General features: G+C 47.2%; 1 protein-coding gene across 2 annotated transcripts; it reads right to left on the bottom strand.

Moving 5' to 3' along the window:
• Window positions 1-40,516: 40,516 nt before the first annotated feature.
• LOC119178450 (defensin BmKDfsin6-like) lies at window positions 40,517-69,140 on the bottom strand. 2 transcript variants are annotated; one of them, XM_075870651.1, is made up of 4 exons: window positions 68,884-69,140; window positions 67,192-67,254; window positions 45,101-45,148; window positions 40,517-40,695 (listed from the first exon to the last, which is right to left on the bottom strand). In XM_075870651.1, exons 2-4 carry the CDS (start codon window positions 67,232-67,234, stop codon window positions 40,547-40,549), a joined length of 240 nt encoding a protein of 79 aa, XP_075726766.1. In that variant the 5' UTR covers window positions 67,235-67,254; window positions 68,884-69,140; the 3' UTR covers window positions 40,517-40,546. The 2 variants fall into 2 exon arrangements, with proteins under 2 accessions (XP_075726766.1, XP_075726767.1); XM_075870652.1 differs by having other exon boundaries at window positions 68,888-69,140.
• Window positions 69,141-72,089: the final 2,949 nt, after the last annotated feature.

Below are 72,089 nucleotides of genomic sequence, written 5' to 3'. Positions count from 1 at the left end.
TTATTGTGAGGCCGCATGAGAGTCTCTGGGTTAAAAACATATTGAGACTGGAACTTTCCAGGGCTGTGATAGATGCCTGCCAACGAAGTTTCAATGGCAATGACTTTCTGTTGCGGGTTCACCCAGGATCGAACATTGTAATCCTATCTACGCCAAGCATGGAGGTAGCGAGTAGGCTGCGAGGTATCAGTCAACTAAAGATCAGGGGACAAATCCACGCTTTCAATGCATACGTGGCCGACCCTGAAGGCGTCTTGCGGGGAATTGTACATGGAATACCGGCCGGGACTTCGCAAGATGAACTAATGGAGAACCTACGTGTTCGGACTCAAGGGGTGAATATTGAGAGAGCAAGAATGTTGGGCTCGTCTAAAACGGCAATTATCACATTCGCGGGCAATTTGCTACCGAGGAGCGTATACAAAATGGGTGCCGTGTTAATATACTACCCATACAAGCCAACAGTACAGGTGGGCAAGATATGCCTCCAAACCGGACACCGTACGGACGTCTGTCCAACGCCGAATGTCAATCTATGCCTCAAGTGCGGGGCAAGGGAACCAATGCAAGGACACGACTGCATCCCCAAGTGTGTCATCTGTGACGGTGAACACCCCACAGGAGATAGTCTGTGCAAGAAAAAACTTAAGAACGTCGCTCCTCCCGAGAAATTGAGGACAGATCAGCCAAAAGACTGGGTTAGCCAACCTGAATATACCGGCGATGACAAGTCATCAGAAGTATTCCCTCCAGTAAGGATGAGCATGCCTCGATGGTTCAGCTCGGACCGAATGGAACAGCGCCAGTCAAGGTCACGTTCACGATCCCGATCAAGATCCCAGTCAAGGTCGCGATCAAGATCTCGTTCAAGGAGGGACAGACATCACACTAACACGGCACCACCAGCCCCTGGGAAACCCAGCTTAAAGAACCAACGAAAGCATCGCGGACCTCCGGCCGAGATGGGTTCCTGAGAGGAATCACAAGACGCCCTAGCCGCCGGCCGGACAAACATGAATCAGGTGAGCTTTGCGGGGTCAGTGTCTTCCAATGCTCCTATAACAGAAAATCCACAATACAAGAAAATATTGCAATAAAATAAGAGATTGACCCAAGAGGCCAAACAGCTAAACAACAAATGGCCGAAGAGCGAAATAACTTACAGGCAGCAATATCTTCATTAGAGAGACGGCTAGAGGCTAAACTACGACCACAAAACCCGACAGGAATAGCTGGAGGATGTAGTCAGAGAACGACATATCAACAGTCAATAAAACCCACCCTTTCGGGGGGCAGCACGGCGTCGGCTGAAGTTGAGGAAGGGATGGTGTACGCAAGTACAACCACCCCTACCCCAAGCACGACAGTAAAAAACCACGACCTAATAACGCGGCAAATACAGGCACAGTTAGACAAAAACAGGGAAGGTATAGCTAACGTTAATAAACTGCTAGTCGATCATGAATGAGATAAAATTTTTTGTCTGCGAGGAATTAAAACTCAAAGGCAGTACGTGAATGACGCTGTTAGCAGTTTGCAAAGGGATAAACAAGCGCTCTCGCTCGACCTCCGCTAGAAATAGCAAACAATCTAAGGGGAATCGCGACGACGCGGTAGCACCCATGCATCATGGCCAAAAATAACCAGAGAAGTGTGGAACAATTAGAGATCTGGCAGTGGAATTGCCGCACTTTTCACAAACGCGCCGCAGCACTCCAGAGTTATATCAATGTAGCACCAATTAAACCCGACGTTACATGCTTGCAAGAAATTGGTGCCAGAATAGTGAAGCTTCAGGGCTATTATATTTTTCAGAACCCAAATTATCCCCGCGTAGCGACGCTGGTGAGCAAGATGATTGCGGCAACAGATGAGTACATAGGAACGCTACAGATCAATCACCAAATTATCAGTTTATTCCCCCAAAAGAGAGGCAAAGCGAAGACTATAATAGTGAACCTATACAGTCTTCCAAAAGACAAAGGCGAAGACTTCAATGAGCTCCTTGCTGAGACGGTTAAAATCGCAGGCAACAAGGATCGCCTATTGGTTTTGGGTGATTTTAACGCACCCAGCACCACATGGGGTTACCCAAAAGACTCGCCGAAGGGAACGCGTCTCGAACATGCTGCGTCTAGGCTGGGCCTGAGTTTAATAACTCTCCCAGTTGCGCCCACGAGAGTGGGCAACAGCGTATGCAGAGACACGTTCCTGGACCTCACTTTCACCTTCAACCTCAAAGACGCATCCTGGACAAACCTGGAGGAAAATCTAGGAAGCGACCATTACATTATAAGCGTCTCCATATTGACACCCAAAATGCGTAGATTGATAGGCGACGCGGCGATCACAGATTAGACTGAGTTTAGGAAACGAGATCCTCCACTCGACTCTGTACCGAACTCAATAGAGGCATGGTCGGAGTACATAAAGTCGGTACACGCCATCACTACGAAGAAAATAGCCAGAAACGTAGAGACGCCAGCAGTAGACAGCCGTCTGCTACACCTATGGGAGAGCAGGCGCAGCCTACTAAAGCGTTGGAAACGTCAACGCCTGAATAGGACACTACTGCGTAGGATCGCTGCTCTTGCAGAGGAAGCAAACGACTATGCCAGCAAATTGGCTACCGAGGGATGGGTCAAGTTCTCCAGTTCACTTCAGAACACACTGAGCACCGCGAAAACTTGGTCCATCCTAAGAAATATTCTTGATCCAGACAAGTCCAAATCCACGACAAGCAGAACACTGCAGAAAATCACAGAAACATTTCCGAGCACGGACGACGATCTCGTGAAAGCCTTCAAGGAGAGATATATTGGCGATAGTCCACCAAGTAACTCGGCTAATCACATGAGTGACAGTGGAGCTGGAAATGAGAAACTAGACGAGCCGATAACAAAAGAGGAGGTCTTTGCGGCAGCTCAGGCAGCCAAGAGGAACACAGCCCCCGGTGAAGACCAAATTACGAATGCTATGATAAGAAACCTTAGCGACAAAGCCATCGAAGGCATGACAAAACAATTCAATGAACACTATTGGCTCAAAGGAAAGGTCCCTGCAGAATGGAAAACCACCAAAATTATAACCATTCCGAAACCCAGAAAAAAGCCCTCCCTGCAGGCGCTCAGACCTATATCATTTACGTCATGTATGGGGAAGCTTTTCGGAAGGGTCGTTCAGACCAGACTTGAGAATTTCATAGAGGACAGGGTCTGTTTCCAGCCACCATGCTGGGCTTCCGCAGTGGTCTCTCAACACAGGACGCTTTCCTCCTGATACAAGAAGAGGTACTCAAGGGTGTTCCCAAAGGTGGAGATCATTTGCTGCTTGCTCTAGACTTAAAGAGAGCTTTTGACAATATCTCTCATGAAGCTGTACTCTCAGAGCTAAATATAATTGGTTGCGGGGAAAAGATATATAACTATATAAAAATTTTCTCACCGATCGGGAGGCGACAATTGGTATCTCAAGCGTTAGGTCTGAGCCTTTCCGAATGCCAAACAAGGGAACGCCACAAGGAGCCATAATATCTCCTCTGTTGTTTAATATCGCCATGCGTCGACTCGCTCGGGCCTTGGATTGTGTACCCCAGCTCGGTTATACCCTCTACGCCGACAACATTACTTTGTGGGCCACACGGGGGTCCCTGGCCAGCAAAGAGCAGACTCTGCAAGAGGCGGCACTGGCTGTCGAAAACTTTGCCAGAACCAGTGGTCTCAGCTGCACACCCAAAAAATCGGAGGTAATCAGAATACACAGCAAACGCTACAAAAGTAACGGAAGAATAGAAATTGAAATCGAAAAGCAGAAAATTAAAGAAGTCACCGTTGTCCGGATCCTGGGTTCCTGGGTACAAAGCAACGGTAGGGCAAATCACACTATCGGTATTCTTAAATCAGCAACTAAACAAGTGGCTAGGATGATTCAGAGGATCACCTTCCACAAAAAAGGCATGAAAGAAAGTGATACTGTCCGATTAGTGCAGGCGCTCGTAATGAGAAAATTGACATACAGCTTGCCTTTCCACACGCTGAACAAGAGCGAGGAAGAGCAAATAGATTCTATCATCAGAGGGGCTTACAAGGCAGCATTAGGCTTACCGATAAGCACTCCGACACAAAGGCTTCTCGAGATCGGCCTGCATAACACGTATGCTGAACTGAAAGCAGCAACATTGATCTCTGAGCGCAACCGCCTCAGCCAGACGAAGTCGGGAAGAGAGATACTGATGAGGGCGGGTATCACACCCCAACCCCAAAACTTGGACGAGGAGCTGGTGGACGTACCAGACCCAGTTCGACGACATATTTCGATCGCCCCTATCCCCAGGAACATGACCAAGGAGCGGCATCACGAAAGGCGAGAGGAGCGTGTAAAATGGATCAGAAAATTAGTTAGAAGCAATGAGAACGTGCTATACGTTGACGCTTCCAGGTATAACTGGAAGCGCTGCGTCGTCACAATGGTAAGCAGTGACACGAGAAGCATGGTGTCCAGCACATCACTGTACACTACATCGATCACCAAGGCCGAGTGTTTCGCCATCGCATTGGCGATTAAAAGTCGAGAGCACAGCGACGGCCAGACGTACATCAACATACTCTCAGATTCGCAAGAGGCGTGCCGGCTATTCACGAAAGGCCGCCTCCCATTAAACATTTGCAAATTTTTAGGCGGCGAATTCAGAAACACTTATAGGTTGGTCTGGTGCCCTGGACATGCAGGCCTAGAGGGTAACGAGAGGGCGGACGCTCTAGCTCGAGCACTCACGAACCGACCGGAGCAGCAGCCTTTCTCGCTGTTACCACCACCCAGCAACGACGGCTTTCGCGAGGAGGAGGAAAACGACCCGGCTCGGATGGCTCCGCGAGAGCTTCTTGCTCACCAGCGATACACGCGGCAGAAATATGGCGCCCCCCACAAATCTCTTAAAGGGGAAGACGCCATAGACCTCCGTAAAATTCAAACGGGAGTTTATCAAAATTTATTACGACTGCACAAAATTCATCCAACTTTGTATGGGCGCGATTGTCCGTGGTGTCGCGACTCGCCCCCGATCCTTTACCATATCTCGTGGAGTTGTGCTAAACGGCCAAATGAACTTGATCGCTTACAGCGTATGTATAGAATAGAAAACTCTTTGGAGCAATGTGAGGCACTCCTCGCTAGCTCGGACCCGGAGGTGCAACCAGCACTCCTGGACCACGTCCGGCAGGCGGCGCAATCCAGTGGAGCCTTGGACATGGGACCCCACCAGTCTAGCTCCAAAACCCCTTCTTTTTCAACCCAATAAAGTTATTTCTCTCTCTCTCTCTATCCGGTGAAACATGCACAACGTATATTTAAGAGAATCTGAATTTGTGCAAGTCTGTAGGCCCACGTATGAAAGAAGATGACAAGGTTGGGCATCTCCCCAAAGGGGTTGCTGAGGACGTCTACAATTTCCTCATCGGCAAGGATGCCTTGGCGTCTGTAGTGGACGTAATTTATCACTGCCGCACGTTTGAGACCCTGAAGGCTTGGCGCATCACTCACAAATTTGGTAGACTTGCCAACGTCACCACCGTTGCAAGTGTCGACGTCCCTCCAACACCATCCTGTGACCTTGCCTCGATGATCAGGCAAATCGTACGGGAGGAACTTGGACGACGTGATGTTGTCAACCCGCCGATGGCACATGCTAGCAACGCCTCCCCGCCATACGACGCAATGTGGGCTGCCGTTGATGCCACGCTATATGATGTGCCCCAATCAAGAGCACCAGAGCCTCAACCGACAACCTACATCATCGCCGTGGTTTCCAGAACGCCTTCCGCCAACCACCTACAATGGTGTCTTCGTCGGACGATCATGGGTACATGGCGTCTTGTGGAAGGTTCGGCGACGTGCGTGAGGCCCCTGTGTGCTATAACTGCGGTCTCCGTGGACATGTGGCTCGATTCTGTGGTTAGAGGCGTCGCCTTGAGCAGCGCTACTACGAGGGATCATCAGCTTCTGTACAATGGCACTGGCGCGGTGGTATGCGCTCGATGCGAGACGCGCACATTGGGGACGGCTTCCAGCAAACTACCCACAGTGATACACATGTGGGACGCAATTTCCACCGGAGTTTGCGCAATGACTCGCCTTCCTCCGAGCGAAGCTTGACACCCCTCGCAACACGCCGGTTCTGTTCCCCGTCTCCTGGTCGACGCGTCCCCTCCCCGCCACCGGAAACTAGGTGGTGCGGCCAATGGAGGTGAGGTTGCCGAAAATTTTTCACTACATCCACCTATGCCTCCACCCGTTTTTATGACGCAAAATAAGGTCCCCGTGATTTTCGATGGACTTCCTACGATGGCTTTGATAGATACTGGAGCAGCTGTTTCAGTGATGAGTCTTAACTTCAAATTGCAGCTAGGACATAAACTGATGTTTCGCTGGGACAGATTTGCATTATTTCGTGCAGCGAGCGGAGAGACGCTGTGCCCGATCGGTGTGTGTGTTGTTGTTGTCACTTTAGGCGACAACGTGTTCGAGGCTGAATTCGCTGTCCTGACCAGCTCCACTCATGACACCATCTTGGGGATTGATTTTCTACGCAAGTGTGGTGCTACTGTAGATTGCGGTGCTGGTGAGATTATGCTATAGGCATTTATGGACGATCCCAGGTGCTGTCAAGGATCTATCACCGTCATTGACGATGTTGTCTTGCCGCCCAACTCGATGAAAAACGTACGCGTGGACGCCTCTGCCTCGGACGCCGGTGCGTTTGATGTCTTGTGTAGCCCATTCCTCTAAATTGCGCCAAGAAAAATTTGCTCGTTCCACATTGTGTTCTGTCGATCAGTGATGGGCGATCAGCCTTATGGGTGTCGAACTATTCAAATGGACCTGTCATGCTACCCTGCGGATGGCGACTCGCCTCCTTCAAACACAATGCGAACAGTTTTATAGGATTTTTAAGTGACGAGAGTGTAGATCCTATACGTGCAACGCACTATGCAGAAGCCAGCTTTCTGAGTATGGTAAACAAGTCGCTATTATCAGAAAAACGTCAAACTTTGGTAGAAGTCCTTGCGAAATACGCTACTATATTTGACTTTGCGCAGAATGAAGAGCAAATAAGTGTACCCGAGTCGCGTACTCGCCACGGGATTGACACAGGATCCGCTCACCCTATCCGGCAGAAATCATACCGTGTCTTTTTGTGGAGCGCAAGGTCATTGCTCAACTGGTAGAAGAGATGTTAAAGAAAAGGGTCATACAAGAGTCGTGTAGCCCTTGGGCTGCCCCTGCGATTCTTGTCCGAAAGAAGGATGGTCCATGACGATTCTGCGTGGACTACAGATGGCCCAACTCTGTTATTAAAAAGGATGTCTACCCGCTTCCCAGGTTTGATGACGTCATCGATTGTTTACATTCGGCGTCGTACTTTTTCTCGGTAGATTTGAGATCTAGTTATTGGCAAATCCCCATGCACCCGAATGACAAAGAGAAAACGGCCTTCATTACTCCAGATGGTCTATTTGAATTCAATGTAATGCCTTTTGGCCTATGCAATGCTCCAGCCACGTTTGAGGACTTCATGGCTCTATATTGCGTGGACTAAAGTGGGAAGTTTGTCTTTGCTACCTCGATGACATTATAATTTTTGGCCGTACATTCGATGAGCACAACTATCGTCTAGACATTGTTCTCACCTGCATTGAGAAAGCTAAGCTCACCCTGAACTCTAAGAAGTGTCACTTTGGCAGCCGTGAGACTCTCGTTCTCGGTCACCTGGTGGACAAGCAGGGCGTTCGACCCAACCACCAGATAGTCGCTGCAGTCAGCAGCTTCAAAGAACCAGTCGGTACGAGAGTTGCGAAGCATTTTGGGCCTATGCTCGTACTTCCGTCGCTTCGTGCCAACGTTCGCCGATCTCGCTTACCCTTTGACGTCCCTACTCAACAAGAACGAACCTTTCCCGTGATCAGCGGAATGCGAGTCATCTTTTTCGCAACTCAAGTTTGTCCTTACGTCAGGGCCTGTACTTCGCCACTATGACCCATCTGCTGCCACAGAAGTTCATACCGACGCCAATAGTGTAGGTATCGGCGCCGTCTTTGTCCAACGCCATGGAGCTGATGAACACGCCGTTGCGTATGTCAGTCGCTGTTTAAGTAAACAGGAGTGAAACTATACTGTCACAGAGCAGGAATGTCTCACGGTCATATTCGCCGTGCACAAGTTTCGCCCTTATATCTATGGACGCCGATTCTCGATTATCACGGACCACCATTCTTTATGTTGGCTCACTGGGCTACGGGACCTATTTGGTCATCTTGCTCGTTGGGTGTTACGATTGCAAGAACATGACTTTGAAGTCTGTTACAAGAGCGGTCGTCATCATGCTGACGCCGATTGCCTTTCACGGCTTCCTTTTCCGACAACCGAGTGTGACGCTGACAACTTTGATGAATATTTGGCAGTAGTGGATACTCCGTTTCCTGACCTAACAACGTTTCGAGCAGGCAACGCAGTGACAACAGTCTCGCGTCTTTCTTTAATTTCCGGAACGAATGGTCAACGTGGTTTCATCGTGAAGGATGGCGTTCTTTACAAAAAGAATTATTCTGGTGTAGGCCCTCGCCTACTTCTAGTTGTGCCTACCAGTCTGTGACAACACATACTTCGAGCAATGCACGATGACCCAGCATCTGGCCATATGGGTTTTTAAAGGACATTTTATCGCACGCAAGAACGCTTCTTCTGGCCGAAGATGCGTAAAAGTGTGACTGCATATGTTGCGAGCTATGAGCAATGTCAACGCCACAAGCGTCCTACAACAACGCCAACCGGACTACTTCATCCCATAGCACCCGTGCGTTCACCATTTCACGTCGTTGGTGTTGACCTGCTCGGCCCTCTTCCGCGATCAACGAACGGCAACCGATGGATTATTGTGGGCGTTGACCACCTCACACGGTACGCCGAAACTGCGGCAATTCCTGCTGCTACGGCCACTCAAGTTTCACAGTTCATGCTGTCGCACGTTATATTACGCCATGGCTCCCCCCGTGTGATCATCAGTGATCGTGGGCAGCAATTTGTTGCCGATGTAGTTAAAGACCTCCTTCGTCTCGCTTCGTTCCATTTTCGTCCTACTACTCCGTATCAACCGCAGGCTAATGGTTTGACAGAATGAACTAATAGGACTCTCGTCAACATGATGTCCATGTATGTTGATTCCGGACACAAAACATTGGACGTGATCTTGCCATTTATAACTTCCTTTTCTGGAGACTGATCAACCTATTCTCGCTGAAGCCATTTGTCGCGCAGAAGAGGCCCGGCGCATCACCTGTCTTCGAACTTTCGTCTCCAGAAACGCTATAAGAACCGTTACGACAGAAGTCACCAGCAAGTATTGTTTGAGAAAGAGGATTTGGTGTGAATTTCGACACCGCTTCACAAGCGCGGCTTCTGCGAAAAGTTTCTGGCGAACTACACTGGTCCGTTTGTTGTCCTGGAACGTCTCAGCGATGTCACGTACGTGATGTCTCGGGTGTTGTCAACTGGCGGCCACTCAAGCAAAACCAACGTCGTTCATGTCACCCGTTAAAACGGTATTATCATCGTAACGAAGCCTAGCTCGCCCGGTGGACATCGTCTGCAAAGGGGAAATTGCTGCGATACAGAGGGGACGCGTGGAAGGAGAGGAGAACGAGTTTGGCACGAGCGGTGATCTACCAGATCCCTGGACTCTCGCATTCACCCTCTCTTGCAAATAAAGGCATCTCACCGTAACAATGTATATATATATATATATATATATATATATATATATTGTAACGGAGAGAAAAGAGACAACACCCGATCCTGGCCCAGCTGTTCTTATTCTGTACTTCGTCTTCCTCGCTTTCCAGCCCGTGGCCCACAGCTGCCGTGCCGCTCTTCGTTACATTCGGCCACACTGCGGACCTGACAACGAAAAAAAAGAAATTACAGTTCATTGCACCTGCAGCGATCCGACTGCTTTTTTTCAAGCACGACACATAAACGGCAAAGTTGTTTCTTTAACGTTTATCGAGAGTGAAGCTCGCATCTGAGGCATTCACACGCGAGGTATTTTCTCCTACACGCTGAGTAATTATGAATGGCTCGTTGAACTTAGGGAGCAGCTTCTTGCCAGGCCCGCTGCTGCCCCTTTGCACCCAGACCTCATCACCGATGTTGTAAGCAGGAATGGGTCTACGGCATCTGTCATAGTGGCGCTTTTGATTTTCTTGTGCGTGGGTGGCTTTCTTGATTGCCTCAGTTCGGATCTTCTGGCAGGCCACTTTACGATCGTTGGCACATGGAATTATAATGGGAGCATCCAGACTGAGGACCGCTTTCAGCTGTGGTAGTTTCCCATAAAAAATTTCGTAGGGCGTTTCCCCGGTAGACGTCTGCAGTGCCGTGTTAATCGCAAAAGTGGCTGACGGAAGGTGGACGTCCCAGGTGGCCTCTCCTCTTTTTCCTGCCTTCGTATGTGGAGCGAGTCGTGCCTCGATGCTCTGGTTGGTTCTCTCAGTAAGGCCGTTTGCTTGAGGATGAAACGCGGATGCGAAGTGGTGCAGCATGCCTGCCGTGCAAAGGTACTTTTTCAGTTCCCCGCTACGAAACGTTGTAGCCCGATCAGATATTAACTTTTTTGGTAAGCCATGTCTCCATTCAAATCGGTGCTTGAGGAAGTAGATTAGGTAAGTGGGTGCAAGAGATGGCACGGCCTCTACTTCCACGTATTTCGGCAGGTAGTCTACTGCTACATTGACGTAACGATTTCCCGCAGTGCTGGTGGGTAGAGGTCCTATGTAATCAATGCCAATCGTGTGAAAAATTGTTTCCGGTATCTGGATTGGTGTTAGTAATCCAGGTTGACACCCAGGCAGTCGCTTAAACTGCTGGCAAATTTTGCAATTGGCGACATAAGAATGGACGTTACTTTGCATCTTCGGCCACCAAAAACGTTCTTGTAATTTCCGGAGTGTGGCTCGTTGACCGGTATGTCCGCCTTCTGGGGAGTCGTGAATGGCTCGTAGTATTTCTGACTTGTGGTATTTCAGGATCACCAGGAGAAAACGATCTTCGGATCGGTCCGCTCGCCAGTGACGCCGGTACAATGCGGCATTGCGCATCACAAAAGTACTGTGATTCCCCTTGTCAGTGATGGATACAATGATGAATGACGAAGTTCTATGCTCCTGTTGGGCTCGGGATATATCCATCTGGGCGAAAAAAAATGGGGGTTTGCCTGGTTTGTTGCGCGCAGTCAAGGGGTTCCGTGAGAGTGCTTCGGTGACGTTGTTTAGCCCCCCGGCGCGGTGGCGCACGTCAAAATCGTATTCTTGCAGCGTGATTATCCACCGGGCAAACTTGTTCTTAAGTTGCTGCTTGGAGAACATCCATGCTATAGCAGCAGTATCAGTCACAACAGTGAATTTACGCCCGAAAAGATAAAGTTGAAGCTTATCGTCGACGCTCCATACCACTGCAAGACATTCAAGCTCATTGGAGTGATAGTGGCGCTCGGTGTCTGAAAGTTTTCGGCTGGCGTAAGAGACCACGTGTTCCAAGCCATCTGGATCACGCCGCACTAACAGAGCTCCTAGGTCGACTTGGCTGGCATCAGTGTGCACTTCAGTGGACCAGTCTTCATTGAAGTGACTTAGTGTGGGGCAACAAGTGAGCTTTTGTTTTGTAACTCGAAAAGCATTTTCTTGTGAGACGCCTCATTCAAACCGCGCGTCTTTTTTAGGAAGACCGCTGAAGGGAGCTGCGATTGAAGCGAAGTGGGGAATAAACCTTCGCTAATACGATGCCATACCCAGAAATGACTGAACCCGCTTCAATCAAAATGAAAGTTGAATCTTTAATCACGCGATACATTCCCACATACGTTATCAAGGGTCACCAACGCCCCCCTTGGTTCTCAACTGACTTAAAAAAATTGCGGAATAAAAAGAAACGGTTGTTCCGTCAGGCAAAGCAGACTAATTCGTTAGCCCGTTGGCACGTGTACAAATCTGTCCTTTCGGAATACAGAACAGCTATGAAGGAAGCCAAGCGCGTTTTTCTCAATAATACCCTTCCCTCAATTCTTGTAACCAACCCTTCTAAGTTTTGGAAAACTGTTAAACCTAGGGAAAAGAAAACATTTCGCTTACGAACTCAGACGGGCAGCCAGTTCGCTGTGAAGAGTGTTGCATTGCATTAAATGATTTTTTTGTTACTTCTTTTTCAAGTTGTTCTGCTTCTGCGTTGCCGCAAATGCCTAGTCGTGATTTTTTACCCATGTATCCTGTTACCGTTGATGCCGTTGGAGTGTAAAATTTAATTCACAAGCTTAAGTTATCCTCTTCTTGTGGCGTAGATGAAATCAACTCAAAGTTTCTAAAAAACACTGCATTGTATTCATCAATTTACTTGTCCTTAATCTTTTCGCAATCTATTCAGACCTCCACTTTGCCGCTTGACTGGAAAGTGGGGAAGGTGGTCCCTCTGCACAAATCTGGTAACACACAGTCTCCTCTCAATTACAGACCAATTTTCCTAACCAGTGTTCCTTGTAAAATGTTAGAACATATAATTTACTCCAACCTTGTCTCATTCCTAGAATCAAATTCTTTTTTTACTCCCTACCAGCACGGATTCCGAAAAAGTTACTCATGTGAAACCCAACTTCTTTATTTTACTAATGACATAGCATCGGCTTTAGATCGCGGCTCACTTGTGCATTGCATTTTTCTTGACTTTCAAAAAGCTTTCGATAAAGTACCTCACCAATTACTCCTCCTGAAAATTAGTGCCTTAAACATTGACCCGAACATTCTTAAATGGATTGAATGCTTTCTGACTAATCGCACTCAGTTTGTAACAACTAATGGCTATAACTCACCTCTTTCTAAAGTAACATCCGGCGTACCCCAAGGTTCCGTATTAGGCCCTTTACTTTTTCTTATATATAATAATGATCTCCCAGACAGCATTAACTCCGCTATAAGGTTATTTGCAGATGATTGTGTAATTTACCGCGAAATAAACAATGAATATGATAACCAATTTCTACAGTCAGACCTCGACACTGTCTCAACCTGGTGCAATAAATGGCTTATGACTCTCAACTCTAACAAATCTAAATGCATGTCAATAACCCGGCGATCTATTTCTCCCCCCTGTACCTACAGAATTAACGCCGTTCCCCTCCAGCATGTCTCTTCATATAAGTACCTGGGCGTTTACATTACCAACAATCTATATTGGCACACGCATGTTACCTACATCTGTAATAACGCTAACCGAACGCTAGGATACTTACGCCGCAACTTTTCTCGCGCTCCTCTGTCCCTCAAAATTCTATTATACCGATCACTAATTTGCCCAAAGCTTGAGTACGCGTCCGCTATATGGGATCCCGTGCAGCAAAATTTAATTAACGCGTTAGAATCTGTTCAGAACCGCTCAGTTCGGTTCATTTGTTCTAATTATTCCCGTACTGCTAGCATATCAGAAATGAAATCTAACCTTGACCTACCCAATTTAACTGTCCGGAGGAAACTGGCGCGACTGCATTTTTTTCATAAGATATTTTTTCACAATCCATCAATCAAGCGAGACCTCATTTCACAACCGTCATACCACTCATCGCGCATTGATCACCAGCATAAGGTTGCCATTCCGTTTTGCCGCACCAAATTCTTTTCAGCAGCCTTCTTACCGAAAACAGCCGCCGATTGGAACCACCTTCCCTCTTCCGTTGTAACAATAACAGACCCTTTGTTATTCAAGACTGCAATTTCTCAGCAATGCTTGTAACTATACGCAGTTTCCATTATCTATCTTTGTGTTGTATGTGCTTGAATTCTTATACATTTTTAGTTGACTTATGTTGCCTTCCTGATTTGCGCACCTGACACTTGTTTCTTTATTTTGTCTTTTTTTCTTGTGTGTTATAAATGTTGTACCCACCCCCTCTGTAAGGCCCTACGGGCCCTGAGGGTATTCTAATAAATAAATAAATAAAATCAGGTTGGTGTGGGATACTGCGACACGGCCGCTATTCGCTCCGGGAGCGGCTGAGTGCCGACAGGAGATATCTTATGTCCCAGGTACGAAATCTTGGACACCCCAAACTGGCATTTCTCTTTGTTCAAACTAAACCTTGCTGCATAGAGTCTGTGTAATACTTCGTCCAAATTGCGAAGGTGTTCATCCTCCGTCCTGCGAACGACCAGGATGTCGTCTTAGTACACCACACAGGCTTGATTTTCTAATGGTCCGAGCACTGAATTCATCGTACGCTACGCTGAAAAGTGCTAGGAGCCGTTCTTAGTTTAAACGGCATGCGGTTGAATTCATATAAACCGAAAGGTGTGCGAAAGGCCGTTTGACATCGATCTTCCTCCGCAACGTCAATCTCCCAGTACCCTGTGCGTAAATCAATCGATGAAAAGAACTTGCAGTGACGTACTGTATCAACAGCGTCATCAATGCGGGGTAAAGGATAGGAGTCAGGCATGGTACACTTAATGAGCTACCTGTAGTCCACGCAGAAGCGCAGTGATCCGTTTTTCTTGCGAACAAGGACGACTGGCGTTGCCAACGGACTCGATGACGGCCTAATAATGCCCGCAGCAAGCATTTCATCTACTTGTTCTGCGATCACTGCCCGTTCTCGTTCAGCGTATAGTCGCAGTGGTACGCACATTGGCAGATGATCTCCCGTTGGTATGCGATGGAGCAGCGAATTAGTGCCTGGCAGTTCTGCTGTATTGCTAGCGAATACTGGCTGATGGCGAGCCAATATAAAAGATAAGGTAGGCGGAGTGGACGGCTCACCTGTCGGTGAAGGCCGGATTGTGGTGGTAGTCCCAGCTGTCGAAGACTGGAGCTCGACGTGGCCGCGATGAATGGTGAGCTCAATGTCACCAGATAGCAAGAAGTCAGCATCAAGGATTATGTCAGCAGGAAGGTCTTCAAAGACGGGAATGGCTGGAAGAACTTTAGTGCGCACTGCCGTCCGGACTGAAATGTCGAGCATTCCGACTGGCATAGCCCTTCCTCCAAGTCCGCAGAGGGGAGGTTGCGTCCATGGTCGGATAGTGTCCGGAGCATGACGTCGGTCTAGCGCCGTTCGTTCCGCAATGGTATCCACCAGAGCAGATAGGTCACCTATTCCCTCAACATGAATGAACATCCGAGGAGTTTGACAAGCTTGGTAGTGGATTCGGGTCTGGAAAGGTTGACAACACTCCTTGGCGTTGTGGCCAATGCGACCGCACTTGAAGCATCCGTGTCTTGGGGAGGCGTAAGTCGAACGGGCAGTCGGTAATGTGTCCAAGCTAAGCCGACGACGAGAGTTTTGCTGAAGTTCGGCTGCCCTTTGAGCGAAAACCTGGAATGACGCTTCAGGTGACTGGCAAGATAAGATGACAGCATGGGTAGGGTCAGCCAAGCCATCAACGACATACTGGCGGGCAGCCGGAGAGATCCATGTAATGCCACATTTGTCGAGGAGCCCGAGCTTATCGTAGACGTATTTACGGGCGTCTTCCGATGGAGCCTGCCGACGCGATCGCATGCGCATGAAATGGTCGTCGTATGAGGATGGAAGTGGGGTGAAAGCCTTGACGAAGGCTGTAGTCCAGTCACTCCCGGATTTGTACTTGCAGCCATGGTATTGATGCCACGCTTTGGTGGACTCGCGCAGTCAGCTCACGGCTAGCGATAGCGTCACGTCGTCAGTCCATGCATGTCGACGGGCCAAGGAATAGATTTCATCCAGCTAGACGGTTGGGTCTTGGTCAACGCCAGTAAAGTCAGGAATTTCTGCCATAGATGGAGGAGGCAACGTGGTGCGTGCACAGGCTGCTGAGAAGGTGACGGTGGCGTTTGCAAGACTCTGGCTCGTAGTAGCGATGGCCTGCAGAACCGTGCAGAGTTCGCTGGCGGCTACAGGCGAGGAATTGCGCCTGTCTTCTCGCGACGGTACTGACGTTGCTTCAGGGATGGTACCTGAGGCGATGTCCAAGGGAGCGTGTACGGTATCCCTGAGCGAGGAGGTGGTTTGCGAAGCCAAGTCAGTGGAGTAACCTTGTGGTTTGGCAAGGACGCCTGCAGGCAGCGCGCTGGCTTCGGTACCCGCGGTGGCCAGGTCGGATGCCATGGCCACGGTAGCAGGAGCTGAGGGCTGCTGGAGAGTGCGTCCACTCCGTAGGAGGGTTTCTTCACGCAGATCGTCGCACACAGGTTCGTTGAACGGCTGCGCCATTGTAACGTAGAAAAAAGAGACAACACCCGATCCTGGGCGAGCTGTTCTTATTCTGTACTTCGTCTTCCTCGCTTTCCAGCCCATGGCCCACAGCTGCCGCGCCGCTCTTCGTTAATATATATATATACATATATATATATATATATATATATATTTATATATATATATATATATATAGATATATATATATATATATATATATATATATATATATATATATATATATATATATATATATATATCGATAAACAATCAGACGAAGCTTGGCGAAAGGTGCTTTATGAGGCAGGTGTGGCTACCGGCGAACGGCATGCGCGAGTCACTACTGCAGCCACCAATCATCGTCGCTTTTTCAGCAAAAGCAGAGCATCCGTCATCCAGATTCATTACAATCACTCCCCGCAAAACAAGGAGCCATCCTGGCGACTTATGAACAAGTAACCATAGGAGTGTCGTAGGAGTATTTAGGTATTGACACGTGCGCAATTTCCTGGCCACGACGACGTTGGTTAGAAGATGGTTTCAGTGGCTCGATGAGGTAATTCACCGGTGACGTTTTTCGTAGCATACAATATGGGCCATAATACTTAGGGACTAACTTGGTAGAAAGGCCAGGTGTAGCAGAAGGGTCATGCAGCCAGACGAGCAAACCTGAATTGTAGGAAGTAGTGTTTGTTGATGCGTCATGGTATTGTTTTTGGCGTCTTGGTCTTGTGTTGTGAATGATCTTGCCAGTTGGCGGCATTCTTCCGCATATGTAGCAGCTTGGGACAGAGTCGTGGACTCTGAGGAGTCAGGTCTGTAGGAAAGAATGGTGTCCATAGTGCAAGAAGATTTGCTTCCGTAAAGGAGGGAAAAAAGGGGCGAACCTAGTAGTGCTTTGAATGGCGGTATTATAGGCGAACGTGATAAACGGGAGCACTCGGTCCCAATTAGAGTGGCCTGTCGAGATGTACATAGACAGCATGTCACCAAGGGTGCAGTTGAAGCAGTCTGTCATTCCATTGGTCTGGGGATGATAGTCACTTGTAGTGCGGTGAACCACGTGGCACTCACGCAGCAATGCTGTGATGACGTCTGACAAGAATACGCGACCATGATCTCTAAGTAGTTCTCGAGGTGCTCCATGACGTATTGCGATGTTGTGAAGAACGGACGTCGCGACGTCTTTTGCTGTAGACGAAGGAAGGGATGAAATTTCGGCATGCCGCGTTAGGTGGTCGACGGCAACTATGATTAAGCGGTTACCGTTTGCAGTGTCGGGAAGGAGACCATAGATATCGATGCCGACACGGTCGAACGGTCGAGAAGGGCATGGTAGAGGTAATAAGGTACCGCTGGTGTGATGAGGGGGCGTCTTTCGTCTCTGGCACGTCGAGCAAGCCCGAACGTACTGTCGAATAAAACGGTACATGCCACGCCAGTAATATCAGAGCCGTATGCGAGAATGAGTCTTCGGGAAACCTGCGTGGCCACATTAGGGGTCGTCAAGAAACTTGGAACAAATTTCGGGTCACAGATGACGTGGAATCACGAGTAGCCACTGATGTCCACCGGGTGTGTAGTCGCGTCAGTACAGCACGTCGTCACGAGTGGTGAAGTGCTAGACTTGCCGACGCATCGTGTGAGTAGGGGGGAGAAGCCATCCGCCCAGCCACGATGTCTAGAATTGAAGCAACCCAAGGGTTCTTGCGTTGCTAAGATGGTATGACGGTGATGGTCAGTCACGACGTCAAACGCGCGCCCGTACACGTAAGGTTGAAATTTCTCTATTGAACAAATGATGGCGAAGCATTCTTTTTCAGTGACGCAATAATGGTTTCGGCTTTGCTAAGAGTTCGGCTTGCGTAGACAACCACATACTCTTGGAAGCCGTGTTTCTGCTGCGCAAGAGTAGCGCCTAACCCGACACCACCAGCGTCGGTGTGCATCTCTGTGGGTGCGGATGGGTCGTAGTGCCGCAGAATAGGCGGCGACGTGAAGAAGCGGCGCAGTTCATTGAAAGAATCGTCACAGGTGGCCGACCAGGCTGAAAGGTCCCTAAAGCCGTCGAGGAGTTTGGTCAAGAGAGTGATGATCGTCGCGAAATTGCGGGCTCAGTGCCGGAAGTAAGAGCAAACGCCTATGACGCTTCAGAGCTATTTCTTAGTGGTCGGTTTGGGAAACGCTGAAACGGCTGTAAGTTTGGCAGGGTCATGAAGAATGCCGTCCTTCGAAACTACATGGCCAAGGATCGTATGCTTTCGAGTGGCAAAATGTCACTTCTATAGATTCACTGCAGCCCCGCGGCGGTGAGACAAGCGATGACTTTTTTGAGGCGGGTTAAATGGGTCGTGAAATCAGTTGAAAAGACGACAATGTCATCTAAATAACAAAGGCAAATGTTCCATTTGAGGCCTCGAGGAATAGCGTCCATCATTCACTCGAAAGTAGCTGGCACGTTGCAGAGGCCGAAGGGCATGACTGAACTCGTACAGCCCGTCGGGCGTGATGAAAGCTGTTTTTTTCGCGATCGGCCTCTGCCATGGGTACCTGCCAGTATTCAGAGCACAGATATAAAGAAGAGAAAAATTGGGCTCCTTGTAGGCAGTCCACAGCATAGTAAATGCGTGGCAGTGGATAGACATCCTTGCGCGTGATTAGGTTGACACGTCGGTAGTCCACGTAGAACCTGATAAATCCATCCTTCTTCTTCACCAGCACAACTGGAGAGATCCAGGGACTGCTTGACGGTTCGATTGTGCCACGTTTCAGCATGTTGTCGACCTGTTCATTGATAGCACAGCGTTCGGCAGTTGACACACGATATGGACGCTGTCGTAATGGTGTCTTTTGACCGGTAGCTATACGGTGAACAACAGATGACGCTCGACTTAAGTAAGGCTGACTGCGATCAAAGGAGGCTCGAAAATGCTGGAGCAGGTTCATGAGCTGTTACTGCCGCCGAGGCGTGAGATGGCAATCAATGGACTTGCAGAATACATCCATAGGTTCATTAGCGTCAGTTGCGGGTGTAATGGCACAAGTCGGTAAAAATGGCTTGTCTGGATAGATCGGGCCTTCGAAAATACAATTTAAGGTCTCGAGGCTTCCCAGACACTCGCCGCGTAGCAGGATGTACGGACAAGCAGAAACGTTGCACGCATAAAGTACCGCCGAACCATTGGAAAAGTTGATGACGGCAAACGGGAGGACGATGGTTCGGTTTTGCACACTAGCTATAGTTGGTTGGAACAGGAGCGTCGAGTTTGTGGCAGCAGGGGAAAACACAGGCACTAGGATGGCGGACAAAGGTGCGATGTGACGTCAGCTGCGGCAAACACTCTCGAGAGACTGTGGTGGTCGATATCAAGGCACGGGTTCGTCAATGTGAGTTCAGCATAAGCTCAGCCGACGATGGCCTGATGGGTAGAAAGAAAATAGTATCCTAGTACGACGTCCTAAGATGAATGGGGAAGAACAACTAGCTTGATGGCGTACCAAACATCTTGAATAAGAACACGTGCTGTGCACTGAGCCGTCGACGCGTTCAAATGGCTGTGGTCTGTACGCAGGGCAAGATTCGTAAGCGGCGTTGTAACTTTTCTCAAATCGCGACACAGTTTTTCACTAATTACAGAAATGACGGCGACTGTGTCGACAAGTACGCGTAAAGCGACACCTTCTACTAGCCCATCAATTTAATTGGCCCGACAAAGAGGAGGTCCTTGGAGAGTTCGACGACGACGCAGTTCTTGCCTCCGGAACTGCGGCTGTCAGTTTTCCTCTCGAGAGGGGCTCGTGCGCCGAAGCATCGGGGAGACAGATCGGCGACGGGGTGGTGATGACCGGCGAGAATCGACAGGGCGTCGTGGGGACAATGAGTCGGTGATAGGAGAAGATGGTCGCTGGGGATTCTGGGCAGCCTGGTAATTTGCAGAATTCCCATGGTTTGGAGGCTGGAAGTTGCGATGGCGACAGTAGCGTGCTATATGTCCCACGAAACCGCATGCGAAACAGATGGGTCGATTATCCAAGGTGCGCCATGGCTTAACGAGAGAAGGTGCTGGGGGCAAAAAGGGATGGGGTGCCGTGTATGCAGGCAGCCCCTTAGGGTAGGAGGACCCGGTGCCCCGGTATGCGCCAGAGACAGGTGGGGCTGGTGGTCCAGCAACGACGGCAGCGTAGGTTAACAGCGTAGGGACAGATGGCGATGAAGGCAGTTCCTGCGTGTGTCTCAATGACGTGGCGTAGACGTGAGTCTAACGAGGTCACTAGCTCGGATGCTTCGGTCACAAGGGAAAGTTGACGCGCAACTTCTTCATGGAAAAATTGTTCGATGTAGGACAGTAAGACATAGTGATCAGCAGCGACGTCGTGCACGAGGGCGGAAACTTCAGCTGTATCTTCAGCAGCACTGTGCGTCGAGACACACTACTTACGCAACTCGTCGTACTCCTGACAGAGCAGGACAACGTCGGTGACAGCCTGTGGGTTCCTAACAACGAGCATCTGGAAGGTGGCGTCGTCAGCTCCTTTGATGATGTGCTTGATTCTGGCGTGTTCAGTTAGAGAAGCATTGACGCACTTGCAAAAACAAAAGACCTCTTCGATGTAACTTGAAAAGTCTCGTCCCTGCGCTGGACTCTACTACGCAGACGCTGTTCCGCGCGAAGCCGGCGCACGGCAGGAAGACCTAAGACCGTTGCAATGATGGTCTTGAAGGCCGACGAGTTGGTGATATTGGCTTCATGGTTCCTGAACTAGAGGCTGGCCACATCAGCGAGGTAAAAGCGCACGTTCGTCAGCTAATCGCAGGCGTTCCATTTGTTGGAAGAGCTTACGATTTGGCACTCGATGAGGCAGTCTTCGAAGGCATGTTCGTCGTTCCACGAAAAATTGGTGGGTCGCGTTGCCGAGGCACGCCAGACAGAAGACAGTCATTGGTGGGGCTGCTTCAGAAGCGCCAGGAGCTATCAAGGTGAACGGTGTGAGCAGCGTGTGATTTCGAATTTCCAGGTTGATAGGAATCCCGGCTCCTCCACCACCTAAAATAGAGGTATTGTTCGTCGAGAAACGTTCAGACGCAGTTTGGCGAAAGGTCCTTTATGGGGCAGGTCGGGCTACCGGTGAGGGGCGTGCGCGAGCTACTTTGCTTGTTTGTTTGTTCCTTTTTGTTCTGGTGCAACCCACCATAGGAGATCGGCCATGAAGCGAATGGTCTCTTGCTATTTAAAAGGAAATGTTCATAATTTTGAACTGTTAAGTTTTTATTGAATATGCTTACGTTGATAATTTTTTATCGATGCACTTAGCATTCATTTCTGCTCGTCTCCTGAAGGAAATCGCAAACGGCTTCGCAAACGCTCTTGTGGCTAAAACCCAGCAAGATAGCCCCAAAGGAAAAAAGAACCGGAAGGGATAAACTTAATCTCAACCTTCGAAGCGGTTCGTCCAGAAGTCTTTTCCTCTGATTGGTGAATAATCTGCGCGTTAGAAAGAAATGGTCAAAAGATTCACACTCATTGCAATGAAGGCATAGAGGGGACGGTACCAGACCAAACCTGTGCAGGTGAAAATTGAGCGCAAAGACAAGAACTGACTGCAGCTCTGGATAGACTGGATGACCGGCCTTTGTCGGAACATAGGATACCGGGTCATTGGCCGAGGCCATCCTCAGCCCAGAAGGCTTTGAAAGCTTTGCTGCGCTTTGTGCGGACAACTGGCCTCAGATACAGACTATAGTGTCTTATAATCTTTGATGTTGCCTTTCCTCTGCCACAATTTTTCGTAATTCCTCTCTCTTTCTCTCTTCGCAACATTTCCTTTTGATATCTTTTATTCCCCTCACCCCTTTCCCCAGCCAAGGGTAGCCAGTCAGTCTAAGAACTGGCTAACCTCCCTGTCTTTCTGCTCAAACTTTCTTCCTCCTTCCTCCTCCTCAGTGGGGGGGGGGGGGGGACTCAACATCGTTTTTGGTAACTGCGATCTCAGTCCTTCTGGAGGAACACCAGGGATTCTTTCAACGATAGTGGAGGGGAGGGGGGAACTCAGAAACTGACCATGAAGACTTTGTGAAAATGTCTGATGCGGCGAATTTTTCAAAACGCGCCGCAGTGACAAACACGAACGTCGGCAAAATAGACATTATCGAACCATTACATGACAAAAGTGCGAGTGCATCCGCTTGTTCATTTAGAGATATACCTTTGTGCTCAGGTACCCATACCAAGCGAATATTACGTATAAGTTTTGGAATGAGGGAATGAAATATTCCTAAAGAAATTGAAAAACATTTGATGCAGTTGAAGAGGAACAGAGGGATAGGCTGTCTGTCAGAATGACGGCTTCTGATAATGATAGGCGTAATTTCCGTAGAGCTAATATAATGGCAAATAATTCCTCATGATAAATAGGAGTAAAGTAAAGCAATTGAATTGAAAAAGACCAATCTAAATGTAATGATGCAATTCCAACCCCTGCCTTTTATGACAAGCTGAAACGTCAACTGCTATCACTACAGCCGTTTCTAATTTAGATAAATGGTCCTCCAAGATGCAATTTAAGTATCTACTGGGTAAATGTTTGCAATGCTTTGGAAATATGTCATCGAATTCTACTTGACTTGTTTGTACACATCTGCTTATGATTAGTATCTCACTTGTAATGTTTCCAATTGTGTCTGTGCGAAAATGACTTGGGGACACCTTAATCTTGTCCACTGATGGTCGAAAAATTCCGGAGGTTCAAGAAAAATATATTGCAAGCTCCTCAATGGTGATGCACAGATCTTTAGAAATGTACGCACGGTTAGGATGCAAAGCCTAGTACGAAAAGAAGGCAGGCGTGCTTCTTTGTATAAAATAGTATTTGATACAAATTTTTTAGGTCCAAGAAATAATAGTGATCATTCGCGTCCTAAAAGAACCAGTGGTCGTAGTTTGTATGCAGGTGCACCAGAAAACAAGCCGCAGCCGAACTTTAATATCGGGTGAATATACATGCAGTAAATCATGATGAGATCATCACGGCGTAAAGCTGAACGTTCGTTGCTGAGTCTATGAAGCATCCCCAGCGCACGTGTTCCTTTGGCAGCCATGTTTTTAATATGTGGACTCCAATTAGGTTTTTCAGTATAAGTGATCCCTAAGTACTTAACAGATTCTACCTGCGGGATAACGTCTTGTTGGTAATGCAAATAGATATGAACTGGAACACTCAGAGAAAAAACTACTATCGCACTTTTTTTTGACATTCAGTGATGCATTTATTTTTTCTAACCACGTTTCTAGAGCGTTCATATACGGCTGTAGACTTCGATAAAGTGAATTTATATCTGCAGCTATAGCAAAAACGCGATATCGTCAGCATTTACATACACTCGCGCGTCCATCTGTGCAGGAATGGTGCATAGTAAAATATTAACAGTGGCGATGACACAGATCCTACCGATCCTTGCGGGAGACCTCTGCTTTGTTTGTGCCTTACAGACGACAAACCAGACTGAGAACAGTAAAATTCCCTGACGTTAAGGAAGAAATCTATACCACGCTACTAAGTATTGTGGTGGACCTCCGTTTTTAAGTGAAGTTATTAGTTTTGAATGTTTCACGCTATCATAAGCTTTTGTGATGTCTAGGGTTACTAAGGTGGCATATTGTTTCCTATAACGGGCAAGCCGTGTTCTACTTTTTGAATCGACATGGGCACACCAGACTGAGCAACCACGCCTGAAGCCAATTTGGCATGGGCTCAAGACTATGTTTTCATTCAACCAATTATGTATCCTAGTGCGTAAGATCCTTTCAATTCGTTTTACCAGATTAGATGTAACAGCTAAAGGCCTGATGTTTTCTATCGGAAACCGAGCGCCTTGTTTTATAATACAGCAATTATCTTAGCAATGCTCCAATCAGGTGGAATCTATGAGTTTCTGATAGTGTGGTTAATGAATTTTAGGAGTTTCTGTGTTAGAACCTTACGGATGATTTTTATTGTCGAACTAGTTATGCCATCAGTACGCGGCGCAGTGTTGGGCAAGTTTCTTGCTACTTGTTCTAACTCCGAAGCAGTGGTCTCCTCAAAGCAGTCACTTTTCTCGGGAGGTTGGAAGTGGTTTGATAAGACAGACGTAAAGCAAATTTCAAGTGTTTTGAAATACCTTCAACAAAACTAGACAGTTCATTTGGAGTAGGAACCACTGTTTCAATGTTGTTGGACGAAGGTATAAGCTTTTTGGTTCTGAAGAAACTACAGAGGAATTTCCTGTTGCTAGATATTGAAAGAAACTCAGAACGCTGGCTATCATTGCTGTTTTTTGCAGCGGCAACTGTTCTTTTAAAAATGGCAGCCACATATTTGTAATCACTCCGATTTCTAGGGCATTCGTTGTAAAGTAGTTTACGCCACGCAGCTCTTCTTAGCCTGTAATCGCGTGCACAGGCTGAATTCCACCAAGAATTAGAAGGGCCTTTGTTAGATACCTGTACGTTTACGTTGAATTTCGATTTATTTAACAATTCGTTTATCAAGTTACTTAAATTCATGGCAGTTTGCTTTTCACTTTCAACTATTCGGTTTGACCAGGCCGCCCGTAGTGATTTTTCAAATGTACTAAAATTTACGTGAGCTATTGAGTGGCTGGATACAGAAGTCACCGGACATAGAATCTGAAAATATACATGGCAAGTGGTCACTACTTGTACGCAAGTTCAGGGTAGACTATGTAGTGATAGTGAGGTTAGGACTGTAGAAAGTAAGTTCAATCGTTGAACGAGGCCGACTACTAGCAAAAGTGGGTGTTCGTGTGTTAATGCATGTTAGGTTATACTGTGAAACCAGATCCCACAAACGCTTCCCACTCATACCAGTTCTGAAACCCCGCAATATATGGTGAGAATTGAAGTCACCCGCCAATACTATTTGTTTCCTACACGACGAAATTACAGAATGAAGCACAGAAGTATCTTGAACACCCGCTGGAAAATAAGCTTCACTAACGAACAAAAGGGGCATCCCGGAAGAGAGATATCTAACACTAAAACTTCATTGTCTCAATTCATTACTTGACCTGTAACTTTTTTTGATGAGCAATATTTGAAGTAATAAATACGGCTAAGCCGCCACCCCTAGAGGACCGGTCTAACCTAAACATGTGGTATTTTTTAATATAAAAACTATTTTCTTGTTAAAGCCAAGTTTTTGCAAAAGAATTACATCAGGCACATATTGATTACAAAGGTAGTATAAATCAGTTGTTGCAGAAAAAAATGACCGACAGTTCAACTGTGATATTTTTAATCAACCTATTTTGACAAAATACCAGCAATATGCACTGCCTTCTCCAAGATAATATCTTTCAAAAAGTCCTCTTTTGAAGCGCTTTCCTTCTGATATTTTTTACTCTTGACCTTGTGATTCACTAGAGAACCCTGAGTTACAGGCGATGAACGCCGTAACATGCTTCTAGATTCCGAGTCCATTTGCTCGCCTGGAATTATTAGCTTATGGTTCATGTTACCTGGTTTTGGGGAACACACCTCGTCATCGACAGGTATTATTCCTTTCCGGGTGGTTACTGTTGAAGCTGATTCTATTGACCGCGCAATAAGCTCCTTAGAAGGTCATCATCATCACCGATCATCATCGTCTTAAGCAACAGCAGAGCGTCCGTCATTCAAAATTTTTAATATATATATATATATATATATATATATATATATATATATATATATATTGAAACGCGCTCGCGAAGATTCGACGAAGAGGAGGAAGAGACTCGACTGGCTCGCGAGCGACGCTGTGGATCCTTCGCTGAGCTACACCTCTGCATTACCCATCTTGAAAATAAACGCGTTCCATTGCCACAATTGTGGTGGAAGGTGCTCGGTAAGCTAGCTACTACCAAGTGATACCGGAGAGGCACCGTTCCCTAACGACGGAACCGCTACACGAGCTTCGCCGCAGCCGTCGACTAACGGGCTTGGCACCATTACCTCAAGAAATGAGCTCGGACGGAGACAACCTGCAACCAGCCGCAAGGACGTCGCCCTACCACTACAGGGAGCCGCGGTCCTTCACAGGGAAACCCGGCGATGACGTGGACGAATGGCTAAGCCACTATCAGCGGGTGAGCCGTTCGAACGGTTGGAATGCGGCTAGCCAGCTGTCTCACGTGGGGCTCTTCCTCGATTTCACGGCGCTGGTATGGTTTGAGAACCATGATGACACATTGACAACCTGGGACCAGTTTGTGGAGGAAATTAAGAAATGCTTTGGAGACCCAGCAACGAAGAAGAAACGTGCCGAGCAGACGTTGTCGCAGAGGGCTCAAGTCACCGGTGAGACATGCCGAACCTACATTGAAGAGATTCTGAAGTTGTGCAAGTCGGTGGATGCCCACATGACGGAAGAAGACAAAGTGGGCCATATACTCAAGGGCATCGCCGATGATGTCTACCACTTCCTCATTGGCAAGGAGAGCCTGGAATGCGTGGCCGACGTGATTAACCACTGCCGAACCTTCGAGGCTCTTAAAACTCGTCGCATCACATCGAGGTTTGGACGTCTGGCCAACGTCACGACTGTTGCCACCGTCGATGTCTGCCAAAATTCTCTACCTGCCGACCTTTCCTCCACCATTCGTCAGATTGTACGGGAGGAACTGCGTCGCCATTTCTCTGTTCCCATGCAAACTGGAGACCCGCAGTGTGATACACTATCCCCAAGCATCAATGCTGCGAGTTTCGACGAGCGCAGTTACTCCACCCGCAGTCCACGGCTGAGGGCTCCACCACCACAGGCTACTTCGAGTCGTCTTATGCGCGCCGCAGCAGTTATAGCTACGACAGCCAACCGCCTCCGTTTGTGTCCGAGTGGCAACAGTTTTCTGAGCATCCTCTCCACACCGCAGCATTCAAAGTGCCTCGGGAACGCCCCGTGTGCTATCAGTGCGGTGTTCGCGGACATATCGCCCGGTTTTGCCCATCGCGACGTCGCCCACGCACGACGTTTTCTGACCGACCAGCGATGCTTGCACGGCGAAGCCAACAGCCCAATTACGCCTACTGGCCTTCGGATTCAACTGCCCAGAAGCACGGGCACCGGCCGAACATCCGCAGTGACTCGCCTGCCTCTGTGAGGAGCTTGACGCCACCTACTACGCGCCAGCGACGGTCCCCATCTCCCCGTTCCCGGCCGCGGCTTTCCTCTCCACCACCGGGAAACTAGCCGGCGCGGCCGATGGAGGCGAGGTCGCTGGACGTACCGCTTTGCACGCAAGTATGCCTCCATTAGTTCACTTGCTTCACAACAAGGTTTATGTAGTCATTGACGATGTTCCCACGATGGCTCTGGTAGACACTGGTGCAACAGTTTCTGTGATGAATTTAGTTTTCAAGGAGAGACTCGGCTGCAAGGTTATGTTTTATTGGGATAAATCTTCTACTTTTCGAGCAGTCAGCGGCACGGCTTTGTGTCCAGTAGGGGTGTGCACTGTGTCTGTTCGTGTTGCTGGTGAAGCGTTCAAGGCAGAATTCGCAGTTCTCGCTCATTCCACGCATGGCGTTATCCTTGGAATTGACTTTTTGCAAGAGTGCCGTGCGACTGTCGACTGCGGGGCAGGCGTGGTTCTGTTGTCTGCCCTCGCCCAGCAGCCTCAGCGTAGCGGAGACGACAACCTCGTTGTAGTTAAAGACACTATTCTACCGGCATGGCCTACTGCCAGCGTGCCCGTTGCTGCTTCGAATGCCGGCTCGAGTTTCAGTTCTCCTGATATTGTGATTGAGCCGTTGCCTTTGCCTTGCATGAAGAAAAACATCTTTCTGCCGTGCTGCGTTGTCTCTGTCACCGAGGGAAAAACTAAATTATGGGTAGTTAACTGCTCATCCGAGTCTGTTGTACTACCAGAGGGAATGCGCCTTGCCATGTTTGAAGGGCAGTGCAGTATCTGCATAGGAGCTCTGAGCAATGTGGCAAATTTGGACTATGCTGATGTATCCGGCACGGAATACGAATTTTATAAGATGGTTAGCAAGTCTATTCTCTCGCATAAGCGCAAAGTGTTGGTTAAACTGCTGGCCAGGCACGCTAAAGTATTTGATTTTGCACGGAAGTCGCATAGACCTCAGATGCCCAGCACATGCACTTGTCACAAGATTGACACCGAATCTGCGCACCCCCTCAGACAGAAACCTTATCGAGTTTCCGCGTCAGAGCGCAAGGTAATTTCAGAGCAAGTCAGCGAGATGCTAACCTCTGGCGTAATTCAAGAATCGTCAAGTCCCTGGGCGGTGCCTGTTATCTTGGTCAAGAAAAAAAATGGGTCCTGGAGATTCTGCGTTGACTACCGACGTCCCAACTCTATAACTAAGAAGGACGTGTACCCGCTTCCTCGCATCGATGATGTCATTGACTGCCTGCATTCAGCGTCCTATTTTTCATCGGTGGACTTGCGATCCGGGTATTGGCAGATCTCCATGGATCCGGCTGACAAAGAAAAGACGGCCTTTGTTACTCCCGACGGTCTGTTTGAGTTTAATGTTATGCCATTCGGCTTGTGTAATGCCCCCGCCACATTTGAATGATATATGGACACCGTTTTACGGGGACTCAAATGGGAAAGTTGCCTGTGTTACCTGGACGATGTGGTGATTTTCGGCCGAACATTTGAAGAACATAATCATCGCCTTGACCTCGTTCTAACCTGTCTCGAGGAAGCTGTGCTTACACTGAACTAAAAAAATGTCGCTTTGGAGAACGTGAAACCTTGGTTCTGGGACACCTGGTGGATAAAAATGGCGTGAGACCGGACCCGCAGAAAGTCGCCGCTGTCAGCAACTTCAAGCAGCCGCAGTCCCCCAGGGAGTTGCGTAGCTTCCTGGGCCTGTGTTCTTACTTTCGTCGATTTGTTCCGAATTTCGCTGATAAAGCACAACCACTGACTGACTTGCTGCAAAAGGATGTTCCTTTCCACTGGACACCGGAAAGCAGCTTCGGTTCATAGTGACTCCAGAACCGGTACTACGCCATTTCGATCCTTCTGCTAAAACGAAAATTCACACAGATGCCAGTGGAATCGGCCTCGGTGCAGTGCTCTTTCAGTGCCATGACAATGCTGAACACGTGGTCGCTTACGCGAGTCGTTCGTTGAGCAAGGCAGAACGAAATTACACAGTCACAGAACAGGAGTGCCTCGCAGTCGTTTTCGCCATGCACAAGTTTCACCCATACATCTACGGCCGTCGCTTCCCGGTAATCTCCGACCATCATTCTCTATGCTGGTTGGTAGGCCTCCGAGACCCATCTGGACGACTGGCACGATGGGCTTTGCGCTTACAGGAGTTCGTCTTCACAGTACGCTACAAGAGCGGTAACCGGCACGCAGACGCCGACTGCCTATCGCGCCTTCCTCTACCAACGACTGAGTGCAACGCTGCCAACTTCGACCAGTATATCGGTGCTATTGCTACTGAGTTCCCTGATCTCGCGACTTTCCGGACAGCCCAACAAGAGGACCACTCCTTAGATTTTCTGTTCGCCTCCGCAAATGAACACGCAAACCCAAGCTCTTTTGTGGTTCATGACGGCGTCCTTTACAAGAAGAATTATTACGGACAAGGCGCCCGTCTGCTTCTAGTTATTCCACGCACTTTACGGGCTCACGTCTTTCGGTCCTTACACGAAGACACAACCTGCGGCCACATGGGTTTCGCCAGAACGCTTCAACGAATCCAGCAAAGGTTCTATTGGCCCAAGATGCGACACGACACGGAAAAATACGTTGCTGGATGCGAACAATGCCAACGACACAAACGCCCCACGGCTACGCCGCCAGGACTTCTTCAACCTGTTCCACCTCCTAACTCTCCCTTCGAGACTGTTGGTGTCGATCTGCTCAGTCCATTTCCACGATCGAGTAGTCACAATTGATGGGTCGTCGTCTGTGTTGACCACCTAACGCGCTACGCAGAAACTGCTGCAATAACTGCTGCAACGGCCATGCACGTGTGGCAGTTTATGCTTCGCTGTATAATTCTCCGCCATGGTCCTCCACGCGTTGTCATTAGCGACCACGGACGTCAGTTCGTTGCCGACGTCGTTGAAGAAATCCTGCATTTGTCTGCCTGCCAATTCCGCCATGCCACACCATATCACCCGCAGACCAATGGTCTCGTAGAACGCACTAACCGGACTCTCACGAACATGCTGTCTATTTATGTCGATTCAAAGCACAAAAACTGGGACGAAGTGCTACCTTACATCACGTACGCGTACAAAACCGCGAAGCATGAGACTACAGGTTACTCTCCATTTTACCTGCTGTACGCTCGCTCCCCACGATTTTGTCTCGACACTATACTACCTTTCACACTAGACGTGGAAACCTCAATAGCCGAGACGCTCTGCCGCGCAGAAGAAGCCCGTCGCATCGCACGCTTCCAAACCTTGGCTTCCCAGCAGCGTTCTAAGAAACGTTACGATGCCTGCCATCGCTCCATATTTTTATAGTAAGGGCAATCTTGTGTGGCTATGGACACCAGTCCGCAAACGTGGTTTGTGCCAGAAGTTCTTGGCTCACTATTCCGGTCCATTCGTCATTCTTGACCGCCTCAGCGACGTCACGTACGTAATCTCGAGCATCACAAGCAATGGTCGCCGCTCTAGCAAAACTGAACTGACACAAGTTGCGCGCCTTACACCGTGCCACCATCAACCATCTGAGTGACTCGCCCAAAGGGCATCGTCTGCAAACCGGGAAGTGAAACGCGCTAGCGAAAATTCGACGAAGAGGAGGAAGAGACTCGACTGGCTCGCGAGCGACGCTGTGGATCCTTCGCTGAGCTACACCTCTGCATTACCCATCTTGTAAATAAACGCGTTCCATCGTCACAATATATATATATATATATATATATATATATATATATATATATATATATATATATATATATATTGCAACCGGTAAGTTCACGTGTAAACACTTGTTGTTATTGAAGAAGCGTTAGCTGCAACAAGCTGGTTCAGGCAGAAACCTGGCAAGCATGAGCCACATGGACGTCAACGTCTTCTTTCACGCTGGCACAGAGCTGGCGCCACTACGCTCCAGTGCTCCGGTACAATTACTCCCCGCGCAGAAAAGAGCCAACCTGGCGACCTAAGGAAATGACACGACAGGGGGGTCATAACATGGTTTTAGGCGTTATACGTGAATTGTTTCACAACCACGGAAGTGATGGTCCGAAAGTGGATGAATGGGCTCAACTTGATAGTTGGCGGGAAATGTTTGTCGCACCACACGGAAGGGGCCATGATATTTCGACGAAACATTTGGTGAAAGACCGGCAGGGGTAGACGGGACCCAGAGCCAAACCAACATTCCAGGGTTATAGTGGGCACCAGACGCAGAGGCATCGTGGTCAGTTTGCTGGCGCCATTGGTCTCGCGCGGTAAACGAGCGTGTGAGTTGATGAAACTCTTCGCCATAAGCAGCTGCTTCGGAAACAGCCGTCGCTTCGGAAACATCAGGTCTGTAAGGGAGAATGGTGTCCATGGATCGTGATGGTTCAAGGCCGCACAAAAGGAAGAAATGAGTGAATCCGGTGGTTGTTTGCGGCGCAGAGTTGTACGCGTGCGTGACAAAAGGGAGCACTTGGTCACAATTATTGTGATCGTCAGACGCGTGCATTGCACGCATATCTCCAAGGGTACGATTAAAGCGTTCTGTCATGCCATTGGTTTGGAAATGGTATGCCGACGTTCTTGGATGAACTATGCGACATTCCTTGAGTAACTCGTCGGCGGCGTTTGAGAGAAACATGCGTCTGTGATCGCTCAGTAATTCACGAGGTGCATCGTGTCGCAAAATGAGATGGTGAAGAAGAAAGGAAGCAACGTCTTCGGCAGTGGTAGCATGCAGCGCAGGTGTTTCAGCATAGCGTGTCAAATGATCAATTGCTACAATAATCCATCGGTTGCCTAGAAGAGTGTTGGATAGAGGACCATAATTATCAATTCTGACGGGGTTGAATGGTCTATTTGGGTCGGTTAAGTGTGCTGTAAGATGCGTCTTGCAGCGTTGACACGTGGCACATGACCGAACGTACTGGCGAACGTGACATGCCGCGCCAGTAGTAACTTAGAGGAAGGCGAGAGTAGGTCTTGAATACTCCGGCGTAACCATAATAGGGGTAATTGTGAAAGGCAGCGCAGATGTCCAAGCGCACATGACAGGGGATAACAAGGAGCCGCCTACGGCCATCCGTCAGGTGATCGCGGCGATACAACAAGCACTCACGGACAACAAAGTGTCTTGCTTGACGAGAGAGAGAGAGCGTGAGTCGATTGTGACTAACTGTGAGAGAGGACACCGAGAAGAGAATTGGTCCAGGTATCCTTACGCTGCTCGGCTAGCATGTCGGTGTTGCTCAATGATGACGAGTCACAGATGGCAGTTGGTAAGCAGGCAAAGTCAGGAGGCAGTGGAGAACGGGATAGGGCATCGGCGTCTGAATGTCTGCGTTCTGAGCGATAAACAACACGGATCTCGTATTCATGAAGGCGGAAAGCCCAACGAGCAAGGCGGCCACTGGGGTCTTTCATGGACACTAGCCAGCATAAGGCATGGTGATCTGTGACGACAGCGAACTGGTGTTCGTAAATGTAAGTGCGAAATTTTCCTATAGCCCAAACGATAGCCAAGCACTCCTTTTTCGTGACGGAATAGTTCGACTCTGTCTTCGTTAGGGTATGGCTGGCCTAGGCGACAACGTATTCGTCGCAGCCATCCTTGCGTTAAGCGAGAATGGCACCCAGGCTGACAACGCTAGCATACATGTGAATTTCAGTAGGTGCATTGGGATCGAAATGGTGGAGAACTGGCAGAGCCGTGAGTAGCCGACGCAGCGTCATGAATGCGTCATCGCAATGGGAATTCCAGCCAAAGAGGTCCGCGCTTCTGGAAAGAAGCTGAGTCAGGGGGGGGGGGGCGATTAAACAGGCAAAATTGCGGATGAAACGCCAAAAATGCGAGCACAAGCCTACGAAGCTACGGAGCTCCTTCATGGTAGTAGGCTTGTAGTACTCGGCAGCGGCGCGCAGTTTGGCAGGGCACGGCGATATTCCTTGTTTTGAGACATTGGGGCCGAAAATTGCGAGTTTGCAGGTGCCGAAATGACATTTCTTGAAGTTCAGTTCAAACCTGGCTGCCATAAGGCACCGAAGAACTTGTTCAAGACGGGAAAGATGAGTTTGCAGATGAAATGTGCAGAGAATACAATTGTCATCCAAATAGCTAAGGCAGATGTGCCATTCAAACCCCTCGAGGACACTCTCCATCATCCTTTCAAAAGTCACCGGCACATTGCAAAGACCGAAGGGCATTACATTAAATTCATATAAGCCGTCAGGGGTCACAAACGCCGTTTTTGGACGGTCTGGTCCGGCCATTGGCACTTGGCAATATCCAGAGCACTGATCCAGTGAAGAGAAAAACTCCGCACCTTGAAGGCAATCCAAGGCCTCATCAATGCGTGGCAGGGGATAAACATTCTTTCGTGTGATCTTGTTCAGTGGACGATAATCCAAGCAAAACCTAATGGAGCCATCCTTGTTTTGCACGAAGACCACTGGCGAAGCCCAACGACTGTGTGAGTGTTGAATGACACCACGTTGCAGCATCTGATCAATGTGTTGAGTGATGACGTCACGCTCAGCCTGTAAGTAGCGGTAGTGGCGCTGACGAAGCGGATTGTGATGACCAGTGTCGATATGATGAGAAACAACTTACGTGCGTCCCAAGGGAAGTTGTCGGTGGTCGAAGGATGCGCGGAATTGGATCAAATAGTTGAACGAGCTGATTGCACTGGTCTTGCGTAAATCCGGCGTCCACGCTGCGCAACAGAACGTCTTCGTCAGGTAGTGAGGGTGCGGTGGCAACCGTGACAGCATCCATGGACATCGGCGTCATATCAGAAGTGGAATCGAAAGGAAAGATGGCATCATACGCGTGGACGCTCAATACATTCGCCATGCAATAAGGTAGCGGAAAAAGGGAACGGATTACACACGTACACGACACTGGAACCATTGGCAATCGTTATGACAGCAAACGGGATGACAAACAATATAATTAGGAATAAAAGCACACTTACGAAAATTTGATAATTGTTTACTCTACGTTTCGGCCGTGGCACGGTCTTAATCCTGACGAAGAGTAAACAATTATCAAATTTTCGTAAGTGTGCTCCTTTTCTCCTAATCATATATATATATATATATATATATATATATATATATATATATATATATATATATATATATATATATATATATATATATATATATATATATATCTTGTTGCTGCCCATGACAAGTTATCTTTTCACCCACTTTTCTTCTTCACATTTACCCACATTTACCTTACGATTTGGTCTAATAACTTGCCATATACTTTTCTTGGCATTATTGTCTGTTAGAGTTCATTAAATTGTGTCAAAAGATGGAAAAACGAGCCCTAAGTATACACTTCTTTCATATTGCCACCAGTGATAAACGAGCCACTGTGGCTCATACGCGTTTTTGGGCGCGAAGAAGAAGAGAACATCTTCGTTGCTCTGGTTCAAGTGAACTCCTGGCTGCGGGTCTTGTTTTGTTCGTGACATTACTGGTGGAGGTGCTGGGTACGTGTACTTCGGCTGTGTCGGCCATCGTGGAGTCAGCTACATCTCCCAGAGCAAGAATCAGCCGACGCCTGCGTGGGTTACCCCCTGAATTTGGTCCCTTGGCATCGACACCCAGAAAGATGGCAACTGCGATGACAAGCCAGGTGGTCCAAACCAGCGATGCCCATGGTTCTCTTCTCGTCCATGTTTTCACGTGCCACAGACACCAAAGCCGTTCCATGGAGACATCTTCGAGGATGTTGATGACTGGCTAGACCACTTTGAACGGGTTGCCAGTATCAACGAATGGGACGATGTTCGCAAGCTGCGCCGAGTTTATTTCTACTTGGAGGATTCTGCGAAGACGTGGTACGAGAACCACGAGGGCTCCTTTGCAACATGGCAAGAGTTCAGCCGACAGCTCCGTGACGCCTATCGCAACACCGAAAGGAAGGAGAGGGCCGAACAAGCCATATCCAGCAGAAACCAACGGCCGAACGAACGTGTATCCATGTTTGTCGAGGACATGCTTCGACTCTTCAAGCGCGCGGACCCTGCCATGCCTGAGGAAAAGAAGGTGCGCCATTTGATGCGCGGAGTAAAAGAACAGCTTTTCGCTGGGCTCGTGCGCAATCCACCGACGACAGTCGCCCAGTTCAACAGTGAAGCAGCTACGATGGAACGTACGCTGCAGCAGCGGTCGTCACAATACGAACGCCAGATCCCGGCCACCACATGCTCTATCGGCTCTGACAGCGAGAGACAGACCCTCGCAGACTTCATTCGAAGTATCGTTCGGAACGAATTGCGAGAGCTGCAGGCATTGGGATCCCATCCACCCGTGTCAGCCCTCGCGGATGTAATCAGACAAGAAGTCCGGCAGGCCGTCACACCCCTAGCCCCAATCGCACCGCCGATTCCCGAGGCCCCAGTCCTGACGTACGCAGCGGCATTGCGATCCCCTGCGCCACCGGCTACAGATACTGCTATGCGGCCAAGGTACCAGGCTATGCAGCCATTTCACGACACTGCTTCAAGCCCACCTCTCGGCTCAAGGTTTTCGAGCCCACCCACCTATCCGCCGTCCATCTCAAGACAAAGTGGTAGCAAGGCAAGCACGTGGCGCACCTTGGATAACCGTCCGCTCTGCTATCACTGTGGCGAAGCGGGTCACGTATACCGGAACTGTCAATACCGGCAACTAGGTCTCCGCGGCTTGCACCCTGATGCTCGATGCCCGCGCTACGGTGAGCGCCCCCGCGAAATTGAAGCCTATCTCACGGGCCAACGTACTCCTTCGACTATTCGGCACCACCAGTCAAGATCACCATCGCCTCGCCGGTCTACGTCACCCAGTTTGCCCTCATCGTCTTCCGCTCCTTTCAGGAGCCGGTCACCAAGTCCCCGCAGGGGAAACTAGGAACGGCGACTTCTGGGGGTTAAGTCGCGGCCCGGCGAACTGTAAAAGACCCTCCTTCGACGCAACGACCAGACGAGGGCGATTCCGGTTTTGCAGTGTTCTCCGACAGCAAAAAGATTATTTCTGCCGAAATTGCCGTCTTCGTCGACAATCATGCTGTTAACGCCCTCGTCGATACCGGTGCCGACTATTCCGTAATGAGCGCAACACTGGCATCTGAACTGAGGAAGGTTATGACGCCTTGGCAAGGACCTCAGTTGCGCACGGCAGGTGGCCATCTGGTGACGCCTATTGGTATGTGCACGGCACGCATTCGAATACGTACGTCAACATTTGCGGGCTCTTTCCTCGTAATGCGCGTGTGCTCTCGGCCAGTCATTCTAGGAATGGACTTCCTTCGTGAATACGGCGCCGTCATCGACCTCCGTGAATTACTTGTGTCGTTCGAGGATCCTTTTTGCGCTGCAACTGACAGTATGCCATTCCGGAAAAGAGCGCTCCGTGTTACCGACGATTCTCTGACTCTCCCACCTCGAAGCAGCCTCTTTATCAAAGTAGAATTGAGACAGGACTTGTCTGACGCGGCAATTGCAGAGGCTAATTTGTCTCTCCTTATTTCACAACAAATCTGTGTTGCCCGAGGAATCATTCAGCCTAGCAATAGGCATGCTCACCTGCTGGTCACGAACTTCAGCGACGAATATCGCCACCTAACGAGACACACTGCCATTGCAAATTGTGAAGAACTTGCCGATGCCGATAGTTCATCCACGTTAGCTTCATTTTCATCGAATGGCCACCCTGACTAGGCCTTCGTGAGCACTCTCGACGTAAACGAGAGACTACCTTCGGCTCAACGAGAAAGCCTTTTGCGTATACTCGGCTCATTTCAAGACTGCTTTGCCACTACGTCAAGGGTTAAACAGACACCACTTGCTCAACATCGTATCATCACGGAACCTACTGAGAGACCCATCCGACAACATGCCTATAGGGTGTCGCAAAAAGAGCAAGATGCTATACGTGACCAAGTCCAGCAGATGCTTCAGGACGACGTCATTCAGCCATCGACCAGTCCCTGGGCTTCGCCAGTTGTGCTAGTAAAGAAGAAGGATGGTACGTTGCGTTTTTGCGTTGATTACCGTAAACTGAACAAGGTCACCAAAAAGGACGTTTATCCTCTACCCCGGATAGATGACTCGTTAGACCGCATATGCAACGCTAAATATTTTTCCTCCATGGATTTGCGTAGCGGCTACTGGCAAATCGCAGTGGACAAGCGCGACCGCGAAAAGACGGCGTTTATTACTCCCGACGGTCTGTACGAGTTTAAAGTGTTGCCTTTCGGTCTATGCTCAGCGCCAGCTACTTTTCAAAGAATGATGGATACGGTTCTCACGGGGCTCAAATGGCAATCATGCCTTGTTTACCTTGATGACGTCGTGGTCTTTGCAGACACGTTTGAACAACACGTCCAACGCCTTTATTCAGTTCTTCAGGCAATTAGAACAGCGGGGTTGTCTCTCAAACCCGAAAAATGTCATTTTGGATATGAAGAACTGAAGTTCCTTGGTCACGTTGTGAGCCATGCTGGCATCCGCCCAGATCCCGAGAAAACCCGCGCCGTTGCCACCTTTCCCGCGCCCACAAATAAGCGCGACCTACGCCGATTTCTGGGGCTCTGTGCGTATTACAGGCGCTTTGTCAAAAACTTCTCGAAGATTGCTGAACCCCTCAACAAGCTTACAAAAGACGGTGTCTCGTTTGTTTGGGGTCCCGATCAGTGCCATGCCTTCGACACCCTCCAAAACCTCCTCCAGGCTCCGCCTGTACTAGGTCATTTTGACGAAAGCGCTGACACGGAATTACACACTGACGCTAGCAACGTTGGACTAGGAGCGGTATTAGTTCAGTGGCAAAATGGCGTAGAGCGCGTGATCGCTTATGCGAGCAAAACGTTATCCCCAGCGGAGAAAAACTATTCTGCAACCGAGAAGGAATGCCTCGCTGTTGTCTGGGCCATAACAAAGTTCCGCCCGTACTTGTATGGCCGCCCATTCAGGGTAGTTAGCGACCACCATTCCCTTTGTTGGCTCGCGAATCTCAAAGATCCCTCAGGTCGTCTAGCACGATGGAGCCTTCGGCTACAAGATTTCGATGTCACCATCGTCCACAAATCTGGGCGGAAACACACCGACGCCGACTGTCTCTCACGTGCACCGGTCGAAAATGCCAACACTGACCTTGAAGACGACGACACTTTTCTTTCTGCTGTATCAGCGACCAGCTTAGCGCAGCAACAGCGTCATGACTCGGAGCTCATCCCGCTCATTGACTACCTGAAAGGACGCAATTCCCACCTTCCCCGAAGCTTTGCGCGCTCACTATCTTCCTTTTGTTTCCGTGATAGAGTGCTTTATAAAAAGAACTTTCATCCTACACAAGCTATGTATCTGCTTGTTGTGCCAACTACGCTTCGTGGTGACATTTTACGTGCGTGTCACGATGAGCCATCATCCGGACACCTCGGCTATACGCGCACGCTGCAACGGATTCAACGCTCCTAATACTGGCCACGTCTCGCGAAGACTGTGAAGCACTACGTTCGCACATGTCGCGACTGTCAGCGACGTAAGATTCCACCTTTACGACCAGCGGGACTACTGCACCCAATTGGCCCACCAAAGGCGCCCTTTCATCAGATTGGCATGGACTTGCTGGGGTCATTCCCCACGTCTTCGTCTGGAAACCGGTGGATTGTCGTCGCTACAGACTACTTAACACGCTACTGTGAAACCAAGGCACTTCCAAAAGCCACCGCAGCAGATGTCGCTCAATTTTTTCGTTAACAGCATTGTGTTACGTCACGGTGCTCCAGCTGTCGTCATAACTGATCGTGGGACAGCTTTCACCGCAGAGATGCTGCAGGAAGTCTTGCGATTAAGTGGCAGGGAACATAGTAAAACAACGGCTTACCACCCGCAAACAAATGGGCTGACTGAACGACTCAATAAGACAATTGCAGACATGCTGTCAATGTATGTGGACATCGATCACAAGAACTGGGACACCATACTTCCCTACGTAACTTTTGCGTATAACACTGCTGTTCAAGAAAGTACCGGTTTCACGCCTTTTCGCTTAGTCCACGGTCGTGACGTCACGACGATGCTCGACGCCATGCTCCTGCCCGACAACTTAAGAATATACCACACGGATGCCGCCAAATTCGCGCAGTGCGCAGAAGAGGCCCGTCAACTTGCTCGTCACCGCATTCAACGTCACCAAACCGCAGACGCGCGCCGCTACAATCTTCGCCGCCGTGAAGTCATTTTTAAGCCAGGTGATGAAGTCTGGGTGTGGACCCCTATCCGACAGCATGGACGTTCGGAAAAGCTTCTTCGCCGCTACTTCGGCCCTTACAAGGTTGTGCGACGTCTCAGTGACGTCACTTACGAGGTTCCCCACAAGGCAATTCGAGACGTTCCCGTTTCACCCCGCAAACTGAAGTCATTCACGTTTCACGTCTCAAACGATACTTTTCGCGCTGTGAATCGCCAGAGAGTGACTGACTTTATTAGTAACTTCACGTCTTTCTTTTTGTTTCGTTTTTTTCTTACATTTTTCCTATTTTTCTCATTTCTCTAACTTTTGTCCCCACAACCAACTACGTTATTCCGCCTTACACCATTCATTTTGCTCGCATGCTAATTTTCATCTAATTTTCTTTTCTTTTTTTTGCCTTCATGTACAGCATCGAGACGATGCTTCTTGGGAGAGGGGGTAATGCCACCATTGATAAACGAGCCACTGTGGCTCATACGCGTTTTTGGGCGCGAAGAAGAAGAGAACATCTTCGTTGCTCTGGTTCAAGTGAACTCCTGGCTGCGGGTCTTGTTTTGTTCGTGACAATATATATATATATATATATATATATATATATATATATATATCTTATAAAAGAACTCTTTCATGTTGTTTTTGCAGATGCCCAACATGCCAGGTGCGTGTAAGTCTGCTTTCGCTAGAAGTACACGTTAATTGCTTCCTGCCATCATTGACAAAAAATAAAACATTTTTTTTACAGACCACAGTGTGAAAAAGCTGCCGTGTGCCCTGAGTAAGCCTACACTTGTGTCAATAGCGGCAATCGTAATGAAGGCATTTCAATAGATCAAGTAAGGTAGTAAAAGATTCTCCTCATAACATTTATTTGCAGCCTTTCTTGCTTGGCAGTTTACACCCAGAACAAAGGCAAGCACCATTACCGCTTCCGCCACAGTATCCCTCGCTAAAATGTTTGTGCTTGCAGTGACTGCTGCAAGCCATCCCAAAAAGTGGACAGCCGTGGCCACTCCCTGTAAAAGTAATTTTAAATTCAAAAGTTACACATTCATACAAACTGTTTTGTTGTTGTCCACAGAAACAGAAATTACATGTGAGTAAGCGGAAGACGAAGGAACAGCTAAAAATTTGTGCTTTGTCTGTGCTTTATCTGTCCTTTTTCTCTACTCCATGTTTTTGTCCGTTTTTTGCGTTGTACACTTATGTTTCAATACCAACTTGCTCAACTAGCCGTTCTTATGAAGAGAAATTAACATATTTTCTAGAATCCCTAGGTTAACGCCAATAATTGACTGGTTGACAGGATCATTCGCCCTGTTCAATATTCTTCTACCGTAGGTCATTAAAGCTTTCAGAGTTTTGAAAAATGAAAAGGTGCAAAGTGTCATCCACGCAAATGTGCAAATAAGGAACATTAAAGTAAAAAGCAGGAAAATACAGTGAACAAATTACATTTTCATCACAAGGGCGACACAATCATTGGCGTGAATGGGGTGACGGTGAAATCTCACCGAAAGTGTCAATATAATAGTTGTCGCAACTAAGCTGGAACACTGGTGATACCTTTTCTAAAGGGCCGTAAGTAATTATTATTATTTATTATTATTTTATTTTGACAATACTGCGAACCTTGAAAGGTCCAAGCAGGAGAGGGATGTACATATCCAGCAGACATGCGTATGGATGCAAGATCGACACATGAATGTGAGGGTACATAATCAACAGGTAAGTATACAATCATTATACATTGGATGACAGCAAGGGTGAACACTCTGGCAAAACATTCCAATCGGAAACAGTTCTGGGAAAAAATGAATATTTGTATTGGTCTGTACGGGCAAAGAACGGTGTAATACTTCGGCTATGTTTGTGACGAGACGCTCGACTAGGGTTATTAGCTATGTAATCTTGCGACTGGATTCCCAATTTATTAAAATATAGCTGGTGTAGAAAGTTTAGGCGGGCACTTTTACGTCGGTTGGCCAATGGCTCTAGGTGTGCGAGCTCCAACATAGCTGAACGGGAGTCGCGACGTCTAAAACGTTTATAAATAAAGCGAGCTGCCAATCTCTGAATTTTTTCAAGCTTTTCTTTATTAGTGATAGTATGGGGATCCCATACAATGCTTCCGTATTCTAGGGTGGGTCTTACAATGGATTTGTATGCAATGAGTCTAAGCGATGAGGGGGCATCACCTAATTTATGCTTCAGAAATCCTAACTTTTTTCTCGCGGAGGAACATATGTTATTTATATGTGTTGACCAGTTAAGTCTGGACGTCAAGGTTAACCCCAGGTACTTATGTTCCTCCACTTGTTTAATCTGATAATTGCCAAGACTATACATGAAGTGAGATTTATTCTTATTGGAGATGCACATGTAAACTGTCTTGTCGAGATTTATAATCATATCCCATTTATTGCACCATTCCGTTATTGCATGCAAAGCACGGTTAAGAACGTGCTAGTCAGTGACAGACACTATGTGGCTAAAGATGATGCAATCGTCTGCAAACAGCTTAAGGCGTAGAGGGGGCTTCACAATTTGGCCAAGATCTATAATATAAATGTTAAATAGAACCGGTGCCAAGACCGAACCCTGTGGGACGCCAGAAAAAACATCAAGAAAACGAGAACAGGCACCGTCAATTTCAACATACTGTTTGCGGCCAGTTAGGTATGAAATGACCCAATTGACGACTTGTGATGGAATGCCTAAGTTTTTCATTTTTGTTATTAGTTTCGAGTGTGGAACTCTATCGAACGCTTTCGAGAAGTCTATTAGAACTGCGTCAATCTGTCCGCCCTCGTCAAGTACCTGTGCCATCTCATGAACGGTAACTACTAATTGAGTTGCAGTTGAAAAACCTCTTCGAAAACCGTGCTGTACGTTAGTAAGAAGATTATTGTTGTCAAGAAAATCATTTAGGTGTTTAGCAATTACGTGTTCGAGAACTTTACAAACTGTGCAAGTGAGAGAAATGGGTCGGTAATTACGATAATCGGTGACAGAGCCTTTTTTAAAAATTGGTTTCACTCGGGCAACCAACCATTCAAGTGGGAGGCAAGAAGTTTCAAGAGACTTAGAATACAACTGTACCAAGAATCTAGCTAGGAGCTCTGCATATCTTCTGAGAAATGCGGTGGGAATGTTATCAGGTCCTGCGGATTTTTTAGGATCTAATCGTAAGAGCAGCTCAGTAACACCTTCGACAGTAATATGGATATATTGGTTGCTATCGTTGACGTAAGGCGTATTACCCAGCGTGGCTGGCCTTGAGAATACGCTCTGGAAATAGGAATTGAACGTATCAACAAGTAATAAGCGTAAAAGCCGGGAGAAGCAAGAGCCGAAAATCAGGAAAAAGAGAGAGAAAAAGAAAGGTTACTGGTGCCCTGTGAATCAATGCAAATTATGCCGCGGGAAGGTGACTGTGAAACAAAATCCAAACGCTCCGTTTCAAGGCTGTCTTCCATCGGAAGATTCCGAGCCCTTCCCGCAGCACTTTTTCTGCCACATGCGGAGAAAGTATGTGCTATTATCAAAATCAGAGTGCTTCCTGTATGTTCCAGGGGCAGATTCGGAGCAGCTACATCACGAGATACTCCCCATGGAGTGACTTTTAAATGTGAAGCGTTTCTTAGCGATCTTCGGCGAGTTTGACCGTATCTATCTATCTATCTATCTATCTATCTATCTATCTATCTATCTATCTATCTATCTATCTATCTATCTATCTATCTATCTATCTATCTATCTATCTATCTATCTATCTATCTATCTATCTATCTATCTATCTAACTATCTATCTATGTCTTATCTATCTTTCTGTCTATCTATCTATCTTTTTATCTATCTATCTATCTATCTATCTATCTATCTATCTATAATCTAACTATCTAGCTGCCCACGACTTTTAGATCTCCAGGACGTTTGGATAATGGGATCCATACCAAGTTTGGTATGACATACCATGACTGTATTACGACCATAACTAGCTAGTCATAACATAGAAATCATGACATGTATGTTCTAAATGTCATGATTTACATGTTATGGTCTTGCTGCTCCAGCGGTGGTTTCTTTCAAAGGAGCTATCGCAAAACTGGTATAGTATCACATGACGGCATGGCGAACCTAAGTGACTGGCCCTCGCGTAGAAATCATGACATGCGCGTCCTATAACAACATGACTACATGCCACGCTCATGATGTGCTCGCGGTCGTTTCGCTACCTTCACATACATCAAATTGGGTATTACGTGACGTGCTAGGATGATAAAGGTATATGACTGGTGCCAACATAAGTATCACGACATGCGTGTCATGTAAGAACATGACTATATGCCATGCTCATGATGCACTCGCGGTCGTATTGCTGGCCACATACGCCAATTTTGGTATAACGTGACGTGAATGGTGTATGACTGATGCAAACCCAATATTCATGACAAGCGTGTCATGCAAGAACATGACTACATGCCACGCTTTTATGTGCTCTTGGTCATTTCGCTGGCTTCACATACACTAATTTTTGGAATAACGTGACCTGAATGGGTGACAAAGGTATATTACTTCTGCAAACATAATAATCATGGCAGGCGTGTCATGTAAGAACATGACACATCTATGCTCATTATGTGCTAGCAGCCGTTTTGCTAGCTTCACATATATACCAAATTTGGTGTTATATGACGAGAGTGGATGACGAAGGTATTTGATTGGTGCAAACATCCTAACCATGACAAGCGTGTGAGGTGCGAACATGACTACATACCACGCTTATGATGTGCTCGCGGCAATTCAGCTAGCTTCACATATAGCAAATTTGGTATTAAGTGACATGAATAGACGATGAAGGTAAATGGCATGTCCAAAATGATAATCATGACACTCGTGTCATGTAAAACAAGACTTCATGCTACAGTCATAGTGCGCTTACGGCCGTTTCGCTAGCTTCGCTAATACGAAATTTACTATTACGTGACGTGAATGGACGGCGAACAACAATACCAGGCACAAACATCATAATCAAGACATGAGAGTCATTTGGGGCATAATTTACGTCCACCTGCAAACTTTGGGCTGATTTTAAAGTGACTTATCAACCTGTTTCATTCATGCTTCGCATATGATCAGTTCTCTCTGTACGCGAAAACTATCAATTTTTTCTGCTCCGCGAAAAGCAGTGGATTCACCGGAAGTCGCAAGCGCCCTGTGCCCGGGAATGGTGTCAACTGTGGGTGCGCCAAGAGACCGCGGTTGCATCGGTAGCGCTATAAGAATATACAGCGCTCGCGCTTTGCTAGAGTAACAACTCTAAGAAGACATGGCTTCCGAACACGAACAAAAATTGAAGTCAGCACGCTACAAACACGTACTAACAAGTGAAGGTGCTCACAATGACGTTGTACTTACTTTGTACATACACCAGTTTGGCGTCCACAGAAGTCCTGTCCAGGAACGCTGCAGAGACACCATATGTAGTGATTCAGCATCCCATGCCCTTTTGTACTCGATCTTAACTTAAATAACGTTGCCCTACGTCTAGCTGGAATAAAATTGGCTCGTTCATACAGTTTAAATACATTTATAACTGACATATTCACTGGAACAAAACACAAAAGGATATTATTCGAGAGCCTTCGAATAACTTTGTTCAGTTTTGTACAATTGGCAATGATTCTATTTCCCGGCTATCAATTTGTGGAGGAACATAAGTAGGATTGCATTGAATTTTTTTTATTTGCTAGCATAGTCAGTGCATTCGACTCGAAGTATGAGTTTTGTCAGCACGTGTGATTCTCTTGAAGGCTTCTAACTGGCTGAGCGTAAGCAATCGTATAGCCAAAGACCATGCTCATTTTAGCCACGCAGCGGCACGCTGACGTTCATGTCTGCTGGACCCTGAATGTAAGCTCAGAACATGTCAAATCAAAATTATGTTCCATCACTCCGTTACTGTATTGAAGAGGTGAGCATACTGCGCATTTGTGTCCCTGCAGATGCTGGTGCCAAGATTGACTGATATGCGAAATCACGCAAGTCGACGCACATTTATTGGTGAACGTGGGCTGCACAGGTGCATTAACTGTTCTGCCGCTTGCGACTGCTGAGTTGTTGCTCTATTTGCACTGGTTTTAGCTGATGCAGGCAGAAGGCTTGTATTCATCATTATATTTTATACTGCAAACGCGAAAAGGTACACCTGCCAAAAAAAATCACAGCGTATCCGCGGAGTAAATGATGACGAGTAGGGCGAAGCATACATCCGTCCGTCTGTGTGTCCGTTCATGCTTTCGTCCGTCCGTGCGTCCATTCAAGTTTCCGTCTGTTCGTGCTTCTGTCCATCTGTCTGTCTCTCTGTCTGTCTTTCTGTCTGTCTGTCTGTCTGTCTGTCTGTCTGTCTGTCTGTCTGTCTGTCTGTCCTTCCGTCTTTCTACATGCTCATCTGTATGTATGTCTGTCCCTCAGTTCATACGTCCCTCCCTTTGTCCGTTCATCCATCTAGTGAACACTCCAAGTACCGCCATCTTGAATCTTTTTATCATATATTCATCATATACAAGTACCGCCATCCAGCGGACATATCAAGGACTAAAACTAGAGGTGACTACTACATAAAAATATTTTAGCAGCTTCACCTCTAAAAGAATTATCTCCAGACGACGGAGCCTTGCTTACAATAAAACCCGTCAGAGTTGCACAGCGTGTTTATGCACGCCGTAGTACGTGAATGAAGCATGGATAGTATAATTGAAATATTCGTCGACGTCACTGGCGAAAGTCGGCATTGTAGTTGCGTCGGTGGTGTACGTCATTTGAAACGGCAAAATGATGGGCTTGACGACGCAGCTCACGAGTGATTTGTGTTGCCGCGAATGGCTGAGCAAGTTTGTCTGCAAAGTGACCGAATCATACTTGCGCTTCCGGTAGTGATATTGTCAACTTCGGTACAAGAACCGACAATGTGGCATATGGAGCAGTGGACATTGTTGTCAAGCAAGGGGGAACAAGAAAGTGCGTTGGCGTCAACATGCTGGTGTCCGTCGCACTACAGCATGCAGGTGTTGTATTCTTGTAGGCGAAGCGCCCACCGGGCTTGACGGCCTCAAGGATCCTTCAGTGATGACAACCAGCATGGTACATGATGGTCGAGGACGACATCAAAAGGGCGACCACACAAATCATGCTGACACTCCGTGAGGGCCCTAATAATCTCCTGGCATTTTTTCTAACGGTGTAGTTGGTTTCGGCACTGCAAAGCGTACAACTTGCATATTGCCGCCTGTCATCCTCATCGTCAGCATAACTGCACCCACTGCAAAGAAAAGGCGTCTCCCATGTTCAACCAATTAACCCAATCCAGTGCTTTTTCTGCCGGGTCCTACCTGCAGACTTCTTAATCGCATCTGTCCACTTAACTTTCTGTGCACCTCCTACGCGTTTAGTTTATCTTGTCTTGGAATCCAGCCAAGCGGTACGTGCCCAGCCCATGTACATTTCTCCTTCTTGATTGAAACTATAAGAAACCCTTAATCCCCATTCATTCGCTCACCCCCTTTGCTCTACGAGTTTATCTTAAAGGGATATTGAACAAAGTTTTTAGATTGGGTCCCTAAATCTATAGAGACAATCTTCATTCTTGGCAGAAACTACCGAAAAGTAACAAACTCAACGCGTTTTTTTTGGAACTGCCACGTCTAGCGGCAGTTTGGGAAAGCAGGTACAAGCAGTACCAGCGGAGAGCAATGCTACCAGCTGGTGCAAAGCAACAACGTTTTGCTGAAAGGGGGATAGTAGGTTGAAAGGAGACGCGGAGAAAAGGAAGAGGTATGAGAGGAACACGTGAATGCTGAATGTGCCTCGGCATTTGTGACGTCACGGCTCACGCTAGCATACAGTGACTGCGTGTTCACATGCAAACAAAACTGCATCCAACTCATCGAAAATACAAGAAATGAACTCTGTTTAACAGAACAGTTGTGCCTTCGGAGTAGAACTTGGAAGCTTTAGGAGTTTTTCCAATTTCCGATCCCTATTGCTTTAAAGTTACATCTAACATTCTTTCCATCAGTCGCTGCTTCGTTTTTGATTCAAGTGAAACCTTCTTTGTAAGATTCCAGGTTTCTGTTACGTAGGAGAGAAAAAGAGAGAACTCTTTATTAAAAGGCAGAAAATTTAGCCGGCATGATTCGCTGACTTACTACTCTGCGTGGAGAAGGGGATTGAGGATTGAAAGTACGGATAGAAAGAGAGAGAGAGACAAAAAAAGACAAAATGTAAATATAGATGATAGAGTAAAAACAAATATAGGAGAAGGCCATCTCTTTGATTTTTGAATGAGCACGCGCGTTAATAGCTTTTTTCGTGGTGTCAAGCTACAGCTACAGCTTGTCTAGCTGACCGATGCTGTCCAAGTATGCAAACAAAAGTTTCATAGCACGCCTCTGTAGAGTGGGGCAGGCTAAAAGTCCAAATACACAGTCAAGGGAGAAAGTTCTCTCGGTTATAGAATGCATGCAATGTTCATAAGCGCACGTTCATCAGCATACGCTCTACACTCAAGCAATACATGTTTCACAGTTTTGATGGAACCAGAGTTGTTGCAATACGGACTCACTGACTGATCGAAGCGGTACCGTAGGGTGTAAAAATTGGCACTGTTTAAACGTAGACGATAGTATAGCGTTTCAAGATGGCGAGGAATTTTGAATGAGAGTCTCTTTCTCAGATAGGGGTATATTGAGCGAAGGAAAGCATAATGATGTGTCGGAATGTTCCAGCGTCTCCTATTTTCTTCAATCGCAAGTCTTTTAGCCATCTGAGCTGCATATAATTTAAAGAAATAGGTTCTCCGTAATTGTGGTGTCAAAACCTTTGCGTGCTGCTTCATCTGCTTTTTCGTTGGTGGAAATGCCACAATGAGCCGGCATCAACTGAAATGTGATAGATTTGCCTGCGGTATCATCCAGGTGATGTAGGTATGCTATGTCGAATGAAACGGGGTGAGAATTCGTTTTCATTAGGAGGTTGAACAATATCGGCAGTGCTCCCTTGGAGTCGGTGAAAATTACCCATCGGTCCGGCCTTTGCCACCAGACGCAAAGGACAGCTTCTTTGCTGCCATGAAGTTCTGCTGCTGTCGAGGATGTATTCCGTTGCAGTCGACAGGATAGCATTTGCCTTGTAGACGGGATATAATGTCCATAAGCGGAAGTCTCCTGAGTGGTTGAGGCGTTGATGTAAATATGCGAGTGCTGAGCATAGTTCTCGGCTAAGAAGAGGAGAGTAGTCTGTAACAGCGCAGCCTGTGACATTCGTCTCTTTACCCCGTTGATGCCAGGTACAACGTTTTTATAGTTTTTATAGTTTTTAAAGTGTCCAGGCAGGAAATGTTGCAGGCATATAATTTTGTGGCTAATTAACAGGGGAAAGTTGAAGCATTCGCGCAGCTTGGCCGAATGAAGAATTGCTGTGCGTTAGGTGAACTCGGTACAGCAAATGCTTTTTACCTTGTAATACATGTCGAAGATGAGTACGCATGCTTGCTTGGATAGAGATGACATCCTGTGGGAGACATCCTGCTTCCGCTACACTTCCCAATAGTGATGAGCTCTTCGGGAGCCTTAGACAGAATCGTAGGCAGCTGTTGCGTGCGGCTTTCGAAATTATCTTGTTTACTGGGGATAATTAGTGAAGCGCCGGTAGGCAATAGCGCGATGTTCCTTCAATGTATGCTTTCTGAAGCAGTACCATTGAGCGGCATCTACATTCCCATCGTGTTCCAGCCATGAATTGGAAGAGTTGAGTTGCTGCTACTATTCTAGTTTAAAGTTTCTTCACCTGGGGAGTCCAGGAAAGATTTCTGTGGATGATTATTCCCAGAAATCTTTGAGACTGTACATAGGTCAGCGGTCGTCCACCGAGAAGTAGTGCATACTTGCTCATTTTCTCTCTCGTGAAAGCAATGGAAGTGCTCTTTTCTGGTGAAAGGTGCATGCCTCGGGGCGCTAGATAAGTGGAGATGTTCTGTAAAGCTTTTTGAAGTCGCTATTTGGGGATGTAACGTTACCTTGAAGCGCGCCAGATACAGATGTCATCGGCATAAATCGTGATGTGTACTCCTCGAGGAAGTGACTACGTTATGTGTATCAGGGTAAATTTGACAAGAAGGGGGCTGAGTACGGCACCCTAGGGTACACCCTTCTCTACTGTAGAGAACTGTGTGGGACCATTTGGAGTGCTCATATATATTTTCCGCTCTTTTAGACAGTTCTCAATCCATTTGTATAGATTCCCTCGTAGGCCAAGATCTTCCATGGTTGTTAGGATGGCATGGTGAAAAACTGAGTCGAAAGCTGCCTTGATGTCAAGAAATACGGCTGTCGGGATTCGACCTGCGGAGAGGTCCTTTTCAAGGGAAGAGACAAGTGCGATGACATTTGTCGATAGCCTACCTGCCTTGGCGGAACCCATTAATTTCTTGCGGAAATTTGTTGCGGCTTTCTAGGAACCATGTTAATCCTTTGTGAATCATTCGCTCCTTGAGTTTGCCAACGTAACTCAGTTGAGCGATGGGCCGGAAAGAGGTGTAGCTTGTTGGCTGCTTAGCAGGTATCAAAATGGGTACTATTTTCGCCAGCTTCCACTCAGCGGGGACGACTGCAGACATCCACGAGGATTTATTATGTTCTAAGAGTCGTAGGCGGGAGGCGTGGGGTAGCTTTGCAATGGCTTCATAGGTTACTTCCTCATGGACAGGTGATGTGTTCCTGTTTGACTCACCGGTAGTAGTGTTCAGTTCCTCAATTGTAAAAGGTATGTCTAGCACTGGCACTGCCGCCCGTGAGTTGCCAGGCTGGTTACCTGCAGATGAGGTCCAAAGCGTTGAGTTTGTTGATAGTAGTGCGCAATATCCTTCTGAGAGCTCTTTGAGAAATTTTTGTTTGTGCAGGGAGAGCGTCGTGATAGGGTGAAGCTGCGGGAGTGGCATGCGCATGCCTCTAAAACCCGCCAGATTTTGGACACAGGTTGGCGAACATCTGATGTTGAACAAAAGTCACGCCATCTTTGCCAGCTACGTTTATACAGGTAGCGCCGAATATGACGCTGTATCCGTCGGCAGGCTCGGAGGTCTTCTAAACTCTTTGTGCGCAAAACTATCTGTTCAGTTCACCTGCGAATAGCACACAGTCTTTCAAACTCCTCATCATTTGACGAAAATACGTTGTTTTTAGTTGAATCATGTGGGCATTATTTTAGGCAATCAGCCATCGTAGCGAGCAATTCATCATCTTTTGTAGCAGCAGTGACTCTCTTTTCTGCTGCTTCTTTGTATGCATTCCAATCTGTGGATTTCAGGACGGTTCTGCTTCATATCATATTTGCACCACCAGCTGATATCATGATTGTGTAGTGATCACTCCCACGCGTTTCCATGTTGGTGCATCAGTCAAAGTTGCGAGCGACTGAACTTGTTACGAAGGTCACGTCCATGCTGCTGGTAGTCGTGGTGCTTCGTAGGTAGTTGATGCTGCCGTCATTTAGAGGTTCGATTGAGTGCTTTGAGAGCAGCTTTGCAAGCTTAGCTCCTCGAGAACAAGTGTCTGAGCTGCCCCAAATTTTATTGCGGGCACTGAAGTCTTCACAATTGATGTGTGTGAAGGTGTCTTTGAAACCAAGTTTTCAAGCCTTGAGGCGTCAAAAGGCGTGCCAGGTTCCAGGTATAGTTCGATGAGAGTGTATTCCTGTTTACCAAATATTTGTATGGCACACACATATTCATTGTCGCAGTGGGGCGGGATGTCTATCGCGGAGGCTGGAGTGTCTTTACGAAAGCCGATGAGTAATCTGCTGATACCGTCAGGTCGCTTTGAATGATGAAAATAATATCCGCTCATTTTAAAATATGCGTCGACGGGTGATTCAGAAATCACGATAAAATGGGAATAGGTATTCTCGCACCAGTCGCCAAAAGTCTGAGAGGTTCGAGCGAAGGCCGCGAGCGTTCCACTGGGATATGGTGCATGTGCGGAAGATTCTGTGAGTGGTCAGTTCAGGTGAAGATGTCGTTGGGGGAGCCATGGTTACTACTGCGAGGAAGAACGCCTCTGCGGAGCGTAAGACGTCGACACTAACGGTTCCATTGAAAGAAATGTTTCTACCTCTGGGATATTATTTGACGAAGGATTTGCGTGGGCAAGGGCTTTGAGAGCTGCGAACAGCATCGGAATCAGTATGTTTGCAAAATCTTGGTCTCTGTTCTCGTGTTGTTACCTTTCGCTGATCGCCTGTCGTGTTGCGGTGGTTGAGAGTGGTGATGGCTGTACGCGACCGATGAATCTTGTGAGACGCTTTGTGGTGGTTTTGAAAGATGCGATGTGCCAGTCGGTTTCCCACGTTTCTTTTTCGTCACATTAGCGTACGTGCCAACAGGTGCATTTCGGCTTTGTGATGATTTTTCCTGGGAGAAATTTTTCATATTCGTGAATACAACGTCTGAATTAGGCGGTGGTTCATTGCGCCTTGGTGGTTTTCCTTGTGCTCGCTCCGACGAGCGTGCAAGTGTAGCAGCCTTCCTTTTAATGCACCCTCCATACGAAGCAGGGTGAATACCACTGCAGTTACGGCATTTAGGTTGTGCTCTTGAAATACACTCTTTGTGCGAATGAGGACCAGCACAGACTTTGTAGTGCACCGGCCCATTGCAATGTCTCGATATATGACCATGCCTCTGGCATTTATAACACAGCTGCCCTGACGTACTCGGCCACCGGGTAGCTACACAACCCAAGCGTAACTCGTTTAGGTAGTGGTGAATCCTTGGTGAATTGCAAAATAACAGATCGACGACGTACCTCTTTCACCTTGCCGCCATCTTCGGGTGTGTAGGTGATGAGTCTCTTGCCGACACGACGCCCTGGTCACGTAGATAGTCTTGCAAGCCTTCATTTGAGTAATTCAGAAGGACATCTTGTATTTTCCCATAGTTAGTGGTGTAAGAGTATGGGACCCGGGCTTCGACAGGTACCCCTACTAATTTAGTCACCGTTAGTAGACGGTTGGCGGCTGGCAGAATCGACACTGTGACCATCAGGCTTCCGTCTTTGTTGAGGCGATGGTTAAGAACTTTTTCTTGAGACGACGTTACAACGGCTGATTCGACAGTGTTAGGGTTGACTTTCCATAAGCTTCCTCCATCCGTGGTAACCTTGAAGACAACAGGAACGCCATTACCTTTTTTTCTTGTAATATACGACTGTGTAGGATATCTGGTTCAAATATTTTGAATTTTCATCTGAAGGATCGGAGCCGTTTTGTTCGTTCCGTAGTCTCTTGTTCGCAGGGCCATGGTCTGTAGTTCCTTCTACAGAGGCTCCGGGAGTAGTAGTTGTAGCCGCTGCCATAGATGCGGCGTCGTGTGCATCTGGCGGCGATGTTCCGTGCCGTGGTAGGTAAGGCACAGGCCGTCTAGAAAGTCCATTTGACGTGCTTTTCTGGGTGGGTGGGGACCTCCAGGTCGTTACGGTCTATGTACGAAGCACTAACGAGTGGTACAAACTGTTAAACTGGGAACAATAGTGAAAAATTACGAAATCATATAACACAGGCAGTGCTACAGAACATCTCAGTCTTCTTCCATCCTGTTACGTAGTTAAGTACCGATAATACGCACCTGTTATATATCTTCCTGTTGAGGAATAGTAGCATACTAGAAGTAATGACTTCATAATGCTTGCTGAGTGTGCTCCAGCTAATTCTCATTCCTAAAGTTATTTAGCCCTCACGATTCGACTCCACTCTTGCTACTTGTCCTAAGCAGATATATTCCTTCACAATTTCCGGAATCTCGCCAGCTACATCAAAGCGCTGTTCACTGTAGAGACAGTTATACATCACTTTAGTTTTACGCACTTTAGTTTTCAGACCTTTTTTCTGCTTTCCGGGTCTATTTCCGTATTCGTGAGCTGTAATTCGTCCCCTGAAACACTCATAAATGCAATATCAATGGTCAATCGCAGGTTACTAAGACACCCTCCATTAACTCCTTTTCCTAATTCTCCCCAATCTACAGCCCTAAAAACATCCTTTACACAAGAGGTGAATAACTTTGGAAAGATCGTGTCTCTCTACCTCACAACATTCTTTATTCGGATTCTGTCACTTTTTTTTTTATGGAAGACTATGGTGGCTGTGGATCGGCTGGAGATTTTTTACAGTATGCTTATATAGGCCTCATCGATCTCTTGATTCTGCAGTGCCTATTTGACTCTACAAGATAATTGACTCTACAGATATGTCTCTACAAGATAAAATGCCGTCTCGTAATATGTGAAGGCCATGTATAGACGTTGATTGCTCTACACGCATTTCTCTATCACCGGAATGATAGTATGAATATAGTTTAACTTTGACTAGTCTGTAGGATTACAGCATGAATCATTGGTTGACTGAAGTCTAATGTCCCTTTAGTTCTATTGTTAACTACTCCTCGTGCAAAATTGTTTTGAACAATGAACAAAACAGACACAGATGGGGTGTCGATGTTCAAGTGCATTAGTTATTCAAACAAGGCATGCAAACATATTTACATATGTACACAAACACACACACACACACGCACACACACACATATATATATATATTTATATATATATATAAATATATATATATATATATATATATATATATATATATATATATATATATATATATATATATATATATATATATATATATCTTAGCGGAGCATAGTGGCGCCAGCTCTGTGCCAGCGTTGAAGAAGACGTTGACGTCCGTGTGTGGCTCGTGCTTGCCGTGTTCCTACCTGTACCAGCTTGTTGTGGCTAACGCTTCTTGAATAATAACCTGTGTTTTTACGTAACCTCTCTCGTTGCATTTGGTGGTGGTGCTAGGTAGAGGACCATAAATATCAATTCGGACGCGGTAGAATGGTCTGGCTGGGCCGGTTAAGGGTTGCAAAGGACCACCAGTGCGATGGGAAGGCGTCTTGCGTCGTTGACACGTGGTGCATGACCGAACATACTGGCGAACGTGCCAATAAATGCCGTGCCAGTAGTTTCTTAGGCGAAGGCGAGAGGAAGTCATGAATACTTCAGAATGGCAGCACTGGGGGTCATCGTGAAAGGCAGCACAGATGTCCGAGCGCAAATGACGAGGGATGACAAGGAGCCACTTGCGGTCGTCCGTCACGCAATTGCGGCAATACAACAAGCCTTCACGGACAGCAAAATGTCTTGATTGACGACAGATGGAGCGTGAAGTCGTTTCTGATGAACTGCGAGAGAGGACGTCGAGCAAAGAATTGATACAGGAATCCTTGCGCTGCTCAGATGGCATGTCGGTGATGCTCAACGATGACGAATCGCATATGGTAGTTGGTAAGCAGGCAAGGTCAAGAGGCAGTGGAAAACGGGGTAGGGCATCGGCGTCGGAATGTCTGCGTTCTGAGTGATAAACAACACGGATGTCTTATTCATGAAGGCGTAAAGCCCAACGAGCAAGGCGGCCACTGGGGTCTTTCATGGACACTAGCCAGCATAAGACATGGTGATCTGTGACGACAGCAAACTGGCGTCCGTAAATGTAAGTGCGAAATTTTCCTATAGCTCAAACGATAGCCAAGCACTCCTTTTTTGTGACGGAATAGTTCGACTCTGCCTTCGTTAGGGTACGGCTGGCATTGGCGACAACGTACTCGTCGCAGCCATCCTTGCGTTGAGCGAGAATGGCACCCAGGCTGACAATGCTAGCATACGTGTGAATTTCATTAAGTGCATTGAGATTGAAGTGGTGAAGAACTGGTGGAGCCATGAGTAGCCGGCGCGCGTCAATGCGTCATCGCAGTGGGAATTTCCGCCAGAGAGTTCCACGCTACGGGAGAGAAGCTGAGTCAGTGGGGCAATTGTAGAGGAAAAATTGTGAATGAAACGCCGAAAATAGGAACACAAGCCTACGAAACTACGGAGCTCCTTTAGGGTAGTAGGCTTGGGGTACTCGGCAACGGCACGCAGTTTGACAGGGTCTGGCGATATTCCTTCTTTTGAAACGACGTGGATGAGAATTGCGACTTTGCGGGTGCCAAAACGACATTCCTTGAAGTTTAGTTGCAACCCGGCTGCCGTAAGGGACTGGAGAACTTGTTCCGGATGGGAAAGATGAGTTTCGAAATTCGCCGTGAATACAACTATGCCGTCTAAATAGCAAAGACAGATGTGCCATTTAGGTCCCCCGAGGACACTGTCCATCATTCTTTCAAAAGTCGCAGGCGCATCGCAAAGACCGAGGGGCATTACAATAAATTCATAGAAGCCGTCAGGGGTCACAAACGCCGTTTTTTGACGGTCTGGTTCAGCCATTGGCTCTTGCCAATATCCAGAGCACAGATCCAGTAAAGAGAAATACTCCGCACCTTGAAGGCAATCCAAGGCGTCATCAATGCGTGGCAGGGGATAAACATCCTTGCGTGTGATCTTGTTTAGTCGACGATAATCCACGCAAAACCTGATGGAGCCATTCTTTTTTCGCACGAGGACCACTGGCGAAGCCCAACGACTGCGTGAGTGCTGAATATATATATATATATATATATATATATATATATATATATATATATATATATATATATATATATATATATATATATATATATATATAGTATGTTCTCGCATAATAGGAGCACCGCTGGTTTGGTTGGTCACGGCAACTTGAATTTTTTTTATTCCGTGCGTAATAGGCGCACAGAAACGATTATACGCCCCAGCGCCACATTAGGAATGCGGTCTTCCTACCGTGAAGAAAAAAAGAAGGCAAATGGACAAGCAAACAAAAAATTGGAAGTGCGACAACCTAACCGACATGTTTTTCGAAATAAAACTTCAAAAAATAGAGCATCCATGAGCAAAAAAAAGCTGTTTCACCAATCACTGATACCCCCCAAATCACCGCGGTCCTTGAAGGTCACGTGTACAACGCCGGGGGCTCAATCGCCATCACCATCATCAGAGCAAAAAAAAAAGAAACGCCATTTTGTAAGCGGTGTGCGCATGTTATGGTCGTGTATTCAATATTGGTTCCATCATGGGGTAGTACACAAGCTACACGGCTGGATTTAAACTGAAGGCAGTGCAGCATGTGCTGGAGCACGGCGACCGAGCGGCAACCAGGTATTTTGGTGCTGGAGAAACCAGTATTCGGTACTGGAGGGATCAAGAAGAAAACCTTAAGGCGACGAAAAAGACACGACGGGCTTCCCGTGCTGTCAAGGCCGGCAGTTATCCGAACGTCGAAGAGCAACCGGTTGGGCATATACAGGAGCTACGACAAAACGGTTGTGCTGTGTCATTTGATATTGTGCAGACTGAAGCACGCACAGTACCCCGAGGGCAGCGCATCGAAGCGAAAGATTTCAAAGCCAGCTCCGGATGGACAACTCGTTTCATGCGGCACCATGGTCTCGCACTGCGAAGGTGGACCACCTTTTGCCAGCGCTTGCCCGCAGCATATGAGAAAAAAGTGGTGGACTTCCATCGTATCGTTATATATCTACGAAAGCAGAAATACTTCGTTTTTTCCCAGATCGGCAACGCCAATCAGACCCGCCTTTTCTTTGATATGCCATGGAACACGACAATGGAGGAAAAAGGTGCACGGAGCGTCATCATCAAGACGTCTGGCACTGGTAAACAACGATGCATCGTATTGCTGGCGGTGACAGCGGATGGGCGCAAGCTACCGGCCTTACGTTATTTTTATTGGAAAGAAGCTCCCAAAGGCAACTTTCTCGCAAGGCATCTACGTCAGAGTACAGGAAAAAGGCTGGATGAGCGCGGAACTCATGATGGATTAAGGGAAAACAGACTGGGGTCGGTGGCCAGGTGGTGTGTTGTTTTCGTCTATGCTTGTCCTGGACAGTTTTCGTGGCTACTTGGTAGACCGCGTACGAGATGGGATGAAGTAGCTGCGCACAGGTCTGGCAGTGATTCCGGGCAGCCTCACATTGATACCGCAGAATTTGGACGTGTCCTTGAATAAGCCTTTCAAGGAAAATGTTGGAAGGCTTTAAATCACCTGGATGGCTGGAGGACAACATCAGCTGACTCCAGGTGGTAAGATAAAGAGGCCGCCTGTGGAAATGCTGTACGCTTGGATCTTGGAAGCGTGGAAGGCAATTTCCGACGAAGTCATCTGGAAAAGCTTCATGAAGACGGGTATCTCGAACGCACTGGATGCGAGCGAGAATGGCATGTTGAGGGGTGTGGATAATTCGGACACCGAAAACCAATTCCTGCTTGGTGGAGATGAATGTGTGTTCTCCGACCCGGACTTCGAATAGAGAAAATGAGGAACACCTATGACTTTTGTGTAAATAAATTTTACGTGTGTGTGTGCAGTTGGCGGCTATCGCTTGCTCATTAAAACATACGTATGTATGTCTGTTTTATGCTGAATGGATTGGTCAACGATAAAGTCGCCTTTTACTTGACAAATGTGCAGATTTAAAGCGCGAAAACCAAGTGATTTTACCCGCGTAGTTGGCACACCTAACTTCGTGCCCGATCTTCTGAAAAGAAAGTGCGCATATATGCGAGTAAATACGATATATATATGTATCTCACAAACAACAGCTCCAAATGTGAGAGGTGTGCAGTGCGACCACGTATATCCGCTACACTCTACCCCAGATGTAGTGTTTTTTGCAAGAGGGCCATTTCTTTTTGTGTGAATGGAATGGACGTCATGCAGTTTCTACCCTCCCGTTGCATTTGGGCCACCTCCAGTTAAAAAAAAACAGCTTTCAATATTCGTACAATGGTTTCCAGCCACACTCGTGGCCATGGCTGCCAAAATTTGTATGAAAATATATACCATATATAGAAAGCTGGCGAACACGTGCTGGGAGCACTGACATCCCTTGATTTCCCGAACCTTAAAGGGCCAATGATGCAGCTTCGACGTTTTTTACACCCTTCAAACAAGCTCACCAGTTCATTTATTAGACCGCGGTAGTCACACTTTTGAAATATTACAGCACTGTAAGCTACGCAGACTCTCCACTAAAAAAATTTTCAGCGCTTTTATTTATCGCCTGACCCATCCCCATCATTTTCGCAGTGACGCGAACTTGCCATTGGTCGACTTGATGAACGACTGAGCTCTTCTATTGGCCCTTTGCTCTACGAAGCAGCACCTCGGACCTGTGTTGATGCACTTTTGGCTGCGCAGTCTGTATTTTCATTTTCCTGTGCTGCCCGCTCCGTTTAGTAGAACTCAAGCTTACCAGGAGAAGTGGTATTGCGAGAACAAAAGCCTCCGAGATAAATAGGCATCTGGTTACTTTATCGCTAGCCCCACCGCGCTGATCTAGTGGCTGAGGTACTCCGCTGGTGACCCCCAGGTCTTGGGATCGAATCCTGGTGTGAGTATTGGAGAAAAACGACAACGACGAAGGTGCGGGACAAGGCACGTGCGATTACGAGGCAACTGTGCGCCAATCAGCTGATGATCTGTGGTGGCCCGTGGAGGTGACGTGCCACAATTGGGCCACGTATGATCATTACGTGGCAGTAGGCTGTGTGGCTGGGGACGAGCCGGAGCAGCAGCAGACGGGAGACAGCGGGCCGAAGCGTCGGACGCAGGCGATCCAGGTTTCGGCCGGGGAACGCGGCTGTCCACGCTACTGCCGTCCAACTACCAGCTGGGGTGGCGTTGCCGGCACGAGTACTATATCTCGGGGCGCGGCCTGGCCTGCCGTTTTCTTTCTTGCCGAGGGCATCGCGGATCTCGGCGAGGCGTCTCCACGGTCAGCCGTTCGGCACAGCGATGAACGTGGCCTGGCTAATGGTCACGGTTACGCCGAGCATCGCGTCTCGACGCAAGCTGTTCGCTGGACAGGCTGGCCATTCTCCGCATGGAGCATCGCGTCTCCGATGTGGGTTCACTGCTCCGTAGCCGCACCCATGCCATCAAGCGCCGGTGTCACCAGAACGTCGCACATCGGCAAGGGACGAGGGAGACGTTTTGCCGGGCGAGACGCGGGCGTGTGTACGGAGGATCACGGAGCCGGGCGAGGTTCAGGGTGGCCGAGGATCCAGGTGCCAAGAGAGTTGCTGGCTGAATCAAGGATCGCCGAGCGGTGCCGAGCCGTACCGAGCGACGCGCCAGCCTTGGAATTGGGCCGCGAGCTCACGAGCTGTGCACCCGAGGGTACCTGGCTGTGCCCTGGCCAAGGCGAGGAACGCAGGTGAGTGAGCTGCCGCTCCGCAGCTGTAGCGAGCAGCATTTCAGCACGGCACAGACGGTGCGGTGCTGGCCAGAATCCACACGTGGAACCGCTACGCCCGGGTGGTGATCAAAAGCTTGGAAACGAGGTCCGAGGTCGCGCTGGTCCAGGCATCTCCGCCACCGCAGCTCTGAGGGTTGAGGCCACGAAGGCAGACGAAGCAGTGCGCTTCTCGAGAGGACGAGTTCCTGGGAGCGTTCCTGAGTCGGACGTGGGACCCGTACGTGTCGGACAGGTCGAGCTCCGGTGTGTCCGTTCGAGGTCGAGTCCGTCGGCCTGTACAAGATCCAAGGACGGGGCCTGCTGAACGGCTCCTGCCTGGGTGCAGTGGCCTGGAGCAGGTTCGTGGGAGAGGCCTACCGGGCGTGGTCCTCGTGAGCCGTGGCCTGATCCTGGACCTCAGGAGTTGGGACCCTGTTTGCTGGGTTGGCCGTGATGTCCGACTCAATGGCGCTGCACACGGTAGCGTATCTGAGTGCCGTCAGCCATTCCACCCATGCCATCAAATAAATTGTTCTTGTTAATCCTTTCTCGTCCGCTATAAGCAAACATAGTGACGAACGTCCTTAACCATCACACCCGGCTGCGGTGGCTACATTTTTGAGGGAGGCGGAAAGTCTGCAGGCCTGTGCGCTCAAATATGGGTGCACGTAACGAACCCCAGGCGGCCGAAATTTCCGGATCCCAACACAACGGCATCTCTCGTAATGAAATGGTGGTTTTGGGACGTTAAGTCCAACATATTAACCCATACTTTATCGTTAGGAAAGGGTGCTCCTCGCACCGTGCTCTTTCCGATGCCGCTATGACAGGATGCTCATGGGGAGAAAGCCCTGCTCGCACATTGGCTGCACGACAATGGCATACGTATTGCTGACGTAGTGTCACGTTGCCGAAGTAGGCGGAGTCACGACGACGGGCTATTCCTTCCCCCTCCCTATGGCATACAATGGACGCGAGGCCGAGCAAAAACTTTAAATCAGCAAAAATAGATATTTATAAACCCTGTAAATTTCTTATTAGAACTTGTATTCGCTAAATTCTTGCGGAATAATTTTTACGAAGCAAAAGTGCGCATTTTTCTCTTCTGTGCAACTTTTTGACCTCGAAGTTGTTTAGTTGCCCTATAGAAGGAATATCTGTTTGATGCTTAATATACGTGGTTTGGGTCATCTGATCTCTCGAAAAAAGTCAAAATTGAGTAAAATAAAGTTAGCTCCAATTATTCAATCAAGATGAAGCGGGTAAAGGCCATTCTGCGCAACACAAAAAGCCAGGTGAGCACGAGTGCATCGCGCATAGTGTTGGTATCAATATGAAACTAAAGGCTATATTCGGAATACCCACAGACTGCCGCACCACCAAGCGGTATTCAGGTGCCTGCTCTGGAGGCGGGTCAATACACGACACACTAGTAGCACTATAGGCAGTTCCGCTTTGTTCGGCTGTGCTGGCTAAAAACAAACACCAAGACTTTGCATGTCTTTTCAGTCAACAAACCGGGCCCACCATACTCGAAAAATCTGATCCGTTCTTTCCAGACATGAAGCTTTTTGTGAGGGAAAATATGTGGCAACTCACGCTTTCAATGACAGCCCACATCTTTCACATATCAGCAGCGTACAAAACTGGGCGAGTTGGTTAAGCTTCATGGTGTAAAAAAACCAGCGCAAGAGACGACACACTAAAGAAGGTGGAAACAGGACAAGCTCTGATAATGGGTCCTGCTTCTTTTGTGCGTCGTCTTTTGCGCTGGTTTTTTACAGCAGATATCAGCTTCTCAAGTTTTTGTGTTGCCACTTAGGTAAGTCAACTGTTATCATCTGACAAGTTCAGTTGAATCTCATCTCGTTTTACTTTCTTATAGCATTCGTCAGTGCTATTGTAATCCGTGAATCCCATAGCATCATACGCAAGAAATTGCGTGGGCTCGCGATTTGCTCTTCTAATTAGTTATAGCAACAATCTGAAAATGGCCAGCGCAGCGCTGCGCCCATTCTTTTTGTACGTTTCTTGATATTGGTAGCTACACATACGAACTGATTTTCTTGTTAACCAGTTTGAGAGAAAAATGTTCTTTGTGCCCAGATAAGGTGGCAACATGGTCTGGTCGAATTCATTCGGTAGAAGAAATCTTTCAGGTAGCTTTCAGCTGTGATGTTGAAAGAAGCGACCTTCCTTGGGCGTAGAAGGCTGTGCAAGCACCGATAGTGAGACCGACGATGAACGATCAATTACTAATTCACGAGGAATAAGTTGCGCTTCATGTCCCCTCATCCGTTGATGTGCTTTGACGCTCGTGGGCCACATTTATTGTATTTATGTGTAGCAGCTTTCAGCGAGGTTAGGATAAAAGGATAAGCTTTCCCTTTCATTCTACGTGGCACAACTATTGTTGATAGTGTGGAGCGCCACATGTCGCCTACACGTTACAGCTCGAACAACGAAGCGAAATTGGTAGATTGATGAAATGTGCAGTCTTGGATAAATTCTTCGGTAGTTCACCGGTACCTTCCGAACGGCATTGCTGTGCGATGAATTTATGCAACGTAGGATAAATTGACGTTGCGAAATGCATGCATGTTCATTATTTTCGGTATTCATGATGTCTTGAACCATCTGGAATCGGTTCAGGGCCAATTGATTTCACTGCAACATCTGAGTGAATTGCGCATGGCTAGAGTATGAACATGGCTGTGACACAAACGCTGCTGAATGGGATGTTAAATGTTTGTGTTCCCTTGAAAAAGTACCGCCATGTTCTTCACTGAGCAAGTAAGGACGATAGCGTAATATGTATGCAAACCATCTCCTTCTTAAACATTCAGTCTCGTGCAGCAGCTATGGCGCTACACGCTAGTCGCCTGCTACTGCGGCGAGTCTGTCAGGCAGGCTCAGGACATATTACCTCGGAGTACCATTCAATTCATACGTCCATTCTATAATTCACAAAGTTTTCTAAAGCAAGCACAGTAATTCGGAAAGCACCGTTCGTGCATGCATGGCAACGGACTTGAACCATAACCTTTCACACCACGTAAAATATTTGGATGGCGAGCTTCACTGGTTTGAGAAAGTATCTTAGTCTCCATACATTTCAACTTTGCTCATGACCTCATCCGCTGAATGTGGCACGGGCGGTAATTCCACACGTCCTACCTGATCATATGCTAACAAAAGGGTTGAGCATCCTCTGGGCACCACCTTGATTCGGATATTTTAGGGGTGTGCTAATGTTCGAAAATTTCGAATAACGAATGAAATAACGTTCCTTCTCTTCAATGTGCCGCTCGAATCAAATGGCGCACACTCGAAATACTCAATATTTCTAGAATAGCTCTCACATAATTAGCAATTATGTCAAATACTCGAAGAAATAGATCATAAGGAAAGCAGAGGGTAACGTTTCTTGTTTTTATTATCAAATGAGCCAGATGCATGCAGGCCATGCAGTCGAGGCACTAGTGATAACAGGATGAAGGCGTTTCGCTTAAAGGGGCCCTGCGACACTATTTGAACACGCAATTTTCATCGGTTCAGCTGGTGCTGTGGAACGCGCCGATATCGTTGCGCACGCAGCAACGCCGGAATTGACACTGTTTTAATTTTTATTCATGGGACAAACTACTTTATTTTAGGCTGCGGCGACACATATCGACTACGTTTGTTATGTGACGTCACGACAACAACCGTTCGCTTTTGATTGGCTTGACGCGAGAACTAGCCTGCAGTATTCATAGGGGGATAGCTAGGTCATATGAGTGAATGCTTAAGGCAGCAAAAACCTTTTTTTATACATTGTCAAAAAAGTAATTCCTGTTACGAAATTATGTATTCGCAGAACAACGAACATGACACTTAGCCTGTGAACGAGGCTATGATACGCCGGCAACTGAAAGTGGCAATGCATGCCGCATTTTTGCGAGCGAAAAATGCAACAGGTGAGGGGCGCCAGCATTGCCGCAGACCACGTCTTGCATGCAAGCCGAGAAGTGACCCCGCCAAAAGCGTATGTATGTATCTTACACAGTGTGACCGTGGGAGCGTCTGCTACCCGACGCACATGATTCGCAGTAACCATACTAACGACGCCATCAAAAAGAGCGGTAGCGAGGAATTGTGTGCAAGCCACAATGCGGTTATATTTCCGGATTGTCTTTATAAGACACGCGCAGTAATTGGAAGCGGTGATGTCAGCAGGTAAGGGAAATGTGTAAGCGAACGTTTTTCGTCATTGTCTGCTCAATTTTTGAAGTTTAAGGACTCATACCTTCACTTTCCGTGCACCAATTTTCATCATTCTTATAGCATTTGTCTCAGTAATCATCGCTACAAGCGTTTCGGGGCTGAATTAAGCTGCCCCAAAAGTGTCGCAAGACCCCTTAAAAACTTCCGTGTCACTGAAGCAGCAGTGTGAGCAATAAAGTTTCTTCATCATAAAATTGATGGCGATATTAACTTGTTCTAGTTACGTATTATTCAAGTATAGCTTTTCTTTAAAAGATGTAAAGAAAGTACTAATTTTATTATTGTAGTCGTTACATATTTCAGCGTGCAATTACTAAATATTTAGAGCGCAAACAGTGACTAGAAGAAGGCTATTGACGGGTACCTATTTTCCTACCATACACTACTTAACGCAATGTACCCCGGCAACTACAGTAAAAACTGTCAATACTGCCCCGACGTTGTAAACACCCTTTGGCGCGAGGTATGAGAAAGTAAAAATTACCCGAGCATTCCACCCATGGACGAACAGAGCGAACAAGAAAATTCAGGAGTAGATGAGAGGCGTTGCTGCCATTGTTAAACCCGTAGCATCTGCTCCGGATTGGGGGAAAGAGCTCGGGCCTCGGTTTATAGCGATGGATACTTGGAATGAAGAAGTCACTCACTTTTTGGCAAAGGTGAGTGATCCACCAAGGTCTATTCAAATAGGTTGCGAAAGTTCGGCCGAAAAGTGGTTCTGAAGCTATTGCCACCGACATAAGCATAGGGAGTTATGGGAGCTCCGATTGAAGCATAGAGAAAGATGGAGCTTCTTGCTTTCTCTATGATGGAAGTGCGACTATGCGTGAAGGGAACAAATAATAATAATGAAAAACCAAGTTTTGATTTGAAGTTGAAGTAATCACTGTGTTTTAAAAATTGAATTCTTTCTTCTAACAATATTTGTGTAATGAGCAAAGGAGTTATACAGTTCTTTATTATACCGAAAAATCTCTTGCCCTCTGCTTAAGCTGTTACATTATTAAGTGCAGCCCTTGATATGCATGGAAAGGCACGCCCGTCAAATTCATCTGCGAACAAGTAGATTTGCGAACCTGCTACATAACGTCTTCGTCGTGATCGACTGCGGTGAAGTGGACAATGCTCACTTTTTGTGCAAACCAGGATCAGGAAATGTGTATGCGTGTAACTTCATATGTGTGAAGCAGCTTTAGGCGATGTCTTCGTGTATTTTAACATAAAAGTTATGTTTACGGCTGGTCTGCAGTTGCTGTGGAGCTCTTATCACATTTTGCATTCTGTTAATGTTTTTAGCTTAGAAACCTAATTACAACTCCGAACTAGCTTGAATATTTATTGTTGCCACCATTCCTAACTTATGACAAAATTTGTAAATGCAACACCGCCAATTTTCATTATTCGCGTTGACAAAAAGTGATCATAAATATTTTACAGCTTTGAAATTTTTATTCACATTACAACATAAGAGTGCAGGTTGGCGTGGTGAAGTACAAATTTATATTATATGCATGAGCCTAGAAAGGCCGAAAAAATTGCAATATAATGTAATTAACATAATTGATACGTGCTTCTAACTTTAACATTTAACATTGCGCACGACTCTCCGCGGAGACAAGCGGCCGACGCAATTATATGAAGGAAAGTGTTGTGCTTTGAAATCGGTTGAAAGTGGAGACGTATAGTTGTTCAGTGTCGGTAGCCACTACTCATCAGATAACCAACTGAATTGCTTATTTTTCAAGCTTCATTACGAACGGTGCTTTCTATACGGCAGCATGGCCTCAAAACAAAAGTGCGTGGTTCCTCGAATTGGCCTCATACAAGCGCCGTTCGCAGCACCGCTATCAGTCGCACACCAGGCCAATAAAGCTTCTGCATTCGCTCACTCATTCAGCTGTTCTTCCGTTCGCGGGGACACCCTCATTTTGCTTAATTAGCTTTTAATTACTGTAAATAGCATAAATATGCCACATGGAGCTCAAGTATCTCTTGAGAGTTCGGTCAGCGATGATTAGTCTGAATTAGTTCTAGTCAGACTTAGAATAGCTCAGTTTTGCATAAAAGAGATCGCCTCAGTCAGTAGTAATTACTATACTCCTGAGTTTGGCTTCGATATCTTCACTGAAAACTCAACTTGAATTTACTGCTTTCAGCGGCGCATACCATTCCTTATAGTTTTCCTGTGACGCGAACTGGCCTAACAAAAAAACTCTGTTGTTAAACATTACCACGTGACATGCCCGCTACCGCTCTGTGGTTCAGGTTCCGTCTAACGTTACACCTACAAACCTACTCACGAGGGGCGGATCCAGCCACCCATTTGGGGGTGGGGGCACTTGAATCAACACCTGCGTGCGTGGTCATGACTTTTTTGTTTTTACTAGCACACAAACCCTGTAATGGCATAAATACTGTTAATGTGTTCTCACAGTGGTCCCACTCATTTGTCCTAACTGGTGATAGCAGGTGGATGGCAAGTACTCAAGAGAGGGGGAGAGGGTGCTGACAGGCTAAGGGGGGCTATCACCCCTACCCCCCCCCCCCCTCTGGATCCGCCACTGCTACAAACGGTGTGGTTCACTCACCGCCGCTCATGACAGCTATATAAGCGAAACGGGCCGACTTATCACCTATGCTCTCTCAAGTAACAGGTGCTCCATTGCACAGCAACCGCCATCATTACTGCCCTGCTGCCTTTTAAACAGCACCTGTCCTGGCCAAACGCTGAATGACTGCACGTAGATCGTTAATGAGCACTGGTATCACCGCGCAGCGTTTATAGTGTTGATAGATAAGCGTGGCGAGAAAAATAACTCAGCTAAATCTACCGAAAATACGGCGGTCAAAAAAATCGCTCATTTCATCCAAACTCATGTATTGCGAGTGATGCTGTCGTGCACTCGGAGCACTCTTGAAAGCTGATTTAACTGGCATAAGGAACTACTAGTCTTACCTGTCAAGAAGACCAAGAGCACGGCAGCAGTCAGTATAGCCATGCTGTGGGATTGAAGGAGCCCTGTAAAAATCGCATGGACAATGGATCTATAGCTTTTACTAAACCTAACTACAGAAAACATTCTCATAACAATATCATCACATTTCTCCCTTCCAGTAGTACTGGACATCACTTCGCAGAAAAAGAATAACTTTTATTCAGGAAAATAGAAAGGTTAGGAGCTAGATGGGTGAGATTCCAGTGTTGGGTGGCTCCACTGACTTATACCGCCGGCTGGACGTGGTACAAAAGTGCTTGCAGCACCTCCGGTTAGGAGCTAGTGAAGAGTGCCTCCGATTGCTTCAAAGAGCTTTCTATTATATATTTGCGCTGCCAGCCACTGCGTTTATTGGTCAATTCACTGCAACATCGCAAGACATGACGGAGGGTCGGTGGTTAGGACACCACAAACAATCGTGGCCAAACAGAGTTCGTAAGATTTTGCGCAATCCGAATAAACTTGGATATATTCCTGTTTGAATTATATCGCTGATGAGCGAGAAGCACTAGCGAAGACATCCTAGCAGTGTCGTTATCTGCCTCCTCGTGAAAAACGTCGTGTGGACGCAAGGATGGAGGTCACAGCGAGGTAAGCTGGGGCTCAGTATGCTTTATCAGTTCTTGAGATAGAGCTTCCTCCCTCTAGTTACCCTCAAAGCCTGCATGTCCCATGCACCAGACGAACCTAAAAGTGTTGCTTTTAATTATTTATTTAGCACCTACCTTGTACTCAAAACAAGGTTTCCGCATTGATTTGTCATGGTATTATGTGAATTATAAATATATTTATAATTTTCAAATTTTTGGCACTTTTTCTACCCCCCCCCCCCCCTATTCCCAATCTACTTTCCAACGAGGAAAGGGACGTGCTACGATTGACAAGCGATCAACAATTTGTGATGCAATTACTTTAGAAACAAGCATTCGCAAAACAGAAATCAAGCGTTATTTGTAACTCTAATGAACCAACGTCATGTCGCACTCTTCGTACCAAATGAGACAATCAGATACGCTGAACATCTTATGACAATAGGCCAAGACGTGAACAAACAGAGCTGTACATGGGACGGTGAACAAACGACAGGTAGAGGTGCTGCAGTAATACCCATTAGATTATTGCTAGTTTATTGGCTGCTTTCTCGGCAAGTATGAGCAATATCGCTTAGCTGAGCGCTGCAACGCATGTGTGCGCTACCAATGCTTGAGCTGTGCCCTGTTTTGGAAACGTACAGACACCAAGGAACACGTGAGATCAATGAAGCTTACCATATTTATGCACAAGGGCATGCTTGCACCAATGTTTCATCAATTTTTCTACATAAGAGGGAAATTAGTTTTCAAAACGTGACTGGCTGTTTTGCTGATGTATTTGACATGATCATTTCCTCCCTCTCTTTCTCTGCACGGTAATTGTGCTTTTGTTGTTATTTTTCGCAAAAATTTTGCATATATTGCAATACAGGCAATAAACCAGTGGTTGTTAGTTCACCGCCGTCGTTTGTCGCTCTTACACCGTTCCGTGTCCAGCGCTGTTTGTTCTCGTATTACTTGTGTACCAACCAGTACAGTTAGGCACACTCCTGCATTAAATATATCTTTTCTGCTAGCAATGCCGCTCGACTATTCCAGTTATAAAAGAGGAGGACTCACCTACCAAAGTCAGAGAAAAACACTGATGTGTCACACCAATATAGTAATACCACCGTCCTTGAATCGCGTTATACGCTGGTTGTCGTTTCAATATCTTGTAGTATTCCCTCGAATGCTGCGCTGGAATGGGACAATCTGTAAAGTAATGTAAATTTTTGTTCAAGCAAATAAGTTCTGTTCAGTGACACCACTAATTTGCCGAAGAGCCACTGAATCTCATTGTTGACTGTAAAAAGCTTTCCCACTTGTCTCTCGTAACGGCTTCACCTGTTTGAACAAAGGAAACTTCACAACGTTACATCTGTTTCCTTCAAGGTAAATTTGTGTCCGCAAATAAAGACGACACAGAAAAGATTCTTTCAAACAGGCTCCATTTTACAATCTTACACAACTCTGTTGATGCTGTTCTTATTATTTTCAAACAATGCCGAAAGGTCTTGACCTTCACCTATAAATTTCTCTCGGATTACTCGGTGCAGTTTTTTAGATCTACGTCTCGTATTAGCTGACCATCTATGTTGGCGTTATGTTCTACGGGCGCAGAAGACCCTTTTGCCCTAAAATTATTCGCAGTCTAAGCTTGTGAAGAGGGGGATTTCCAAACTTTTTCTACATTCCACTCTCAGAATATCATGTCCACGTGCTATGCAAGATAGATTTAATGATTAGGTGTGGTGTTTATTTGCTGCCTGGTATCCTTGCACAGTAGTGATGGCGATCGCAGAGGTTCTTCTGCGTGACGCCAAAGTAGCCCGCTCCAGTGTGGACTCATGCTAGCATCACTGGTGGCGTCTGAAGTTGATGCCTTATATGCATCGCATTTGCCACAAGTGGAGAAAGATAGAGAGAGAGCATGGTGCCCGATACCGTTCTCCGCCCCGCGTAAGCTGGCTGGGCTTTGTCTCAGAATCTTCTCTGGCAAAAAGCAATCTGATAATTTGATGATTGATTGATATGTGTGGTTTAACGTCCCAAAACCACCATATGAATATGAGAGACGCTGCAGTGGAGGGCTCTGGAAATTTCGACCACCTGGGGATCTTTAACGTGCACCCGAATCTGGGCACATTGGCCAACAATATAAAAAATAAATATCAAGCGTTTGTGAAAACAAGAAGTTGTTTTCGTACGTAAAATATTCGACTGGCGTCGTCTGCGAAGTACCACTGTCTTGAGGGAAATTTTACGTCGGCCAAATGGGGCGTTGCGTGAACTATCATGCAAGACAACTTGGGGTCTCACTCAAAAATAACGGGAACGCGCATTTACCCGTGCATTTCCAAGCTTGCATGTGCTCACTGATTTTAAGAGAGAATAATATTTTGGGTAGGAGCGGTGTTACCACAGCCCGCGAACTCACTTAAGCCCTCTATAATTCTGCGAGAGGCCATGCTTGCGTTAGCGACACGTCAATAACCTTATTTGATAGAGAGCGTAATTATTTGTTGGGCTTTTTGTAAGCTCTTTGGTTTTGACCCGTTGACCACTTGATTATGTTCTTTCGGGACCATATATTCGAAGGGTGACAAATAAGAAAATTCACTTGAAAGTTTGCGCTTGTCCCCGTCTCATCTTTTCTGTGTCATTGTCTTTATTTGCGCACACCAAATTACCTTGATTTAGGAAAGAACTCGCCCAGCTTCAAGTTTCACTGATGCATTTCCTTCTCCAATTCCACTGTAAAACCAGGGTTTAAGAGCCTAGCCTTTCAACGGCTGAAAACAAAAGTACTTGTATTGTGTATAAAAAGGTGACAAATGATAAAAAAAATGTCTGCGAAATTTTCTCGTTTAAGTTCCTTTCACCCTCAAGCCAGACGTCGGCGAAAATGGCCCAAAACTTTGAATACTAAATTTTCTCAGTAGGGGAGCCGAAATTGAGGTGGCGAATGAAAATTGCTCTGTGGCCCATTTCTTCACTGAACGTGCCGGAGATATACAAAAAGCCGAGCCTGTTATCTTCAACCCTCAAGCAGATCTCATTGGACATTTTGCATCTATCGTACGTAAACCGAACTCATGTTTATACAGATGGTTCAGTCTTGTGAAGTTCAACGGACGCCTTTAAGGTTCCAACTAGGCCAATCTCCGTCAAGATCGAGACTTCAAACGTCCCGACGTCTATGAGCTCCGAGCTCACCACCCTTCTAGGCGCAATAAAATTTGTACGTGAGGAGCCCCTGGTGAGTGGGCTATATTCTGAAACTCCAAGGAGGCCCTTCAATGTGTGTGAAGTCTACAACGCGGGAAATATCAGTTCGTGTGTGATATCAATGAAATCAATCATTTAGTCACTAATGAAAGACAGGACACAGTCGTTCAACGGCTTCCGGGACACTGGGGGATCAGTGGTAACCAGCTCGCCGACAACGCTGCCCGAGGTGCCCACGACAGAGCGCCCACACTGCTCATACCCCTGTCAAGGGTTGACGCTGCAAGAAAACTTCACCATATCGCGTATAAAGGCTGCTGCACACCAGCGACTAGCAGCGGTCGCACGTCCATTTGCGACTGGTCGCAAGCATTCGCGAACGGTCGCAAACGGTCGCAAAGCGACTGCTTTGGCTCGTCACTTCCTGATCGATTTTTTCAGTTGCGTGACTGCAATCGCAAAGCTGCTGGAACCAATCAGTGATGCTCAATTTTTGTTTTGTTTTTTTCCTTACACTCGCTTTCTGCCGCCCGATACAAACGAGTGCGTTCCTCTGGGCCTGTGGCACCATAGCCACCACGGAATATTTGGCTTGGAGATGGCGGTGCGCAGCAGCTCGAGCAAAGTGTCGAGTTTACGTGGTAGCATTCGCAAGAAGCTAAACAATGTCAAAGCAAAGAGAAAATAAATGAGGCACTATCTTTCCTCTGTATTCAGAATCATTTTTTCATCTGGAACTTGACTTGTCACCACCGTCAATGCAACGCGTTTGGAACGCGTTTGTGCTTCGTGCCTTGGCAAAGACTTCAGACAGCGCGTTTGAGACACGTTCGTGCTGCATTGTACGCTGTGACAAGTCAAGTTAAATTCGAGGGCCGTTTCTGAATACGTACGACTCTCAGGAATACTCCTCGTTGTCTCAGCGCAGCTCAGGAGGCAGGCGGTCTGCATGTCCGCGGCCAACTCTCACGATCGAAGGGACGGTCACACCCACCACGTAAACAAGCTTTTAAATGCGGAGCATATCTTAGTGAACGTCGGCGACTTTGAGCGTA

Source organism: Rhipicephalus microplus, chromosome 1 (assembly GCF_043290135.1).
Source record: "Rhipicephalus microplus isolate Deutch F79 chromosome 1, USDA_Rmic, whole genome shotgun sequence".
Lineage (NCBI taxonomy): Eukaryota > Metazoa > Arthropoda > Arachnida > Ixodida > Ixodidae > Rhipicephalus > Rhipicephalus microplus.
The sequence above is the reverse complement of the archived record's forward strand: the minus strand, read 5'-3'. Positions and strand labels throughout refer to the sequence as shown.

Bases quoted from the DNA above. Each gene is read 5' to 3' on its own strand.
- LOC119178450 (XM_075870651.1), bottom strand. From the start codon at position 67,234: ATGGCTATACTGACTGCTGCCGTGCTCTTGGTCTTCTTGACAG. The intron at 45,149-67,191 runs GTAAGACTAGTA...GTGTCTCTGCAG, and splicing joins GCTCTTGGTCTTCTTGACAG to CGTTCCTGGACAGGACTTCT. The intron at 40,696-45,100 runs GTAAGTACAACG...TTACTTTTACAG, and splicing joins CAAACTGGTGTATGTACAAA to GGAGTGGCCACGGCTGTCCA.